The following is a 55,143-nucleotide window of genomic DNA, read 5'->3' as shown; positions in this document are numbered from 1 at the left end:
TAAGTGGCATCAAGTAAGTTAAGTGCAGGAAACCTGCTAGTATCATGCCAGTCTGCTTCTCTTTTCAGTGTTAGGACAGCAAATCCAGGACCCTATATTTCAAACAAAGGTGCCACCTCTAGCCAGCTGTTCTCTGGGGCGTGTTCATCTTCATAAGAGAAAGTCACCCAAACAGAGCAATTGGTTATTGATGGCCAGTCCTTCCTCTCTATACCTGGGCCAGCAATGAGACTTACCAAGTTATAGCAGATGAGTATATATTTGCCCTGTAAGACAAAGTATGCAGCAGAGCCTCCCTTTCCATTGCTGACCCGCTGTATGCACCCCACCAAGTTACTAAGAACACTAAGGCATTTATACACCCTGAGAAGCATGGAGTTCTTCATTTCCTTCCCCAAAATCTTCTCTGTGTGGCTTTCACACTGCTCCTCCTGGATTGCCCAGGGCCAAGGTTTCCACAAAGCCTTGTTGATCACTGTGCTTTGTCTCTTCACATTGAGATGCTGGCCTGGGGTAGCGTGATTGTGGGGGATATGGGTTCTCCTTCACTGTTCTCTCCATGGTTACGTATCCCTGGAATCAGGCCCTGGCTTAGCCAGTCGCTGGTGTGAACCTCTCCCTGAGAGCACCTCCTTTAGCCTGTTCCTGTGGTTGCCACAAGGCAGGGAGTTTGTCTTCTACTGTCCCCCATCCTTCTGGCAAGACTGTGGCAAGGAGCCATTTTTGCATGGGGCTTTTTTGGGAGTCTCCCCTAATGTAGACAAAGCACAGATTAATGAGCTGTTGACATCAAATACTATTTTTTTCCAGCTTTGCAAACCCCTGCTCTGCACATTGCAGTCCTAGTGGGTTGTGGCAGACTGGTGGAGTCCTATCTCACACCTCTCTGCTCCCTGCTCCCTGTGCAAAATATCACTGCAAGATGGGATTCTCAAATGGGCATGTGAGTGGTTACTTCAGTGCTCCACCTCCTCCTTACCTAGAAGGTGCATCTCCTTGCCCTGGTCCTTGGCCATCTCCGCATGAGCATATGCTGGAGCTGTCCAGGCTGTACAGCTGTTCTGGGGGTGCTGAACTAAACTTATGGGCAGCAACAGTGGACCAACCATTAGAAAAGGTCAGACCTATTTCTACAGTGTTTTATACCAACACTAAATAAGTCCCCCATTGGGCACAACCTTGGCAGAGGAGCATGGGTCAAGCTGAACAGACTGAGATCTGGATATATATGCTTCAGAACAACACTTCACAAGATGAACATTTTGGACAGCCCCCTGTGTGAATGCGAGTCCAATAAACATCACAGCATTTAATTGACGCTGCAGTCTCTACAAATGCCCAGAAGGGGTGGATAGAATCCATATATTGAGTGATAATGCCAGACAGTGGCTCATAGATTTGCAAGTTGATATCTGATGCCATATGAAGGAAGAAGCTTTTCATTTGCTGTCATGGTCTCAGTGTTTTGTTGGAAATCAGTCTCCTACAAACAGGATAAATTATTTTTCCCTTGCCTGCCCCAAGGGAGATCAGTATATGAGAACATAAGTGCCATATAGGGTCAGACACATGGTTCACCTAGCCCAGTGTCCTGTTTCTAACAGTGGCAGGGGTTCTCAATCCCCGGGCTGTGGCCTGGTGGCAGGCCGCAGCAGGTTGGCTGCTGGTCTGCAGCATGGTCAGCTGCCGGACGGGAAGTGGCAAACTGCAGCCCCCAGAGCTGGGTGGAGAGGCCATGGCTCCTTTCATAGGACCCTCGGCAGCACAGGGTTTGGCCGGGGGTGGGGGGGATCCTCATCTGTCTGCCAGCCAGAAATTCTAGACACGGTCAGCTGTGACTGCTGGGCCATGGTTTGCTGTGCCGTGGACACTTCCAGGCCACGGTTTGCCAGGCCGTGGCATAAAAACTTTGGGAACCCCTGCTTTAGAGGAAGAGCACTGAACCATTGAGGTCCATCCCAACCTTGTGATTCAATATAACAAAATATTGTCAAATGATGAAAATGTCAAAACAAATTCTTGAATACAGAATTACATTTAGACATTCCCCAGTATAGAAATTTGTGAACTTCCTTTTACAGCAGAATATAAGAACTGCCATCTACTGGGTCATACCATAGGTTCATCTTGCTTAGTATCCTGTGTCACACAGTAAATGTTTCAAAGCTTTGTTTTATTCCAATATAGGTCCACAACACTTTTCTTTTCTTTAAACAACTATAGAAACAAAATTCCAACACTGTAGTAATACACAGGTATTGCATGAGGTTGAAGTTATTATCCCTTACCAACAGAAATAATGTACAATAATTCTTATAATTTATAATCTGCATTATCAATATAATGTTCATGTATGTAAACATGGCATTCCATAATACTCAAAGAATCTGGTGAGAGACTGGTTTACTGGCTAGTGAATTCTTGTCCTGATATTTTTCAAGCCCAGTCTGCAAATAGGTTTGTTGCAAAAACACAATACTAGGCCTGTCATGTCATTGATTCCAATACTCCCCTCCTTTTAATGGAGCCATTTAGCTCTTTCACATTTCTAGAAATCTTTTTTATTGGCTCACACATTCCTCCACAGTTCATCCATTTGTATCATTTCTATACTTTGTTTTCTAAATAAAATTCCACTCTCTCAGCTGAAGTCTTGCCAACATACTTGTAAACTGTTTAGTAACGCCAACAATAATAATACCCTCATTATTCACATACCACACTCACCTTTTCTCCAAAATTAGCAGTTGAAAACTGGGATGAGTGTCTTAAAGAGGAAAGTGATTCTGAATGGTTTAGTTAAAAGGACAAATCTTTTTTTTCCTTTCATTCTGACTTGCCAAGACAAGGTACATGTCTTGTTTGTGGGTGTGTGGAATGTGAATAAAGATGGCACATATATTACCTAGAACTGCCTTCATCTCTTTAGAATATAAGCAAATAAGAAATAACATGTAACTGGTTATATTTGCTCTACTTAGTATACCTGTAGTACTATTTTGGTGTCTGTGTATCATTTCATACATTTCAGCCCTAAAAATAGCCTTATTTACTATACACCATTTTGCAGTACATTTTCCAGAAGCATTTTTCATTTTTCCTCCAAAGCAAAAGCGCTGAGCTTGTATCAGGTCTAATCTCACACATGAGGGCATGAGCCAAGTGCTTATCTCATTGGCTTGGTTTTGCCATTCTCACATTTCCTGAACTCCCGAGTTATATTTTACCAACATAATGTGGGCTGAACAGAAAAACAGGATGGGGGAAACTTCTCAGGATTCTCTCTCTCTAGGGTATGAGGAGACCTGGCTGGGCTTTTGTGTAGGTAGAGAGGGATAGGACAGCATGGTCTGATGTTGGCCAGGACCAAGACCAGTATAAGGGCACTGCCCTACCTGTGTCTGAATTGCCATTATGGTTAGCACTGGTGATGGCATGGGATGCTCACTTAGCCCAGTGAATGTGCTGTGCCTGCTCATGGGCCTTGTGCTTTGGAGCTCTCCGAAGTGAGGTGGGACAGGACAGCCATAACAGGAAGACACTTCATCATAAGGCATCTGGGTGCCCCTGCCTAGGAGAGATCCATGCCATCAATTGCCTTTACTAGGTTGGTGCAGGGACCGGAGTCCCTGGGGACACCCAAGCAGTACTCAGTGGTTGGGACTGGCTGGGGGCAAGGCCAGTTCTGACCTCATGGTGTTGTCTCCTGTCCCATATTTCCTGTCCTCTCAGCCAGGGTTTTCTGAGCAACAAATCTCTGGGGAACCAGCATGGTGTTGCCAGTACAGCTTCATCACCACTGAGGTGATGCTCAAGGTGGGGGATCCAGGAGGATAGATCAGCCCTCCCCACTTGGGCTTTGTGTCAGTTTGTTGAAGGAGTCTCAGGATTTAAGGAGGTGGCATGGGATGGGATGGGATGGGATGGGATGGGATGTGGGAGGACTCCCTTGTCTGAGGACCCACTCACAGGGCAGCATAACTTTAGGTCCCATGACCCAACAGTGTCCATGTGATGTGACTGGCACAAGATGCTTTTGGGCTGTCTGAATTTTGTTTCCCCCATGTTCCTTCCCCTGTCCCCGTGAGCTCTCCCTAGTCCAGTCCTTCATTACCTCCTCTACCTCTTCCCAGCTTTTCCCAGGCCCTTATAACCCATCCAAGCTGCCCCAGGTGGGATCATTGCTGGCAGAGGTGTGTGGAGCCAGAATCCCAGGGGAAAGCATGGTTTGACTGAAGCTTTCGGCGCTTATACTGCGCGACTTGTGACTATCAGATCATAGGGTTGCCAACAATCCATACGTTTACCAACAGTCTGTAAAAAACAGGCTAAAAATGCCTGTTCATAAAGTCCATAAAAATGGGCTGTCCATAAACTAAGCAACCTGGAGCTTGATTGAAAAGCCCTCATTGTAAAGAAGGTGGAATCAGATTTGATGGGCAGACAGAGCAAAGCAGCACCACCTAGTGTCTGAGTGGGAGCGCAGCACCCTGCAGGGAGCATTGTCTCAGAGCTTTGTAGCCCATGGGAGTCTCTGTAGCTCCCTCCTAATCAACAATGTACTGCTGCACTCTCATAGAAATCCCTGGTCTCTGTGGTTACCTGTACTGGTCACGTTTCTTTCTCAAGGAACAGGACCTGTTCGGTTGCATCTTGTGGGAGGGACTACAGGCAAGTTATCTCAGTGGCTTGTTCTGCTTCTCTTGTTTTGCCCATCTCCAGGGATTGTATCTTTTCTCCATGCTGCGTATTTTCAGACTCTACCACTTGCAGCTGAGCCTTCAAATGTGTTGCACTCCTCTGTCTTATGTCCCAGCTCTGTCTCCAAGGAGGGTGGCTTACTCAGGAGCTTTTTGCTCTTTAGCTGTTGCTTGGTAGCCTTCTTCATTTCTGCCATTATTACTCTGTCCGTTTCTGCTGATGTGGATTCGGCTGCAATTACCACTTGTTGTAATGCCTGTGCTTTTTCCTGCAGTTGAGAATACTTCTGTCACCACTCCTCGATCTTGTTACACAGTTCCTCCACCACATTGTCCTGACATGCCAACCGTCTCTGTAAGGCCTCTATGGTGTAACCTACATTTTTTACCTTTTGGTCAAGAACAGGCCTCTCATCTCTCAGGGTTGCCTGGGCCTCTACCTGTCTTGGTGTTAGTGCCACCTTTTCCTTCTCCAGGAACTGCAGCTTCTCCTCATGCTTCCTGCTCTTTTCTGCCTCTATCACAATAAGACACTCGAGTGCACTTGTCCTTTCCACCTGAAATGCCATCAGGCACTGAATTTCTTTGGATCTGCCATCTTTCTTCCCTGTTTGCAGACATTGTTACAGGGCAGCCACCTTGGCTTCAGCCTGTTTGGTCTGGACTTTTCTCCATCCATCTCTCATTGCAGGTGAGCTCCTCTCTCTCCCACTTCCTCCGATCACACCCTCCAACTGAGTGTCTTACTTTTCAGTCCCTTGGTACTCTCTGTCTCCGTTGCACCTTTCTCAGGTCTTTCTTTCTCCATTGTTCTATCCTTTGCTCCTTCCCCACAGGAATGAGAGCTCTCCTATTCTAGGCCTACCTCTATCTTCCCCATAGTCTTTGGCTGTAGTCCCGTCTGGGCCTTTGGTTTCCCTTGACCCTGGCCCCACCCGTCAGGCCAAATGAGCAGTATTGGCCAGTATCTCCTGGCCCCTCCAGCAGTATTCTCAACCCTGGCACTGCTCCTCTATATTAACTCTTGGGGTTTCTATTTTGGCCCAAGAGTTCGCTCCCTCCCTCTCAGAGGCACAGATGTTCCCCGTGCGCGGCCTTCCTGACCAAGGCACAACTGTGACAGGGGGTCATCTCAAGGCCGGTCACAACATTGGTGCACCCACCTGTCTAGGGCAGTCTGCCCACCTGACTTGTTTGCCATGCCTTTGTTGTAATTAACAAGTTGTTTCTAGGCAGAAGGCTGTCCCTTTAATGCCCTAATGCCAAGGGCATAATACACAGCTCTGATCTACTCTTTACTGTGTCACAGATTCATAGATTGTAACGCTGGAAGGGACCTCGGAAGATCATTGGGTCCAGCCCCCTGCATCAAGTAGGAAAGATAACTGGGGTCAAGTGACTCCAGCAAGGTGTCTAGTCTTCTCTTGAAGATTTACAGGGTAGGTGATTGCACTACCTCTGGAGGGAGCTTATTCCATAGTCTGAACACCCTGACTGTGAAAAAGTTTTTCCTAATGCTGAGCCTGAATCGATTTTGAAGCAGTTTGTGGCTATTACTCCTAGTTTTCCCCTCAGGTGCCCCGGGGAACAGTTGCTCACCGAGGCCTTGATGTACTCCCCTAGTATAGCGGTAAGCTGCTACCAGATCCCCTCTCAGCCTTCTTTTCCTCAGGCTGAAGAGTCCCAAATCCCTCAGCCTTTCCTTATATGGCTTGCCTTTTAAGACTCTGATCATATGGGTGGCTCTTCTTTGGACTCTCTCAAGCTTGTCCACATCCTTGTTAAAGGGTGGTGCCCAGAACTGGATGCAGTACTCCAGCTGCAGTCTCACCAGTGCTGAGTAGAGCAGAAGAATCACCTCCTTGGTTTTGCTGGAGATGCATCAATTGATGCATGCCAGAGCATTATTTGCCCTACTGGCTACAGCATCACACTGTCGGCTCATATTCATACTGTGGTCTGTTATCATCCCCAGATCCCTTTCATTCATGGTGCTAGTCAGTTTGGTGCTGCCAAGCCTGTAGGTGTGTTGGGGGTTGCTTGTCTCGAGGTGGAGCACTTTACATTTCTCAATGTTGAATTTCATCAGGTTCCAATCTGCCGAACTTGCCAGCCTGTCTAGGTCCGCCTGTAACTGTAGCCTATCTTCAAGCATGACCACTCTTCCCCATAACTTGGTATTGTCCACGAACTTGGCCAGTGAGCTCTTCACACCCACATCCAAATCGTTAATAAAGATGTTGAAAAGTACTGGACCGAGCACCAACCCCTGAGGGACACTGCTGCCCTCTTCTTGCCAGGATGACACAGATCCATTCACTATGACTCTCTGGGTCCTATCTTGCAGCCAGTTTCTCACCCACCTGACTGTCTCGGAGTTAAGCCCACAATCCTCCAATTTTCTCACGAGGGCATTGTGGGATACTAGATCAAAGGCCTAGGCAAGACCTGCCCGGGACTAAGCCATGGCTGTCATTCAGAATCTTACCTTCTGCAAGCTTATCGCAGATAGACTCCTTGATGAACTTTTCTAGGATTTTCCCTAGGATGGAAGTTAGGCTGATTGACCTATAGTTACCTGGGTCCTCCCTCCTGCTCTTTTTGTGGATGGGCATAACACTGGTCCTCTTCCAGTCCTCAGGGACTTCTTCAAAGTGCCACAAGTTGTGGAAGAGTTTTGCCAGGGGTTGTGCAGCAACTTCGGCCAGCTCCTTCAGCATTCTTGGATGAAGATCATCCAGTCCTGCTGACTTGTATATATCTAATTTTATTAACTGGTCATAAACCAATTCTATGCCAATAGTAGGAAAGCAATTATTCCTACCATGCTTATCCTCTACTCTACATGGCATGGTTTTCCCTTTGGTCCAGTGAAAGACCAAGGTGAAGTAGTCATTCAGGAGTTCAGCTTTCTCCTGGGTGCCAGTAACCAGCTCTCCTAAGTTGTTGAGCAATGGGCCCACACTCCCATTTGTTTTCTTCCTGTTCCCCGTGTACCTAAAGAAGGACTTCTTGTTCTCCTTGCAGGTGTTATACTACTATTGTCACCTCTGTGTGCCCCTCTGACACTGGTCCCTCTGGTCCCTGTGCCTCCATGCCCCTCTGGCACCAGGCCCTACACAATAGGGTGCCTTGCCCACTGGGCACTAATGAGGCCTCTGCCTCCCTTTATAGTCTCATCCCAAAACCACCAGCCTAAACAATAATACAAGCACAAGCCCCTTGGCTACAACCCAACAATAGCAAAGGAGACTGTGTTTTGCCCCTTTAAGAAGGCAAAACTTCCATCCTATGATAGTGTGAATCCTAGCCCTGGGTACCTTGTAGGCTTCTGGAGCCTTAATCCTTGTAGGTAGTAAAGCAGGTGACCGAACATCTCTTGGTAATTTTCTAAGGCTGGGCTCCTTCCCTTGGCAGTCTCCAGAGAGCGTGAACCCTGCTAGCTCCAGCCCTGAGCTTATGTCCCTAAGGCCCTGCCTCCCTCTGGTGGTCATGGTCTGCAGGTGCTAGCCAATTACCCCATTAGGCTGCTGCTCAGGCAACTGCAGGGCTTCCGGGCCAGGCTGCTTCAGCCCTTAAAGGAGCAGGCACATCTTAGTGCCCTGCTACACCCTGCACAATACTGCCCACTCTGTCCCGCCATTCCAGGTTTATATCTATTTTCTCTGTGTGATATCTTGAATCTGTCTCTGGGCAGAGCCCAGACACCTTGTGAATTTGCACAGGGATGTTTCTGGTCTGTTTTTGGCTTCATGGAGCCTTTAGGACCAGGACGATATATTTTGAGCACTTGTGCCAGGGCTGGATAAATACCAAGGGTCTTCTCTTCCATGGGCATACAACCTTGCATTTATCCATGCCCCTTAACTGCCCACCTCTGCAGCACAGGAAAATCTTTCTGCAGTTTTTGCTACCTACTGTGGAGTTGGCAACCTGGAATCATCTTGAATCTTGGCAAATGTTGTCATCTCCCTATTTATTCCCTATTCAGGCTATTTATGAGTATGGGAAACAGTCCAGGTCTCAACCCAGAGCCCTGAGGAACCCCCTGTAATCTTCCTCCCTTGCACTGTGTGTGTTTGTGTGGACAGTTTTTGGTTATGGTGGGGACTTGGGAACTGGGTGTGTTGAAGGAGTCAGGGGTCTCTGTGTGGAGAAGTGGAGTGTGTGTGTATGAGGGACTGTGTGAAGAGGGCAGTGGAGGGTGTGTGTGTGTAGGCACATAGGTGAGCCTATGAACTTCACTTCATTAATCTAGTGGATACAAAAAATCATGGACTTATAGACACTGGATTTATGACACGTTACAACCTTCCTGACATCTGATACACCAGGTAACCTGCCTCAAGATGACCACTTGCTTTTGTTCACACATTTCCCTCCCTCCCCCCACTTCTGTACCCAACACCTTGCTGGAGTTATTTGATCCCAGCAGTCTTTGCTGCCCAAAGCAGGGGGGCTGGACTTTATCTCAGGAGGTCCCTCACCCCCTAAACTTCTGTGAATCTGTGAATGTCTTCTAAACTTCCACTCATTTGCATTTTCATAGACTTCTTGTTAGACTTTAGCTTCTTTTCTACCTTGAATAACACATAACAGCAGCAGAGTCTCCCAATGCCTAAAGAAGGGTGCTTGTGCCCAAAAGCTTGCAAAGAGCTTCTTTCCAACTATTTAGTTGGTCTAATAAAAGATAGCTACCCAAAGAGCCTTGCCTGCCTATGTCCTTAGACCAACACGGCTACAACCAACAACCCTGTAGGCACATATAGAATTGTGTGGGGGAAGGGAGGTGGGATATATGTGTGAGCAGAGGACAGTGAAAGGGGAGGTCTGTGTGTGCGGGTAGCAGGGGGTCTGCATGCATGGGGAGGTGAGGGTTCTGTCTACAGAGGGCAGTGGAAAGGGAGGCTCTGTGGGTGGTGGAGATCTTTGTGGGGAGGAACTGATGGGGAGTGTTTGTGTTCAGAGCGGTTGAGGAGGTTTTCAAGGAGCTGCAAGGGAGTTGGAGGGCTCTGTAGAGTGGTGGTGGAGGGCTGTCAGGGGCAGTGAAGTGGTTATGTGTGGGGGTGTTAGGGTGCTCTGTGTATGAGGAGAGGACAGTAGGGTGTTGTGAGGAGTCTGGGGTCAGTGGAGGGGTGCTGTTGGCCTCCTGTGTATGTAAGGACATGTGGAATAAGGAGGGTTTGGGGTGGTGTGGCTGGTAGTGGGGAGGTCAGTGCAGAGAAGTCATGGTGTGAGGGAAACAGGGCATTCTGTGGGGACCGTGGGATTTGCAGGGGAGCACTGGGGGCTCAGTACCAGGGGCTGGGGGGCTGGTGAGGGCAGCATGCGGGTGCGGGAGGAGATCTGTGTATGCTCATGCAAGGGCAGCAGAGGAGGGGAGGGGTGTGAGGGGGCAGCTGAAGGAAAGTGCCATGTGTTTCTCCTGATAAAAATAGGATCCCCTAGCAGGGGGGGGGGGCATGCCAAGGGCAGTGATACAATGAGCTAGGCTGACAGTTGCAGCCCACAGTGAGCCCACAAGCCCTAGGAAGCAGCCAGCAGGTAGGTGCAGCCTCAGCCCACCATTGCTTGCCAGCCCAGGGGTTCAGGCACCAGCAGAAACCCAGAGATGTGGGAGGGATCACAGAGGGGCTGGCACCAGGTTGCCCCCAGCAGGCACCAATGGATCGGGCTGAAGCCCCGCATCCTCCATAGACTGCTATCCTGCTGAAGACCCCCTGGCAATTCCTGTACTCACCCCCACAGTACCTGTGCCAGGCCCTGGGGGGACACAAGGCCATAAGGGCTCGGGGTTGGGATGGCAGGTGGGCCATGTGGTGGGAGTGAGGAGCTCCAACAGAGCTGGGAGGACCCCAAGGCTGAGCTAGAAGGGGGCTGTGGGTCAGGAGTGAGGGGTACCAGCAGAGTCAGGAGTGGGTCATGAGTGCAGGACTATGCTTGGTTGAACACCCAACGTGGGGTGAGGGTGCTTGAATAGGGGACCAGGTTGGTGACCACAGTTTTGCCAAGGGGGCCCCACAGTGAGAGGCAGGGGTATATTTAGCTGGTGCTGGCACTCATGCACTCCCCCCTCCCGCAGCACCCATGCTTCTCTCCCCACCCCCACCTGGTGCAGGTTTTAGTGCTTGAGTCACTGGCTTGATCCAGTCATGGGTATTTGGGGTTTGTTTACTAGGTAACAGGAGGGTCTGGTGCTGCCCCCTGCCTTAAAGGGCCAGATTCTAGCCTGCTGGGAAAGGGTTAAAAGCCCTCACCTTGCTCCTGCTTCCTGTTTACATACCCCACCACACCCCCACTCTCTCTTCCTAGACCTGGCAATAGTGTGGCCAAGGTAAGTAGAGGCCATGAGGGGCGATTTGCAGGTGAGCACAGGGCTCTGGGCAGGCTGGACTGTATTCTTTGCACAGCCCAAATCTGACCCTCCTACCTCTGGTCTCCTTGCAGAGATGGAGCCACAGGAAGCTGTGCCCCTCCCCACACCAGCAACAGAGCAGCCCAGGCCCTCGGAAGCTGATGGCACAGCAGGAGAGAATGCGAAAGGGACGGCAGGGATGCAAGCCAAAGAGGCAGCACTGGGGGACAAAGGGCTGGGGGGAGCAGGGGATCATGGGGGTGAGGCCAAAGGGAGCAGTGGGGCAGTAGTAGAGGATGCTGGGAGTGAGGCCAAGGGGGGCAGTGGGGCAGTAGTAGAGGATGCTGGGAGTGAGGCCAAGGGAGGCAGTGGGGCAGTAGTAGAGGATGCTGGGAGTGAGGCCAAGGGGGGCAGTGGGGCAGTAGTAGAGGATGCTGGGAGTGAGGCCAAGGGGGGCAGTGGGGCAGTAGTAGAGGATGCTGGGAGTGAGGCCAAGGGAGGCAGTGGGGCAGTAGTAGAGGATGCTGGGAGTGAGGCCAAGGGGGGCAGTGGGGCAGTAGTAGAGGATGCTGGGAGTGAGGCCAAGGGAGGCAGTGGGGCAGTAGTAGAGGATGCTGGGAGTGAGGCCAAGGGAGGCAGTGGGGCAGTAGTAGAGGATGCTGGGAGTGAGGCCAAGGGGGGCAGTGGGGCAGTAGTAGAGGATGCTGGGAGTGAGGCCAAGGGGGGCAGTGGGGCAGTAGTAGAGGATGCTGGGAGTGAGGCCAAGGGAGGCAGTGGGGCAGTAGTAGAGGATGCTGGGAGTGAGGCCAAGGGAGGCAGTGGGGCAGTAGTAGAGGATGCTGGGAGTGAGGCCAAGCGGGGCAGTGGGGTAGTAGTAGAGGATGCTGGGAGTGAGGCCAAGGGGGGCAGTGAGGCAGGAGGAGCAGAGGATGCTGGGAGTGATACCAAGGTGGGCAGTGGGGTGGGAGGACCTGAGGCTGAGGTGAGAGCAGAGGAAGGTGTGGGCTCCAAAGCAGTGGAGACAGCAGGAGTAGGAGTGTCTGGGGCTGAACCCCAGGAAGAAGCAGCTGGGACCAAACCAGAAAAGGAGGTGGCTGAGGAGCGTGGGGCTGGAGCCCCAGGCAAAGAGGTGAGTGCTCCTCCTGTGTCTGCTGCCCCCACCTCACCAGGGCCAAGTGTGACCTGGAGGTGCTGCCTGCACCCATGCATCCCCCAACTGGGAGTCATGTGCAGCTCGCACATTGGTGTGTGAGGAACACTGAGCAGGGGGCAGGGAGGCTGCCCCACTTGTGGTGCCAGGGTGTTGAAGTAAATCTCCCCGCCACGGAAGTCAGGAACCCTCCTAGAGCAGAGGTTCCCAAACTTTTTCTTATTGCATACCCACTTCCAGATTAACCAGCTACGGGTATATGTGTTATATTTTAACGCCTTAAATGTCAATTATTATTATACTGAAAATTAAATCTGCCATGACAATTTCTCTCATGTTCCCCCCAGAGGTGTCTTGTGTACCCACAGAGGTACACGTACCACAGTTTGGGGACCTCTGAAACAACTGGGGGTGATGGGGATGGCTGAGCAGACCTAGGAGTCCTGAGCTGTGGGGGTGAGGATGGTCCCATAAAGGCTTTACCCTTCCCTCACCCCAGGAGTGCACTGCCAGCACTTCAGAGGAGCCAGTGTCCCCAGACCTGGGGGAAGAGGAGGAGTACTGGCCTGAGTTTGCACCCAGCTCCCCTGATCAGGGCCCAGCCAGCCCCACAGGCAGCACTGTCTTTGCCCAGGACACAGGGGGCTCACAGTCAGGTAAGGGCAATGGGCATAGGGGACAGGGGTGAGGGAGGGACAAGACATCCAGTGTGCATGGAAGGGAGCAATCAGCCTACACAGCCCCCCCCCCCCCCCCCTTCCCTCTCTCCCCCTGACACAGGGTCACTTCCAGCATAGCTGCCTCCCACCTCCCCCTCAGCCCCAGCTCCGGTTCCCGGTTAATCCCATTGTGGGTGATGTCTTGATCTGTTTTTAACTCTCTAAATTCCTTCTAGAAGGTGCTTCCAAGGGCCAAGAGGGCAGTGCCAGGTGAGTGTACCCATCATCCCATGTCAGCTGGGACCTAAGGGCTGGTACATGCCCTGCCTATTGGGATGGGGGGGTCCCTGTGCAGCACAACGCCCCCTAGTGCCAGGCTGCAGTATTGGAGCTGGCATACAGCCTGGGGCTACACTTAGTGTCCCCATAAGACACAGCGTCCTTAGTGCCAGGCTGAGTTGGGGCTGTTGCACTGCCTGGGTCTGCCACTGGGGCATGGGCAGCGTCCCAAGTGCCAGGTTGCAGTTTTGGGACAGCAACATGGCATGCAGCTCAGGATGGTGTCTCTATGCAACCCTGCTAGTGCTGAGCTGGGAGCTGGCAGACAGCCAGGGTGAGAAGATGGTAACACTGCCACACAGCACCCCTTGGCCAGGCTGGGGAGCAGTGCAGAGCCAAGGTTCAGGCATGGTCCTTCTAGCAGCACAGTGCCCCTTGGCTATAGGCTGGTCCTGGTGCACAGCCAGGGCATGGGGCTGGTATCCATTGCTGCACAGCTGCCCCTAATGCCAGGCTGGGGTCAGGCATGCAGCTGGAGTGGGGGGCACCGGGTGGTTTCTCCAGCATGATGCTCTTGCTCCACAGCCCCCGTCTCTGACATGCCCTCCCTTTCTCCCCAGCCCTGGTAAGGCAATGCAGCAGCCCAGGGAGAAGAGCACCGCACCTGAGGGAGCAGCACCCCCCAAAGAGAAACCGAAGCAGCCAGCACTGGATCGGAGGGAACTGACCCGGCCCCGCCTGGGCCCCAGGGCTCAGTCCCGCAAGGCCATCGTGGAGAAGTTTGGGGGGTGCGGCACCTCTTGGTGACCCTTGGAGCACTTCCAGCCCCTCCAGGACTATGGGGAGTGGAATAGGGGTGTGATTTGCCAGCAGGCCACCCTGCCATAAGGCATTGGGACAAAGTACTTGGGGTCCCCCCTTACAACAGCATAACTCCATGGAGGGCTTGGGCAGGGGGTGGAGTCTGGCAGGGGTACCCTCCCAGGTATGGGATAATACAGCACCACTTCCAGCTCCTGGGTGGGCTCTTCCATGGTCAGGCCCCTTCTAGTCCCACTTGACCTTGGTGGGACAGAGGTGGAGGGAGGGTCTTCTCTAGGCTGGAGAAGTACAGGAGAAAACCCTGTCCCTGTGCCAGCTCTGGGACCATTTTAGAAGGTCAGGGGGATTTCTTTTCCCATCCCTCCCCTCCAGGGCAGCCAGTGGTCCTGCCCCAAATATCAAGCGTACGGGGGGCACCAATGCCATCAAGAACATGCTGCTGGAATGGTGTCGTGCAAAGACCCGTGGCTATGAGGTAAGGGGCTGGGGAGCAAGAGGCAACCAACGGGCTGAGGCAGGAAGCGGTACCCACATGAGCAGGAGCATGACCACTATAATGCCAGCCAGTATGGCACAGCCTGATGACCTCCTGCCCCATAGCCACTGTCCAGCCCTGGCCCAGGTGGTGTGCTGGAGGTATGCAGAGGCAGGAGGACAGTGCCTGAAACCCAACAGACTGGGCCACCAGGCACTGGTACCACACAGCCCCTGGCCGGCTGCTCTGCTGTCCCCTCTCCCCTCTGGCTATGGATGGGTGCCAGGGCAAAATGGTGTCTGCCATTAGCCACGGGTACCAGCCGGAGAACAGACCACCAGCTGTCCTGGTCAGGCTTAGGCTCCTCCTGGGCCTGCAGGAGTGATGTCAAGGGGTAGGGGTGCGAGCAGAGTGAGGAGGGTAGTACAATGAGAACTCATAGTCTGACCACTTTTCCCTCTCTTCCATTCCCTTCTCCATGCCCGTGCCCACCCCAGCACGTGGATATCGTGAACTTCTCCTCCAGCTGGAGCAGCGGCTTGGCCTTCTGTGCCCTGGTGCACAAGTTCTTCCCTGATGCCTTTGACTATGCAGCCCTCACGCCCGAGAACCGCAGAGAAAACTTCACCTTGGCCTTTGCCACCGCTGAGTGAGTGCCCACCTGGAGGTCCTCTATGAGGAACATTTGAGTCAAGAGCTGAGCCCCTCAGAGGCAGGGGCAACAGGGGGCAGAGCCTGCACTGCCCAGCCCAACCTTCCCCAGTAGGGGGCCTGCCCTACCTACTAGAGGAAGTTACAAGGGTAGAGAGCACATGCCCTCCCACTATGCGCCTGGCAAAGCTTTTGTTGCCAGAAGGCCCTCTTGCTGCAACTGCACTAATTAGCCAATTAGATGATTAGCAGGGTGTTCCTTTTGTGGCTTGGCTGCTCTCCCTATGAGCTGGCAAACTCACAAAAGCCATGAGCCACAGCTGCTTCCTTCCCAGCCAGCCCTAGAGCATGGACCCAGCCCCGGGGCCAGACCTGCCCATGCCATGGTGAGACCAGGGCATCCAGGGGTGACCAGCAAAGCTGGTAAAGCACCAGGCAGCTCCTGGGAAGTGTCCTCCAGACTGCACTGAGTGGCCTGGCTGAGCCCTCCTTCTCCCAGACATCCTGCCCATTGCCTCCTGCTCAGAGGGGCATGCCCCAAGCCACAGCCCTGGGCCCTGGTGTTCAGGCTCCTGGGCACAGGTCCACAGCAGGGGGTGGAGTGAGCCATCCATGTTGGCTGGCACCAGTAGGCAGAGAAGCCAGGCTGGGGTAAAGGAGATGAGTGCTTGCCCTTTCTGCCCACAGGAAGCATGCCGACTGTGCCCCACTGTTGGAGGTAGATGACATGGTGCGCATGAGTGTGCCTGATTCCAAGTGTGTCTACACCTATCTCCAGGAGCTGTACCGTAGCCTGGTGACCAAGGGGCTGGTGAAGACCAAGAAGCGGTGAAGCAGGGCAGGGCCCACACTGGGGAAGGGGAGAGACCCAGCACCTGCAGAGACTGCCCACAGGCATGGGGGAGGAGGGTGTTCCCACATTCCCAAACACAAAGCCTCTGCCCCATCTGCCAAGGACAACTGCAGCCTGAGGGGCTACTGGGCTGTGGCTTTGTCCTGCTAGGTCTCCTACAGCAGCATCCTCCTGCCCCAGGAGGTGGAGAGGCTCTTCCTGCTAATGCAGAGCAGACTGGGTGAGAGGCTCAGGGATAGCGGGGTGTTGCTGCCATCTCAGTTCTGCTAGGACCCAGAGTCCCCCCACCAAGTGCTGTTGCTTCTACAGCCCTGGTCCAGTGATGGGAGTGGGGGCATCACTGTGGGTCCCAGATGTTTATGAGCCTGGCTTTGCTTTCAATGTGAGGGATGGAGTTGCTAGATACCAAGACAGTCCGTTACAGAGGTGGGGAAGACCTGCAGATGCCGTGCAGTCCCCTCTAGACTGGCAGATCATTTGGACTGCCCCTGCCTCTACCTGCCAAGAAAGTAGCCGGTGGCAGGCACAGCATGTTTCTCATGGGTGCCCCAAAGCAGCTGGGATGGTAGCAGCTGGCAGGGACCATGCTAAGCTGTCCTCCTGCCCCGGAAGCCGAACACCCTGTGCCTTACAGATGTCACCCTCCCCTTGGCCAGCAGGACATGTGCTCCCCCTCAGCACCGCATGCATCTCCTCCCCTGGGAGCCCTCTCCAAGCATCCGTTTGCTATGTCCACAGCAGGTGCATAACCACAGCTAGCATGTGCATGTGTTCAAGGCATTAAAGCAGGTCTACTCTGAGCTCAAGTAGCTGCTGTGCAGTCCTTGGGGTCAGTTGATCAGAGGCATATGGAAGGCTCTGCCTACACATCCTGCAGCCACATTCCTTCCCTGCAGTCAGATGGGCATGACCATCCAGGCAGTACAAGAGCAGGGTGCCTCCTACAGAAAGGCACATCGGTGCTGAAGTTTAAGGACTGCATTAGTGCCCTGTCATGCTGTTCCCTGTCTCCAAGCCAGCCTGTAGAAGATCCTGGGCCTCCTCCCTACCAATGCCTAGGGCTGCAAGGAGGGTGGGAGGGGAAGTGAGAAGGGCTGGTGCTGCCCCCTGCTAACACAGCCTCATAGAATCATAGAAGTAGAGTCGGAAGGGACTTTGTAGATCTTCAAGTCCAACCCCCTGCCTGGGCAGGAGGAAAACTGGGCTCAAATGACCCCAGCCAGGTAGGCATCAAGCCTCTTCTTAAAGACCCCCAGGGTAGGAGCCAGCACCACTTCCCTTGGAAGTTGGTTCCAGATCCTAGCCGCCCTAACTGTGAAGTAGTTCTTACGGATGTCTAGTCTAAACCTACTCTCCAACAACTTGTGGTCATTATTCCTTGTTATCCCTGGGAGTGCTAGGGGAAACAAGGTCTCCCCCAAACCCTTCTGGTCCCCCCTAGTGAGTTATAGACAGTCACCAGGTCCCCCCTCAGCCTTCTTTTGTGAAGGCTGAACAGGTTCAGGTCCTGTAGCCTCTCATTGTAGGGTCTGCCCTGCTGTCCCTGGATCATGTGGGCGGCCGTCCTCTGGACCCTCTCGATGTTGTCCACATCCCTCTTGAAAGGGGGCTGCCCAGAACTGGACACAGTACTCCAGCTGTGGCCTGACCAGTGTCGCGTAGAGCGGGAGTATCACCTCCTTGGCCCTACTTGAGATGCACCTGTGAATGCATGACAGGGTCCGGTTGGCCCTGCCGACTGTGACCTCGCATTGTCGGCCCATGTTCATCTTGGAGTCAATAATGACTCCAAGATCTCTTTCTGCCTCTGTGCTCTCAAGAAGGGAGTTTCCCATCTTATAAGTGTGGTGATGGTTACTAATGCCTAAGTGCAGCACGCTGCATTTGTCCGTATTGAAATGCATCCTGTTTTTGTTAGACAACCCCTGCAAGCTATCCAGGTCTTGCTGCAGTCTTTCCCTCCCTACTAGCGTGCCCACCTCACCCCAAATTTTGGTATCATCAGCAAATTTGAACAGGTTGCTTTTCACCCCATCGTCCAAATTGCAGATAAAGAAATTGAACAGTGCGGGCCCAAGGACCGAGCACTGGGGGACTCCACTGCCCACTTCCCCCCAGGTTGAATATGACCTGTCCACCACCACCCTCTGAGTACGACCCTTCAGCCAATTTGCAATCCATCTGACTTTGTAGGCATCAATGCCACAGTCGCCTAGTTTTTTAATGAGGATGGGGTGGGAGACAGTGTCAAAGGCCTTGCTGAAGTCCAGAAAGACTACATCCACGGCGACACCTGCATCCAATGCTTTTGTGACCCGAGCCTCAGTTCTGTTTGGTACAGAAGAACAGGAGCATCTCCAAAAGCAAGAGGCTGTAGCTGCCCACTGGTATCAAAGTCCTTCACTCCTGCACTACCAGCCTGAAGCCAGGACTGAGGGCAGAGGCTGGCATAGGGGTTGAGAATGGTCCAACCCTGGGAGCTTCTGCTCTGACATCATCTCCGATGCAGCAGGTGGGACTCCCAACACCCTCTGGTTTGAACCCACCCCAGACCCAGCCAAGAGAGGAGCCACATTGGCGTGACACAAGTGGAGCTCGGAGATCGTGGTCTGCTTTTATTGGCAAAAATAAACAGCTACTTAACATGTGCTCACAATGAGAAAAACCCACCCCATACAGGAAAAGGAGAGTTTAAAAAAAGATGGAGGTCTTTCACCAAACTCCCCAGCCCAGCACTGCTCTCCCTATCAGAGTGGGCACAGCTGGCCTGACCTCAGCCTCTTCATACCACCTTCCTCAGTGCCCGGTGCCCAGGTCTCCCTGAGGTCACTTCCTGCTGTGGGTCACTCCAGGTTCTCCTTGCTTCCTATCTTGTCGGGTCTCAATTATTAGGAAAATCTGAACCATGAAAACTGCCTGCTCCACCACTCCCAGATTTCTGCAGCTCAGATATTAAAGTGCCAAGCAGACAGACAGACAAACACAAAGCCCCACACATATAAACCCTAAACAATCAACATGGAAAAGAGGATTCGTGGCTTAAAGTTCTGGTGCCAGAAGAGAGGCCCCAGTGTCCCCATCAGAGCTGGGGAAGAAGAGAGGAGTCCTCAGCAAAGAGGGGATAGACAGTCAACTGGTGCAGGGAGAGGGACACCATGGGGTAGGGCCCTGGCTCCTCTCCAGGCATAGGGTCTGCAGTGAAGTCAAGGCATGGGCAGCCCCTCCCTCCAGTCAAGGGCAAGGGACATGCTGCAAAGCTCCAGAGAATGCATCCTGCCACCTGTCTCAGTGCATATGTGGAGGTGTCCTGCCCCTGCCCAAGAGGGAGTAGGCACAGGCAGGAGGGAGCAGAGCAGGTTGGCGGGAGGCAGTAGAGAGGGGGTGTCATTCGCCTGGTCTCTTCTCACTGAACTTGCGAGTGTGGTCCTCAGCGTTGCGCATGAAGCGCTTGGGGTCCTGGGTGAACTCATCGGCCAGGTCAGCGCGCAGTGGGTGGTCTGGTTCAGGCTTGTTCACCAGAGAGATCAGGGCCTGGATCACTGCCAAAAGCACCAGGGTGGTCAATGCAGTGTGAGGGGGCAGGGGGACTTGCCCCAAACCAGAAGTGCAGTAAACAGGTGCCCTGGACAAACCCTGTGGGCAGGGGGACCATGCACCTGGCTGCTGCTGCAAGAACATGCTGTAAGGCTGCTCTTCCTGTTGGGACCTGGACTCCATGGGGGTGAGAAGTGATTCTGGGACCTCTGGTTAGTGCCCCACACACCCACCCCTTGTTATGCTACTGCCCCAAACCACCCCGCCCACCCCAAGTGTGGTACCTCATCCACCGCCCCACTGTACCTGCTTCCAGCACTAAACAACAAATGAATGCCTGCAGGCCCCGCACGCCCCCTTGACTCCTGTCGAGCTCCAGGAAGGCTAGAGTGAGCAGGGGCCAGGGGAGAGCATGTACCTTGGTCTGTCTTGGTGGCGGGCTTCCAGTTCTCAGCACTGATGATGGGCAGGCAGACCTGGCCCTTCTCATCCACGTTGGGATGGTAGATCTTGGTCTTGAAGGTGATCTTGGGAGGCTTGAAGGGGTATTCAGGAGGGAAGCTGATCTCGATCCGAAACGCGCCTTTGTTGTAGGGAGGGCTGTCCTGGATGTGGGTCAGGAAAGTGGGGAGGGGAGTTACCGAGCGCCATCCAGCCCTAAAGGGCCCTTGAGGCATTAGACTCCAAGGAACTCCTCTGTGTTGACACTAGCCAAGACCCCCAAGAGCAATCCTCCCCTTGTTCAGACCCCCCCCCATGCTCACCGGCACCAGGAGCCCCTTCCACAAGAGCACGTTGGTGTCATCCACCTCAATGTCCTGCAGGCAGCGGGACCCCGATCTCTTCATCTCATCCAGCTCCTGCCACAGCAAACACAGACCAATCAGGGACCACGGCCCACTGCCTGCAGAAGCCTCCCACCTGCGCCTGTCCAGCGCTGCCTTAGACCTCCCACCCCACATCCATGCAGCATGTGCAGCCCTACCTCATCCTGTAATCTCCCAATTACAGGGAGGCTGCGGGGCCGGGTGGGCCCACCAGGTCTCAACCAGCCCCACCTGTCAAGCCCAGGCCCCTTCTGCACAGGGCTCGTATCTGTGTCTTGACAGCCTCACTTCCTGCGCCTGAGCCTGGGGCAGTTTCACCTCCGAGAAGTTCAAGGGGCAGTGGGCGCTGGCCGCTGCTCCCCAGCCCTTGTTACCACCCCGCGACTTCGCTCCCTGCACTCCGTTCTCGCTCTTGCTGTCCCAAGGGATTTCGTGGGCACCCAGCAGCCTCCCCGGCTGAGGGAGGCGCATTGCCGGCGGCCTCGGCCGGGTGCGCAAGGAACGGGCCTGCGCCCGAAAGCCCGGGGCAGAGCCGCGGGGGAGGACGCGCCGCCGCCGGGCGCCGTGCAGGGGGCCCTGGGCTGCCCCAGCCGCTCGGCCGTGACGGGAGGCGCTGAAGGGGCCAGGCTAGGCCAGGCCGGGCCAAGCGCCCCCTCCCCCGCCTCGGCCACTGCCGAGCAGCAGCGCGGGGACTCCCAGGCGCGGGAACCGAAAGCGAAAGCGCTCGCCCCGGCCCCGGCCCGGCGTCCCCTCAACCCCGGGCCCGGCCTCGGCCCCGCTCGGCCTTCCGCCCCCCAAAGCGGCAGCCCCGCCGGGCTGCCCGGGCGCAGGGCTCCAGCGGTACCTTCCCGACTCTGCGGCTAGCCGTCATCTTCCCCAGCCGCAGCAGCCCGGCCCGGCCCGGCCCAGCCCAGCCCGGCCCGGCCCGACCAGACCCGGCGCCCGGAGCGGCCCGTCTGCCGGAGCGGAGGGAACAGAGCGGAGCGGTCCCGCCCCCGGGGCGGCGCTCCCGGCTCTCCCGGCCCCGCTGCCGGCCCCCTCCCGCTGGCGCCGGCCGGGCAGGGCACCGGCTCGCGCCCAGCCGCACCGCCGCGGCCCTTGGACTGGAGCAGGAGAGGACGGGGCTCGCCTCTTCCCGGCTGGTCTCGTCAAGGCGTCCTTTTGGCCCCAGGAGGTCTCGTTTCGGGCACGTCTTCTCGGCCGAGACCAGCGCTTCTCCAGCCGTCCTGCACCGGGACCCGGTTGTAAACGTCAGCGGCAGCCGCGACCCCCCAGCCCTGGCCCCAGCGCGTGCCCTCCTGCCCCCCGCTGCGCCCTCCTGCCAGGGGGAGGCCCCGGACCTTCTCCCTTCACGGAAAATCCGTTTTTAAAGTTTGTTGATCCAAGTTTGGTAGCAGCCCTTTCCTCTATTCATAGCTCCGAGGCAGGCAATTATTTTGGGCGGGGGGGCCGCCGTCAAGGGCCGCATGACAGGCAGCCAGAGCAGATAAATATTAATTTTCTAAATTTTGTAGGGGTCCCATGGGCTGCGTCCAGCCAGCGGGCTGCATTTTGCCCACCCCTGTACAGTGGTGACACGTAGGGGTTGCACGGGGGTGCACGTGCACCCACCGAGAGCGCCGGCCACACTCACCGCTTAGGTGATGGGCAGGCGGGAGCGCAGGTGCCTCCGCCGCAAGCACTGGCCAATTGCTGCCACCACCCCCAGAAGCAGCTGCAGCGATCAGCCACAGCAATTGGCCGTCACAGAATCAGCAGCAAGAGGGGACCCCCCACCCTGGGCAGCAGGATTGGCCATGGGGGGATCCCCCCTGTTGTCCAGACTGGTCACAGGGGGGGGCCCTGACTAAGGCGGAACCAGTCACCCATGCCCCTGTAGTTCCTTATCACCTCCCTGATTCCCAGCCATCTCTCTGCTCCACAGGTGCTGACCAGCCTCTTCTCCTTTTTAATGGTCTTGATGTTGCACTGTTGAAACTGTCCTTTCTCCTGCTGCCTGCTAAATCATGGCCCCTACTACACTCTACACATGTATTACACAATTAAAAGGTGAATCGCGCAGTAAATTTAGCCTGGCCACACCTGCAAAGTAATCATCACAGGATTAAAATGACAATCTAGCTATAAAAAGAGCCAACCAGCTGCCAAGTTAAAGCTTGAAAGCATGTAAGAACTGGATAGCGGTTGCTGTCCAGCTTTCATTTGAACACATAGCAGGGCCAGCCACTCTTGGTAATCACTCTTTCTCCTATTTCGCAGGCCTGCACACTGTTCTCAGCTCTAGCTCAAAACCTTCATCCATGTGTGGTGCTATTAACTGGAGTGTAGAAATGGCTTGCCGTGAAGTATTGGAAGCACTGTCAAGGCACTCCAGAAAATTAGATTTTGTTTTATGAATCTGAACAAGAGACGTACATTTAACAAAAATGGCAACAGGATTGATGACATGATCATTTGACTCTTTTTTTGTTGTCTAGTTTTTTTTAGTTCAATATATTATCTAGCAAATGAGCGCACGTTCCAGTGAAGGTATGTTGTTTTAGCTTTGATCTTGAACTCGATAATATAGTACCAGGCACCTAGCATATTAGTAAACCTTCCAGGTTCTCTTTAACTGGAGGAAAAGGTACATTGTGCTACAAGCGATGGTGATGTGCCATACCATCTACACCCCCCTTTTCAGAATCCTAGATCTGCCCATCTGTATTTGAAGATCATGATCACAACTAGATCCATGATCATGATCATGATCATTGGAGTGCAGCTATTTGTGTATGTGAATGTGTGTGTGTGTGTGTGTGAGAGAGAGAGAGAGAGAGAGAAACAGAGACAGAGAGAAGAAAGTCAAAAGACAGCCAGAGAGAGATGGCACAACCCTGACAGAAAGAGCTTTTGGGCATAGGGCTGGCTGGAAAGAGGCTTACACCTGTGACTAATGAAATACTAGCTTGGTGCTTGATGCCACTTGTGATCAGGAAAGCATGACTTCCTGCCTAAGCTTTGTTAATAAACACAATTCCAACAAAGACCCTTAGTTATCATCAATTTCTTTTCTAAATAGAAGCAACCCACAAGACCCTGATTTTTGGCAAGGTCCTCAGATGCATATTGCACTTGGCTGTGACAGTGGGGAGCTTTAGGATAGTTATCAGATCTTAGCAAGTTTGTTTAGCAGCTTTAATCCAACCCCCTAATGGAGACCTCTTGCACAAATGAGGACCTTAGCGAGGTCTAAGTTTGCAAACTCTGGTCCCTTGGTGTATATTTGATGTGGACTGTGAATGATTATGCCGCACCTGCAGCACACACTTACACCACACCATTCATTTAAACTGCTCATGAGCTATTTCAAGCACATTCTCAGCTCATCAGGTCTCCACAAAGGTCATAGTAGCATCATTTTTTCTTCTCACAAGGCCTGTTCTAGCCACAGATTTTGTACCAGTACCAACTGGTAGAGGATGATGAGGTCATAGCTACATGAATTGTGTTGGCCCAAGACAGAAATAAGCCATGACCAACTGGAAACAAAGTACTTTCCCTGAAAGAAACCAATTAGTCTGTGAAGAAAATACTTTGGATTGGATCTGAGGTATACTATCCTTTTTTAGATTAGATTTATTGTGGTTCAGGTCACTGTGTCATGTGTCCTCAACTTCTGTTTTTCCTTGGGGCAGCTGGGATTTACCCCACAGGTCCCATTCATGTGTCTATGGCCAAAAAGAGCAGTACAACCCACAGCATGGACACAGTTACAGTGGTAGAGTAGTGTTCTATATCAGTACGGCTCACCTAGTATAAGCACCATTCTACTACTTTAATCCACTAGGGATGGGCTATAACTACAAAGACATTGTCCTTCATTGCATGCCTCTTCTCTAGAAAGCTGTTCAGATTGCCTCATCCAGATGTCTTTCCTGCAAGCTCCAGAGTCACAATGCCCCTAGTGGGCCCAGCAGGCTCCCTCTCCACCAGGGTAAGTTACAAGGGAGGCTGATGACATCAGTGGGCTTGCTGATGACATCAGTGGGCTTGCTGATGTAACAAGGTGGGTGAGAAAGGAGACTTGGGCCCATTGTCCCCTTAGGGATCAGACCAGGTCCTGGATCAGATTCTGATCCCATTCTGTTTTCTCTTTGCAGTAGTTCCTGTCAACTCCTGACTCCAGGCCAACTCCTGACTCCAGGCCTGATTCAAAATCGTGCCCCAGTTTATCAGCTTTTAGTCAGGACAGGAGCAGAACAGTTTGGTTTGGTGCCTGGCCTGTACCACAAGACACTATGTAGAGAATCCAGCTGGCCTAGCTCATTGTCTACGGCTTTTTTTATACCTGTTTTGGCAGCAAGGCCCAGATAACCCTTGCATGACTGAATCACATTCCCTGGAGAAGCAAGGAGTGGGGACTTGCCAAGGGATGAGCACAGGGTTGGGGAAATTATCACCAGTGCCGTGGCAAGGAAGTTTGGCACCTGGGGCAAAGCCCACAGTGGCAGCCCGCCCTCGCCCTGCACCCAAATCCAGAGGGCACACACACATGCCATGCTTGACCAGGAGTGCACACAGTGGCAGGAACCACCCTCCCCCCTTCCCAGCAGCCCCCCAAACAGGCTGCTCGCGGCTGTGTCCCTCGCCCTGCCCAGGCAGCACCTGTTGGCATCCCTTCTCTTCGGCACCCGGGGCGCTCACCCACTTGTTATCCCTGAGAATGGGGTGGGATCCAAAATGCTTATGGAGATCTCAGCCCCCTGCCCCACATGCAAACTGTTGCTCAAAGCATAAATGCTGCAAGGCCCCAGAGGCTGGGGGGGGCACAGTGACCACCCGCAGGCGGTAGTCGGGGCGTGGCGGTGGCAAGCAGGGAGCTCCTGCAGGCAGCTGTGGCAGTGTCAGCCAGGGGGGGTGGGGCGGGGGGTGGCATGTGCTGACTGGCAGTCAGCGACCACCCACAGATGCTGCCAGCAGCAGTCAGGGACTGCCCACAGACATCACTGGTGGTGCTGATAGCAAGGGGGAGCAGGGGTGGTGAGCAGCAACTGCCTGTAGGCACCACTGGCAGCGTTGGTGGCGCTTCTTGCAGGGGATGCACCACCAAGCTCAGGGGGTGCACATGCACCCACGTGCACCCCCTACCCATCACTCAAAGGAGCCCAGTAGTGGAAGACCAGGGCCAGATCCTAATCTCTTCTTTACCCGTCACCTTCAAGGAGCTCCTGATCAGTGCTGGGGTGATGGCAATCAGGATTGGGCCCTGGCTGGGGCACTGAAATGCCTGTGCATTGTTATGGAGTGTTGACATGACCATACTTACCTGGCAGAGGAAACACTGTAACCACCAAGGCAGTTTTCCTAGTCACACCCGGGGAAAACCTCTCTCCTGGCATGGGGGAGTACCCACAGAGGTAATGTATAGTTAACCTCCCACTTAGACTTCCAATGGAAAGATCTTGGCTTTATGCCCACTTTATGGAAATGGGAGACTCCTCCCTAGCTTGCTTCTGGGGCCTTATGGCTAAACTCGGGGGCATCCAAACCCCAAGCCTCTGGGCTTGTGCCTGCACTTAGGATGCCTGCCAAAGGATTTGGAAACATCTGAAGCCCCAGGTGGGGTGGAGGATGTTTGCTGGTAGTAGGGCCACTTATGGTTCTTGACTGACTCACAGATTTGGAATTGATTTGGCTTGAAACCTGAAAAATGTTCAATTAGAAAAAAAATGTGTTGGCATGACCAGGAGAGACTCTCCCAGCAGAGCTGGCCCTTGAACTATTAGGCACCCTCCCCAGTTACTGTGGGGATAAGGCTGTGGCCACTTCCTACCTGGCATTTCTCCAGAACTGGAAAGTCCCTCTAGAGCCCCACAAGCCCAGCAGCCCCCGCCCTCCTGATTTGCGGGAAGTCACACCAGGGATCAATCATCCTTAATTTTTAACAGGCCAGGGCCAGAGCCAGCCAATGGGGGGTCACCCATCTGACCCCCCCCACCCCCACCCCCTTCCCAAATCCCCTGCCATGGACTTGGTTTCAGTACCCAACAAGGGCAGCTCTGGAGGGCAAGGAGTAGGTCAGGTTTTTGCTAAGTAGGGGTCCCCACTCCCTCTTCTTTATGGGTCTGTTGTTTCCTCTTCTGCCCATCCTACCAAATTCACTCAGTCTCTCTGCCTGGTTTCCTGTCCACTGGGCTGAGGAGGGGGGGCCGCCCTATGAAACTAGTGTCTACACTGGACATGTGATGAAAGATTGCGAAAGAACTGGTGGGGGGGCAGGAGGCGGGCAGAGCTAGAGTCAGGCACAGAGAGGGGGAGACAGATACGCAGACAGAGAGAGAGGGGCAGACGCAGAACGGCTCAGAGACAAGCACGGTGGGTAAAAGGCACAGGGGCAGACATAACAGGCACAGAGAGAAAGGGACAAGCAGATCCAGACAAAGAGGGCAGATGGGCACAGAAAGACTGGACAGGTGGACAGATCCAGATAGGCAGACAGGCACAGAGCATGGACAGACCGGGCCATGCAGGAGATCAGTGGGCAGGTGGGCACAAGAGCTGAACAGACAGATGGACATGGGGGAGGGGGAATGAACAAACAGACGGGAAGGAGTAGAGGAGCAGATGAATGTTGCCAGGGAGAAGTGGGGGTGGACAGACACAAGGGGTGAGTGGACAGACGGATACCGGGGATGACCAGGCAGTGGACATAGGGGTGGGTGGAGAGGCATAGGACTCTGGGAAGAGTTTGCCCTCCCCACCCCCCAGTCTGGCCCAGGCATGGTGCTGGGGAGGTGTTGGGAGTGTGCTGTCGTGGGGACTGACTCCTCAGTGTTGCTTCAGCAGGATCCCCCACCATGAGGAACTGGCTGATCCTAGTGTGGCTGGCTGTTGCCTTGGCAGACAACTTCACAGCTGTGAGTCCACACCCCGGGCACCCCCTTCCTTCTGATCCTGGAGACCCCTCTCCTTCCTTGGGGGGCGCGAATTTTAAGTCTTCAATCCCAGGGAAACTTGAAGATGTTGCTAACTCCCTTGTGTGCTAGAGGGGCAGATTTAACACCCTACACACCATTCCTCCAAATGGAGCGGTTGGGGGTGGGGAGCGGGTGTCCTCTCCTTCTGGAGAGGGATATGGGGTGATGTTAACCCTTTGAGTGCTGGAGATAAGTGCTACTAAGCTAGGGAGTGGGGCCTCCATGATTAACACTAGTCACTATGGGTGAATGGGTTGGGCTGAGCCTAGAAGTCATGCAATCTGCCCACCAGAAGTCTCCACATGCCTCAGGTGAGCGGGGAATGATGTACCCATCCTTCATATTCTATTTCTGGGGAGGCAGCAAGGGGGATAGTGGGGAGCAGGACCCAGTGGCTCACGGCATATCTAGACATTGGACTCTGTGCTCCATTTGCCAAAGTATACAGCCAGATTCACATGGCACAGCAGAGGATAATGGACATGGAGGCATGTGTCTCAGCTGAGCTGTCCACCTGGGGGGTTCAGCCGGCACATCCTGGGGGAGATTTGACTGTCCACCTGATAGACAAAGATGGCCTAAGCTAGAACCAAAAATTTTGACAAAACCCTGGGGTGTTTCATAAAAAGAGAAGTTTCTTCTATATTTGGCAAACAAACTGCCATTTTTTTGCAAAAGTTTTAGGGTTTAAAGTGATGGAAATTCAAAACTGTACTCAAGCAAAACAAAAAATTGCCTGATAAAAAGGCTGTTTCCTGCCTGACTGTCTTTCAGGTTTTCATTACAGAAAACAGGAACGTTATCAGAAGTATTTATTCAGTGTAAATCTGAAAGTGAAAATAGCTGATCTTTGGCAACTGCACAGTTGAAGATTTGTTTGTTTTGTTGGCTTGGTTTGGGGTTTTATCAGTTTGTTTGTTACCATCAAGTGAAAACCAAATAAAAAAAAAATCAGCCATTTGGTAAAAACTGCTTGGTTTCACTGAAGCTTTTCACTCAGACCCTGGAATGTTTCTGTTTTCAGTTACCAGAAACTGAATATATGCCGTGTGTTAAAAATGAAGATCCAGATTTTAAACCTTTAACCCCTGCCTCAGAAATTTCAGCCTTGAGGAAAAAGCCCTTTGTGCAACAAAAAAAAAGGGGGGGAGGGTAAAAAGTATCACTCAGTCCAGTGTGCATTAGCAACACCCACCTCTTTGAGTCTGCTCTCTGGAAATCATAGAAAAGTACGGCTGGACAGGACCTCTGGAGCTTCTACTGTAGCAGGGTCCAACCTTTTTGGCAACCATGCCACAAACGAGCCCCACATCCTCCCTTAATGCCACTCCTATTCCTTTCCCCTTCGCAATCTGCTGCTCTGTGGTTTCCGCTTCCTGCCCTTTCTCATCTCTGATGTGCCCTGTGCCACACATAGCAGGTGCATACATACCGCAGGTTAGCCACTTCTCATCTAGTCCAAACCCTGAGGTAGGATCATTCCTATCCCAACCACCCCATACAAATCTTTGTCTAACCTATTGCGGCTGGCTCACTGGTTTTGCCTGGCAAGCCTGGCTTGGAGAAGGACACTGCAGATTGGTGGAACGTTTCCACCAATAAGGTAACAGCTGGGAGGGGCTTACTCCGCCCTTGCTCAGAGGTGGGGGAGGGTGCAAGGAGCTCCTGGACCTGATTGAAGACTGCACTTTGCAGGTTTGGCAGACTCCAGGGGTGGAGCCTCCCATGTAAATAAAAGCCCAGCGTGCTGAGCACACTGGGCAGATGCAGCGAGGGACTCAAGATGAGTAGAGCTAAGAAAAGCGGGGGAGCTCTCCCCCAGCAGGCAATAGGTCCAAGGCTCCTGAAGCCATCACTGGAGAAGCAGCCTTGGGAGTGGTGCAAGACCACTCAGGCTGTTGATGGTGCACGGGAACGGTGCGGGGAGACCTGGCCCTGGGAACGGTGTGAGACGGCTCGGGCCCATCACGGTGCGCGGTTCGGTGCACGGAGCCCAGGCTTTGGTAGCCACAAGGAGCGGCTCGAGCCTGCAACTCCGGCAGGGCCAGCGGGCCACACGGTGCATGGAGCAGTGCATGGGGCAAGGGCCTTGGGGGCCGCAGTGAGGCGGCTCAGGCCCCGTCTCCAGACAAATGGCCAGGTCGTACGGTGCACAAGACGGCGCATGGGCCCAAGCCTTGGGAGCCAGGGAGCAGTGGAGGCTTGGGTTAGGCACCCGGCCAAATGGCCGGAGCCTGAAGGGCCCAGCCTGTGCTAAGAGAGCCCTCGGTACTGAAGCCAGGGCATGGGGAAATAGTAGTGCTGCAGCGTGAGGGTCAGCACCCAGAAGCCAGCAGCGGTGGTGCAGCAGCTGAGAGAAGCTGAGCCCTTGGAGCCCAGAGCGGGGCACAGCGTAGGGAGGAGCCCAGCAGCGTGGAAGAGGCCTGGAGAGGCGCCCCAGCAGAGGAGACCCCATCGAGCTGCGCCCTGACCACTGCCACCTGAGGAAGCGTGAGTCATTGGGCCCAAGGGTCCCACAGGGGAAAGATATTTGGGGCAGGGAACCCCAGAGAAGGGGCTGGGCGAGCAGCCCCCCTACCTAGTCAAGGCCCTAAGGGGAGGGGCCCCTGGTGCTTCCTGGACACCCACCAAGGGATCCCATTGGAAGGAGGACTATCTCTTGCCATGAGTCAGGGACTATATTAAAGGAATAGATGTTATTAAGAGTGTTCCTGTTTGCACCTTATATTTTGCAATTGAAATGTTGTATTGTGATGTTGTATTGTGTTGATGCTGCTGAAATTGTTTTATTGTGATGGGTAAATAGTGTTATTTAGGGTTTGACCTTGGTTATTAGTTAATGTTCACTGTGTAAATATATGTATATGATATTTAGTTTTATGTTTATGTATAACTCAATAAATTGTATATAGTTAAGAACTTTGGGCTTGGGCTAACTCTATAGAGGAAAGAGAGATCCACTCGAAATTCTGGCATCCCTCTCACAGTACCCCCTCCTGCCTACCCGTCCCATCCAATTGAGAATAGGGCACACCCTTGGGTATACCTGGGTTACACTATTACTAAAACTGCACAGTCAACCCCATCACACAGCCACAAAGCATAGCACCATAATCTGCCACAGGTAAAGCAGGGAGACAATGGAGGTCAGCGTCCTGCCACTGCAAGACATGTTCAAATACTCTTGAGATATCCAAGAAAAAAGAAGGCCATGCCACCTGCTGCAGAGGAAGGCAAAACCTTCACAGTCCATATCAATCTGACTGTGAAGTAAAATTCATTCCTGGCCCTAAATGTGGTGATTGGTCTGACCCCGACTGGAGGGGGTAACCCCTCTGGGTTTTAATTCCAGGAAGAACACTGGCACACCCCAGTCAAAATCCCCAGACCTGCCTGTGACCAATGCCCAACACTTCTGAGGAAGGTGAAAAAAATCTCTGGCACATATAGCAAAAGCAGGAAGAAAGAATTTATTTCTGGCCCCATTTGGCAGTCAGCAAAACCCAAAAGCATGGAAAATACCCATAGTATAGCATAAGGATAGCTACTCCTAGATTATTAATTCTCAACCAGGGTACTGCAGCACCCCAGAGTGCCATGAGATCTTTTGAGGGGTGCTGTGGTGTCTAGCCTGTGTGTGAGGAGTAAAGCACTCTCCTCCTACCGTCCAGCTCCCTGCACCCACTGTAGCATCTTGCAGACCAGCAGGGTCCCTGGCTACTCCTCTCAGAACTGCTGCTGCTGCTGCCCTCCCCAACCATCCAGCACACCTGTGCTACCTGTCCCCACACTGAGCAGCACACTCTGCTGTGGGCATGTAAAGGGATGGATGCATGGATGGAGCCATGTTTTTCAGTCCATCTTGGCCCCACAGCTTCTCCCATGCTCCCAGGACAGATGGCTCTGGTCACTGGCAAACATAACCCTAGGGAGCAGCCTTCAAAGGCCACCCTTGCCTCCTCAAGTATGGACCAGGGTTAGAGAGGGGTGGAAAGAGCAGGGCACAGAAGAGTGAAGTCCTGCTCTTCCCCTGCCCTCCACCCTCCTGGCACCAGCTAGATCAATGTTTTCCAACCTTTTCAGCCTCAAGGCAGCATTCCATAACTTTTCTGAATTTAGATTCTCAACTGGCTCCCTGGGGTGCTGCTATATTCAGGAAAATTAGGCGGGGCATGCCTTGAGGTTGAGAAACACTGTCCTAGATAATTCCTGGCAATGCTTATCCAGCTTCTTCTTCAACTCCTCCAATGATAGAGAATCCACAGCTTCCCTAGGCGGTTTATTCTGCTGCCTCACTGTTCTAACAGCGAAAAAGGTTTTTTTTCCTGTTATTCAGTCTAAACCTGTCTTGCTGCAACTTGAAGCCATCAGTTTGTGTCCTGCTCTCTGCAGCAACAGCAAAAGGTGTGCTCCCTCTTCTTTATGACAGCCCTTCAGATATATGAAAGCTACTTCAAACTACTGCTTTCTTCAACCTCTCCTAGTATGACTTGACTTCCAAGCCCATTAATATTTTTGCTGCCCTCTCAGGACCCACTCTAACTTCTCCACACCCTTTTTATGATATGGAGCCCAAAACTGCACATAATACTTTAGATGGGAACTAACCAGTGCTAAATAAAGAGGCACTGTTAGCTCCCATGTCTTTAGGGTTGTTAACCCTCCTGGACTGGCCAGGAGTCTACCAAAATCGCGTTGATGTCCCAGTGACTATTGAAAGCAATCTAGGAGATTGATATAGTGAACAGGTTAAACAGTACAATTAATGACTAAAGGTGCACAGATACATCAGTCCCATATTGGATCAGCACTGATGTTAAGGAAAATTAACAGTATTGGCAACTGACTTTTTTCAGCTGATGTGGCCAATAACGTCTTCGATAAATGCCCTGTGCATATGCGCAGCTGCAGCACAGTACACAGGTAGCCAGGAGCACAGCCTGGCAGTGTGGAAAGCAGCGTCTGGCTGGAAAGTCTGTTATGAGGGAAGGGGCATGGAGGGGGCAGATTGAGACCCCAGCAGTGAGGGAGTGGGGCTGGAGCTGGGGCAGGGGCAGGGGGAAGCATTGCACAGCCAGAGCAGGGTGCAGAATGGAGCTGCAAGTGGCTCGTCTGGGAGGCATGGGGGAGGCTGCTCCCACTTCTGCACACACCCTGGGATGCATGGGGGGCATGTGCCCCCAGATCTGCATGTGGGACAAGGACAGGCTGCTGCTGCGGGTCAGGGCTGGGGTGGTGCCATGCTCTTCTTGGCAGGGAGGTTGGGCTGGGGCTGCACTTGGAGCAGACAGCAGTGCTGTGTGGTGGGACTACAGCAAATTTTGGGTTGGCTGCACCCCTGCTCCTGTAGCCCCCCTCCCAGCACCACCACCACCTGGCTCAGACCTCCGCAAGGAAGAGCTCAGCGCCACCTCAGTCCCAGCCCACAGCAGCAGCCCACCTTTGTCTCATGCACAGATCTGGGGGCACATGCACTCCATGCCCTCCTGGGGTGTGCGCAGCAGCAGGAGCTGGCTCTCCACCTCCCCCCCCACCGCACCCCCTGGATGATCCGTTCACAGCTCTGTCCTGTGCTCCACCCCAGCTGTGCAGCACCTGCCCCTGCCCCAGTCCCACTCCCTCTCTCACTGCTGGGGTCTCAATCTGCAGCCCCCACCATGCCCCTTCCCTCTCCTTTTGCCCCTTCCCTCACAACAGACTTACCAGCTAGACCCTGCTCTCCAAGCTGCCTGGCTGCATATCAGCAATTGGCTCACTATTGGCCAATATGGCTTGTTAAAAATCAGCCATTGGTATTGGCCAAAAAAATCTCTATCAGTGCACCCCTATTAATGTCATTACGTCATGCTGAGGGAAAAAAATCTCCTGGAATAGCTTCAGTCAGAGTTTGCAATCCTACATGTCTTGCACCTAATGCTCCTATTGATGCAAACCAAAAATGCATTTGCATTTTGTGCAACTGCATAACACTGAAGACTAATATTGAGTCTGTAATATACCAAGACTCCTAGATCCTTCTCTGTAGTGCTGTCATCCAGCTAGTCGTCACCCATTTTGTATTTTTATTTTTGATTATTCTTTCTGAGGTATAGCACCTTGCATTTGTCAGCATTGAAATTCATCCTTTTGGCTCCTGCCTAGATTCACAGATTCATAGATTAATAGTTGGTAGGGTCAGAAGGGACCTAAGTAGATCTTCAAGTCTGACCCCCTGCCCTGGGCAGGAGAGAATACTGGGCTCATATGGCCCCAGCTAGGTAATTGTCAAGCCTCATCTTAAAGACCCCCAAGGTAGGAACCAGCACCACTTCCCTTGGAAGTTGGTTCCAGATCCTAGCTGCCCTGACTGTGAAATAGGGCCTGTAATGTCCAGCCTGAACCTACTCTCAAACAACTTATGGCCGTTATTTCTTGTTACTCCGGGAGGTGCTCGGGTGAACAGGGTGCCTCCCATTCCCCGCTGGTCCCCCCGGTAAGTTTGTAGACGGCCACCAGGTCCCCTCTCAGCCTTCTCTTGTGAAGGCTGAACAGGTCCAGGTCCCGTAGCCTCTCCTCATAGGGTCTGCCCTGCTGCCCCCGGATCATGCAAGCAGCCCTCCTCTGGACCCTCTCGATGCTGGCCTCATCTCTCCTAAAGTGTGGCACCCAGTACTGGATGCAGTACTCCAACTGTGGCCTGACCAGTGTTGCATAGAGTGCTGCACAGTGTGCTTTCGAGAAGGGAGTTCCCCAGCCTATAGGTATGCTGCTGGTTCTTACTGCCCAAGTGCAGTACCCTGTACCTGTCAGTATTGAATCCCATCCTATTCTCATTTGTCCACCCCTGTAACCTGTCCAAGTCCAGCTTTATCCTGTCCCTTCCTTCTAGCATGCCCACCTTGCCCCAGATCTTGGTGTTGTCAGTGAATTTGAACAAGGTGCTTTTTACCCCCTCATCCAAGTCGCTAATAAAGAGATTAAACAGTGCGGGCCCAAGGACTGAGCCCTGGGGGACTTCACTGCCCACATCCCTCCAGGTCCAATCTGACCCGTCCACCACCACTCTCTGGGTGCGGCCCCTCAGCCAATTTACAACCCATCTGACTGTGTAGGCACCAATGTTACAGTCACCTAGCTTTTTAATGAGAATGGGGTGGGAGACAGTGTTGAAGGCCTTCCTAAAGTCCAGAAAGACTACATCCACCGCGACACCTGCGTCCAATGATTTTGCGACCTGATCGTAGAAGGCAATCAGGTTGGTCTGACAGGACCTGCCCCTAATGAACCCATGCTGGTTGCCCCTGAGCATAATCCCCCCTGCTGGTCCTTCCCAGATGTGCTCCTGGATAATTTTCTCAAAGAGCTTCCCCAGGATCAAAGTAAAACTAACAGGCCTATAGTTGCCCAGATCCTCCCTCCTCCCTTTTTTGAAAATGGGGACCACACTGGCCCTCTTCCAGTCATCTGGCAGCTGGCCAGAGTACCATAAGTGCTCATAAAGCCATGCCAGGGGCCCCTTGATAACCTCTGCCAATTCCCTCAGCACCCTGGGGTGGAGAGCATCTGGACCTGCTGATTTGAACACGTCCAGCCCCTCCAGAAGTTCCCTAACTCAGTCCTTCCTGACCTTAGGCCCATCAGAATCTCTCCTGAGTCCATCCTGAATCTCAGTGGGGGAGTCCTGGTCCCTGCAAAAAAAAATGGAGGCAAAGAAATTATTAAAAAGGTCTGCCTTTTCCTCTGGTGCAACCACCAGATTGCCAAGTGTATCCCGCAGGGGCCCCACGTTACCCGGTGCTTTCTTCATACTCCCTATGTATTTAGAAAAGGACTTTTTGTTGTCCTTGATCCTTGATGCTAGCCCTAGTTCCATATCTGCCTTAGCTTTCCTAACAGCCCCCCTACAAGCCCGAGCAATGGAGGTATACTCTTTGGTGATAGCACCTCCCTTCCACTGGGTGTACGCCTCTTTTTTGGCTTTCAGGCATTCCTGAATGCCTTTGGTGAGCCAGGGGGGCTTTTGAGCACTCCTGCCCACTTTGATTCTCATTGAGACTGTTACCCCTTGGACTCAGAGGATCGTCTTCTTAAGGAATGACCACTCATCTTGGACACCCAGTTCCCCAACTCTCCAGGACCCCAGTGCCTCTCCTACCAACCTCCTCAACTCGTTGAAGTTGGCCCTCTTGCAGTCAAGGGCTACTGCCTTACTGCAGGCCCTTGACACCCTGCGCTGGATGGTGAATTCCAGCAGGCGATGATCACTGTCGCCCAGGTGGTCAAGAACCTGGAGTCCCCTCACCAGGTCGTTGCCCGTGGCCAGGACCAGGTCCAGCAGAGCATTCCCCTTGGTGGGACTGTGCACCTCCTGAGTTAAGTGGAGGTCCTGTATCTCAGCAAGGAACTTTCACGAGCAGTCCGACCTGGCTGACTGCTCCTCCCAGCAGATGTCTGGGTAGTTTAGATCACCCATGACAACTGCATCCCTTGCCTTAAGTGCCTCCGCAAGCTGGACCGAGAATTCATGGTTTTTGTGAGCCCTACTATGTCTGGTTTTGTACCAGCTATCTGGAGGGCAAGTTCCTCCTGCTTATTTCCCATGCTATGAGCATTAGTGTAGAGGCATTTAAGGCCTTGTATTGGTGCATGCGCCCCGTCCCAATTCTTAGGACTATCTGGACCCCCATCACTTACCTGGGTACTCCTTGTGCTTGTCACCCATCTTGGTTGGGAGGTGTCCTCCTGTCCTCCTGTGGCCCCATCTCCCGGCGAAGCTAGTTTAAAGCACGCCATACGAGATCAGCCAACCTGGAAGAAAAGACACACTTGCCTTTAGGAGAGAGAGGTAGCCCATCACTCCCAAGCATGTCCCCTGTGCAAAAGTGTGGGTCGTTGTCCAGGAACCCAAGGACTGCCTGACCGCACCAGCACCATAGCCACCGGTTAACCTCGCCGATTCAAGCCTCATGTCGCTGTCCGCGTCTACTTACCAGGAGAATAAAGGAGAATACCACCTGCACTCCCGTCTCCTTGAGCTTGGCCCCCAAGGCCTCGAAGTCCTTCATGATGCGGTCTGGGTTGCCCCTGGCCGTGTCATTTGTTCCCACATGGGTAAGGACCATGGGGTACTGGTCTGAGGGTCAAATGTAGGCCGGGATCCTCTCTGTGATATCTTAGATCCGAGCCCCGGGCATGTAGCAGACCTTGCGTGCCATGGGGTCAGGTCGGCAGATGGGGCCCTCCGTTCCCCTTAGGATGGAACTCCTGATGACAAGGGCCCGGCGTTTCTTCTTCCTAGTGCTTACTCTCTGCGCCGTCTGTGTCGTGCGTGCAGCAGCACCGTCCCCACTGGAGGCATCCCCTTTGTCCTTCTCCTCCAGGGCTGCCAGGACCTCGTATCTGTTCCCGAGTTGTAGATATCCAGACTGTCAAGGTCCTTCCAGAATATTCACAGTTCTTCCCCAATTTTGTGTCATCTGCACATTTGCGCAAGAAGCTTTCTATTCCAGCATCCATATAATTAATAAACATGTTGAATATCACTGGACTCGGGACAGACACCAGTGAGGCTCCACTCAAAACCTTCTGGCACTCTGACATAGAACCATTTAAAATTACCCTTTGCTTGCAGCTATTGACAAGTGTTGCCAGGTGTATGATAATTATTGTATTTGTACGATAATTTCAACTGTTGTATGATTTACGACCAGTAATAGTAAAAGTGTTCAAAACGTATGGTAATTTTTGAGGCAGCTAATTGATACAGCATATGCAAAACCCAGGTCATTCTCAGGGAGTCTTAACTGACTTTTGGGTTTGCTATCAGCACTTTCTTATGACTTTTTGCTTCATAATAAAGAAATGCTTTAACTTTGACGACCCAGTTCTCACTCACTTACTGGCAATTACAGTGAGCAATATACAGTAAATAAGAGGAAGATGTATTTGCATGCTTATTTGCATACTTATATACATATTTTTCAGTGTACGATAGTTTTTCAGCAAATACAATAATTTTGAGCTTCCAACGTGATAATTTCATATTTATGACCTGGCACCATTGCTATTGAGCCAGTTGCCTATCTACCTAGCTTACATTTCTCCAATTTGTTATAAGAAGCTCATATGGGATTTTGTCAAAAGCCTTGAAGAAGTGTATCTACTGTGTTCCCTTCATCCACCTGTGACAGGATTGGGTCCCAGGGGCAGTTGTGATGCCCCTGGCAGCCACATGTCTCCTGCCCCCCTCCAGCCCCTCAGGTACTTTCACTTTCCCTTTCCTCTTTCCTGCCACGCCTTGATGGAATTATTTGATTGTAAAAAGGGGTCCCAGAGAGAGCCATCTTCTTTCTTTGGCTAGTGAGTCTCTACCAGACCCAGCTGCTCCACAAACACTAAATGGGGCCTTCCTGGCCCTGCCCATGCCCCAGGGCACCACTTGCCTTAAGGGCTATTTGTGGCCTTTTTCTGACCCTACAGCCATGCCGATGCCTTGCAGACGGTACTTTGTCACCAGTTACTCCCTTGTGCAGTCTTTGGCCTTTTCAGCCTTAGCCGACAGATTACTCTAGCTGCAGACTGGTAGCCTGGGCCCACTGGCTCTGGCCTGGCCTTTCAGTTTCAGTCTCCCATCAGCCTCTGGATACCTCTCTTGCCACCTCTGGGCCCTGGCTTTGGTCTTCTCAGCCTCAGGCCACCTTGGTTGCCCCCTCAGGGCACAGGCTCTCGGCCTCAGGCTCCCTCTGTTGCCCCTCTGGGCTCAGGCTCTGGCCCTCTTGCCCTCAGCCTGTGTTACCCCCTTTGGGCTCTGTCTCCAGCCCTCTCAGCCTCAGGTTGTCTGCACTGCCCCCTCTGGGCTCTGGCTCCAGTCCTCTTGGCCTTAGCCTTTCTGTCCCTTGCACCCCTGCCCCTTGCAGGGCTCAAAACCTAGTGTGCCCTCAGGCACCCCCTGTGGTCTCCTTTCCTTCCCTTGCAACCATATCCACTTCTCCAGTATAAACTAGAAAAAAAATCCAAACAATCACTGTAAACTCAGAGTCCCCCCTCTGAGTCAATAACTTCCCCACAGGCTACCCATCTGCCCCCTCTGGGGCCAGGGATAGAAGCCTGCCCTGGCTCTGCTGGCCTCACCCCACCCTGCTTGCTCCGTGGAGGTGGCCATGGTGGCATGAATGGGATGGAGTGGGTGGGGGGGGTGGGGGGTGAGCCCAACACAGCTGGCCTTGCCACCCCCGCTGCCCTGCTCCCGGAAGGCAGCAGTGATGGAGTGGACAGAGCAGGGGACGAGGCCAGTGGTGCTGGCCTTGCTCCCCACCTCCTGCTCTCTGGATGTGGCAGCAACATGGGGTGCTGTGTGGTGGTGCTCTGTCCACGCTCCTTCCCCCCCCCCCCCCGTCATTCATGGGGAAGGGAGACAGGTGGATGTGCACTGGGCGGACAGGGGGCAAAGCGGGCCCAGCCCCAGAATGGCGGCAGAGAGAGTGGGGTGTCACGCCAGGCTGAAAGTAGCAACAGGGGGGGAAGGCCAGGGGGCGGGGCACACTGGGTCCAGCCTGGCCCCACAACGGCAGCAAGGAGGGGGGTGGGGGGCGCACTGGGCCCAGCCTGGCCTGGCCCCAAAATGGCAGCGGGCGGGGGGGTGCCAAGCCCAGCCCCACAATGGTGGGGGTGGGGGCACAGCCCCAAAATGGCGGTGGGCGGTTGGGGGGCAGGCCTGGCCCTGCAGCAGAAGGGAGGAAAAGGGAAGCAGGCCTGGCGCTGAAGGTGAGGGGAGGAGGGGCAGGCCTCTGTCCCTGCCCGCACCCCACCCCCAAATCATTCTTGATGCACAATTGGCTAGTACTTATAGAGCCTCTTATCATTGTTGTTAACTTCCCTTGCCAGGTGCAGCTCATTTTTTACCTTTGCCTTCCTGATTTTGTTGCTTCAAGATCTTGCTGTTTCCTGGTATGTTTCCTTGATGACTTTCCCATTGTTCCATTACCTGTATGCCTTCCTTGTGTATTTGAGGCATCCTAGATACTCCTTGTGGAGCCACATTGGTCTCTTATTATCATGTTGGACTAGCTTCTTGTTGGGCTTCCAATACTGTACCCTTTAGAAGCTTTCTAGCCCTCCTGTGCACCCTTAATCTTTCAGTCTCTCCTCCCATGTCACCATGCCTATTATCTCTGAGTTGGTTGGAATCTGCCTTTTTGAAATCCAGTGCCTTAGTTCTGCTGACTTCATGCTTTCTTCATCTAGGTTCATTAATTCTATCATATCGTGACCACTTCCTTCCAAGTTTTCCATCACCTTCACATCCTCCATCAGTTCTTCCCTTCTGATCAGGACAAGATCCAAGATAAATGATCTTAGCTGTATCCTCAACTTGCTAAAGCAGAAAGTTGTCTTCCACACAAATTAGAAACGTGCTTGACATATTATGTTTGGCTGTACTATTCTTCCAGCAGATGTCCATAAAACTGAAGTTTCCCATTGATACCATCTCATAATTTTATCCTCTTTTTGAAGGTTGCCTCATCTACTTTTTCCTCATATGACGGTTTATAATAAATCCCACCATTGTATCACTACTGTACCTTTCACCATTTACACCCAAATACACTCTTATCCCCTACTTTCTTCCTCCTGAACCAAGGAACAAATGTATGTATTTTGATATATAAGGAAATGTCATCACCTTTACTTCCAAACCTGTCTTTGAAAAATAGCATAGTCCCCAAAGTTGTGTTCCAGTCATAAGAGCTATCCCACCAAGTCTCTATGATACCAGTCAGTTCATAGTTCTTTTCACATGCCACAGCCCATCTTGTTTGTTCCCCACACTTCTTGCATTTGTATACTGTATATGCATGGGATGTATTTTACATTCACATCTAGTCCAGCCCCCTGCTCAGAGCAAGAATCAACTTCTCTAAGCCAGCCCAGCCAAATGTTTGTCTCACCTGCAATAAGAACTTCATTTCTGCAACCTGGTGGCAGATAGGGCAAGAAGCAGAAACCAGAGCAGTAGATTGGTAAGGGAGGACTGGGGTTCTAGACCCTCTTCAGGCCTCTTCTCCAGCCTTGATATACCCTGAGAGCAGGAAAGTATCTACACTAAACCTGTACTGTTGCAATTTTGGCCCAGTACCTCTTGCCCTGCCCCCTGTGAGCACAGAAAATGGTTGAGCACCATCATTGTTATAACAACTCTTTGTCTATTTGAAGAGTCGTGTCAAATCTTCCCTCCGCACCCTCCTCCCACCCCTATCTTCTCCAGACTAAACAATTGTAGGTCTTCCAATCTCAAGTCCATTACCCCCAAATCCCACTTACCTGTTGGTTTGTTCTCCTTTTGTCCAAGCCCCAAGAACACAGCTGACATAGAGCCAATAAAATTGATGCTTGTTACGGATTTCTCCTAGCCGGCTAACAATGAGGACACCACTGGAGACAAGGAGGGTGAGAATGCTGGTCCCAGCTTTGAGCTTCTGGGCGAAATCAGACAAGATGACATGCCCATTCGGGAGAACATGCCACAGCCTAAGGAAGTTCCTGAGCAGAAGGAATGGGACAAAGCAGCTTGGGGGAGAGAAGCAGAGGACCAGAAATTCTTACAGGAAGCTGCACAGGTGAACTCAAGTGAAGAGACGACCATAGGCTTCAGCCCTGATGTGAGAACAGCAGACGAAGAGGAGGCTAACAGGACAAGCAAGCTGGGTGGGGGTCCTGAGGAACACCTGCTGGGAGGCTGGGGTGCTGTGGAGCCAGACATCAATATCACCACTGAACCTGTGGAAGCAAATACCACTGAGCCAATGCCAGTGCCAGCACCAGACCCCATCTCCCCGCATGTTGTGTCCCTCATTGCGCCTCCCCGGTGCACCCTTTCCGATGACCCATGGAGCACCTGCAGTTCGGTCTCATTGGAGGATAAAGCCCGGGTGGCGAGGGCGCTGACTGACTTTGCACTGAAGTTCTACAGGGCAGCAGGCCAAGTGGAGGGCATGGGTACCAACATGGTTTTCTCACCCCTCAATCTGGCGCTGGGCATCTCGCATCTCCTGATGGGTAAGGGCAGTGAATGCATGCACAGCCACTAAGCACACACACAGTGCTGTTACATGCACAGATCTTTACACAGTCCCCTACAAACAGTCATTATTTATAAGCATGCACATCTATCATGTACATACATCTGCTGCCTACTCACACAAAACCACTGCATGAACATACAGTACACACTTATCCTACATATAACCATCATATACATAGCCGTTGAATGTGCACAACTACTATGCACACATGCGTGAACACATAGCCATCACTCACACAGCTACAGTACACAGCAGAGGCACATGATAGTCACAGGCATGTATGCAAATCCCTACACACAATAGCCATGCACGCACAACCATAATACAAACATCCACAATCTTTACACACATCACAGCTATCTGACCATTATATATATGTAGGTGTCAGCCACCTGACATGTATGCATATATAGCTATTTCATAGGCACATGCAGGCACTGCACAAATACAGAGCCATTCCAATCATGCACAAATATGCTCAGACAAGCATGGCACACATGTTACTCCCTCACAATCATCAAGCACAAACACCTCTGTCTACAACACATACAACTGCTTATCCAGTCACTGCAGCCAGTCACAAACACACACACAGCCATCTCTGACATGCAACCATTACTACTGAACACTGTTTTCTCACATCCAGTCTCACCCCCTGATACTTCTTGCCTCCTTCCCCACTCACACACCAATACCACATATCTAGGCCCCTCACTTACCCTCTCCCATGTCTGTGGGCTCATGTCAAGACTGGGCCCACCAGTTTGGCAGAACAGCACACCTGGATCCTATTTCCATTGACCATGGTGCCAGCAGACCTCCTGGGACAGCAATGCCTCCTGGGTTCCTACTGACACAGAGGCAGGAGGGTGTGATGGGGATGTGCAGCCCCAGATAAGATGGGAGAGTGCCTAGCTGGCCAGGGGTACCCTGGTAAGATGAATCTCCAGCCCAACTCCTGGTTACCACTACCTATCTGCCAAGCAGTTGTCTCAGGCTGGCTCTGCTACAGGTGCAACCGGGATCCTACTGACCTCTTCTCAAACCTAGTCCATCCTACCCCTGCTGATCCTCTCTCCTCTCTGTTTCCTTGTCCTTCCCTAACAGGGGCACAGGGTGATACCAGGGAGAGGCTGAGCAGTCTCCTCTCCTACCCTCCGGATCTCACCTGTGTCCACAGACCACTGAAGCAGCTCATCAAATCCAAGGCCTTGCTGACTGCCTCCCAGATATTCCATCGCAAAGGTGAGCAGCTATACAAGCCAGGGTAGGCAGAGTCACTGTGGGTTTGGGGATAAAGACTTTGGTCACCAAAGAGGCAGGGGTGCTGTGCACGCCCCTCTGCACACTTCTGATCATGTTACAAGTGGCAACATGTCCCAATAAAACCCCACAGCAGCACTTAGGTAGTAGAGGAAGATGCTGGTCTGATGAAAGTCACAAGATGGGACTGTGATGATACACCTTTCCAATGCTTGGTCTGTGATCAGTATCCCAACTTTAAAACGTACTGCATCATTGTTAGTTTCATGCTGCAGTTCACATTAGGATGTGCTGTTGCAGGCAGCAAGAGCATTTGATCTCATCTGTCATTTCTCCCACTAGACTAGTCCTTAGTGCAGCAGGCTGAGACCTAGATTTGGTCTAAAATCTCTGAAAGAGGGAGTTAGCCCACATGCTGTTTGTGGTCATGTTCCAGGACTGGGGCAAAAAGTAGGAATAAACAAGTTACACAAACATAAACATATAGATTCCATGCTATTGGTTTCTCCCCCAGTGGGAAACCAGAGTCCTGAACATCTGCTTCTGCTCAGCAGAGGGGCAGACAGAGATACAAGGAGGAACTTTGTCTTAGTGTATCAGGTAGATGACATAGGCACATGGAAGGAGGTGGGATTGCCTTGGCAATGGAGGTGGGCTCAGGAACTTCAAACTCCTCATCTTCATGATCATGGCTTTCAGGCCTTCACATAAACAAGGCCTTTCTGAACCACTCACAACACTTCAGTGACAACCAGCCCCAGGCACTCAGCGGCAATGAGACCCTGGACCTCCAGCGCATCAACAAGTGGGTGAGCAAGAAGACCAATGGCAAGATCAAGAAGTTGATGGAGGATCTGGCAACTGATGTCCAGCTGATATTGCTCAGTGCCGTCTACTTGCAGTGTAAGGACATGGCACTGCATGACCTCATGGGCTTCCTCCCGTAGAGAGCCACTCCCCTGCCCCACAAGGGACATGCCCCCAAGATACCTGCATCCCCAGATATACACGCTCCCAGGGACCCACATGTAAGAGACCTGAATCCTCTGGAACTAACTCTTTGAGATGCCTGTGCCCCTTGGACATCCCCACCCTCCATACCCAGCACCCCTAGTGACCAGCCCCATCAAGTAACTGGGCCCTCAGGGACTGTCCTCTGAGGTCACTGAGCTTGCAGAGATCACATCTTGAGACCCTTCCCCTGAGGAACCCCTTAGAGCTACCCCAGCCTCTGAGACATCTCTCATGAGACCCCTTGGCTCTACCCTATGCCTCTCCAGCCCTTCCAACCATGCACCCTAGCTGTGTCTCCTCACTCTCACCCTCCAGCTAAATGGAAGACTACCTTCAATGTGAAGGACACCCAACTGGAGAATTTCTACCGCCAGGATAAGAGCTCTGTCAAAGTGCTCATGATGACCAGCAAGAAGTACCCACTAGCTTCCTTCACTGATTCCAGCCTGCAGGCCAAGGTAATACCAGGGCACTGTCTGCCACAGCTTTCTTGTCTCAGCAGCAAGTCCTGCCTGCTCACCTCCCATATCCATGCCACTCTTTCCTTCTCTTCCTTCCTTTCCTTCTCTCCTTCTTCATTTTATCCTTCACCTTTACGTTTTCCATCTCTCCTGCTTCCCAGAAGCACTGTTGTTCTATGATGGCCCCTGAGTTCCAGATCTGTGCCCCATCTCAGTTGCATGAATCAGAGTTTCACAGAAGCCGAGTCAGGGCAGGGAAGAGGGAGTGCACATTGTGTGTCTGTGTATGGGCAGCTGTTTGCCTGGCAAGGAGTTTCTTCAGTTTGATTTTTCCTAGAAAGTGCCCAGAGGCAACAACAATGGGAAGCAAGATAAAAACTTTATGTTAGATTAGCTGCAAGCACTTCCTGACCCACATTTCCAGTATACCAGTAGCCTGGCACACACCCCATAACTTTCATAGGAAAGGTTTAATTCTCTGATAGTTCCATGCTAATCATTTTGAGGTGGAAGGAGAGGACTGGCAAGAGTGGATATAAATGAGAAACCAGTATGTTTTCTGTTTTCAAAAAAATCAGCACCAAGTTAAAACAGCTATGTTTTACTTAGTTAGAAAATCTGTTTTCAGTACGAAAAAGAAAAGATTTTTCATTTTAAAAATTGATTTTGGTTTTTAAAAGTTCCTGTCTTAGAGCAGGAAATGTTTTTTTTCCCAATAACAAGAAAATTATTTTTCTATTAGAAATAAATATGTCTGTTATTAAGAAAAAGATTGATTTAAACATCACATTTGAGAAAAGCATGCTAGGAAGGAGGATTGTTTAAAAAAATAATTCAAGCAAAAAAAAAAATCATATTTTTCAGTTTAAATAATCCAGGGGGTTTGGGTGTTGATACAGAAGAACAGTTGGTTTCCAGATTCTGTCCACAGGTAGATGAGCAGGGTAATTCTGCCACAAATGTAGCTGAAAGGGATTTATTCCATTGAAAGAAAAATGATTTGAATGAAAAGCATCATGGGCAGGAGCTACCCAGGCTGGGAGTGGGATGCGGAACCAAGAAAGGGAAGGGCAGGAAGGCTTTGAAGAGGACAGCACTGACTGTGGTGTAGACTGTGTTCCCAGGTTGGGGGCAGTGCATGGGAAGGCAGTTGTTATTCTCTAAGACTACAGACAATGGTACAATGCTAGTTTGCAGGAGCTGGTAGCTTGGAGGGAGATGAGGGAAAATGTGGAACAGTGTGGGGAGATGCTGGAATCAAAGCATCCATGGCTGTAGAAGATCTGGGTTCAGTTGTGCCATGGAGGGTTGCAATCAAGGGACACATGATCCTAGCACAGGATAGGTACTCAGAGGCATCTGTTCCTTCCTCAGTTTGGCCGGCTGCAGCTGTCAAACAATATGAGTCTGGTGATCATCATCCCCCAGCACTTCAACCAGATGCTCACTGATGTGGAGGAGAAGCTGAACCCAGAACACTTCTCAGCAGTGATGAACAAACTCATGGGCATCCCCTTCAAGCCCACTGTACTGGCCATGCCCAAATTCAAGCTAGACTCTTCCCAGGACCTTATGGCCATCCTAGGGGAGATAGGTAAGCACTGGGGTGGGTGATCATCACTGGGGCATGGGTAAAAAGGGTTGGATGGGGACTGCCCTTCCCAAAGCATAAAGGGGTGGCAGGGCACCCTTATGTGGCCAGCCCCATATGGGATGTTCCTATCAGTGTCATGCAGCCACTGCCCAGGAGCTGCTGAATAGTTGGGGTGGTTTGAGGGAAAATCTGCAGAAGAGAGGACAGGCCCTGCAAACAGGGTCATTCCACTCCTCAGGGATGCATGGAGACCAGTGTTTGAGTTATGACAGGTCTGTCCAACTTCCAAATGGCTGGGGGCTGCCTGTCCCACAGGCACACCACCAGACGCTGCGTGCCTCACAGGCTGTATCAGGGTGAGCCACCGCCCCCTTGAGCTACACGCCCTACAGACCCTCCCACCCCCATTGCACTTTGTGCCCCAGGCTCACCCTTAGCTCCCTGCTACTGTTGTAGTTGGAGCAATGGGGGAGCAGGATCCTGGGAGCCATAATTTAACCCCTCATAGGCTGTGTAGGGCCGGTAGGCCACCATTCAGACAATCCTGGGTTGTGACATCACTTCCTAGAGGGGGAACAGCTGACCTACGACCTCAGGTGCCCTCAGAGAACTTCTCCCAGGTGACCCCAACTGACCTGACTAACCTGCCCCAGAAGCACTGATCTCTGCCTGGCTGATCCTGAGGCATGTGCAGCTTAGGTGATCAGGGGTACTGAGGGATCCTCTCCAAATACTCTCTCTGTGGCCTGTTTTCCAGACTACGGCCTCTTCTTTGATGCCAACCTGTGTGGCATCTCAGAGGATGAGGAGCTGGCGGTGTCAGCTGCACAGCACCGAGCCGTGCTGGAGATCAGCGAGACAGGGGTGGAGGCCGCGGCTGCCATGGCTATCTCGGTGGCCCGCAGTGCCTTGTTCTTTGAGGTGCAGCAGCCCTTCCTGTTCCTGGTGTGGAACGACCAGCATGGGTTCCCCATCTTCATGGGCCGGGTGAATGACCCCAGTGCATGAGCCTGCCCTTCCTGTCCATCATGCTTGGGGCACCCATGTGGCATGCACCAGGGCATGGGCACTCTACATGGTGGCTTGTGCAAAGTAGAACCTGGCTGGCAGGAGGAGTATCTGTTTGTCTGTCTATCCCTCCCTCCTTCTTCATAACTCTCCATCTATTCCAGTTCATAGCATCCATCTATTTACCTACTCAGATATCTGAGAGGGAGTTTGACCTAGTGGAGAGAGTACTGGGCTGGGACTCAAGAGTGCCTGAGTTTTGTTCCCAGGTCTGTTATATATCTGGGCAAGTCATTGTGCCTTTGCTTGCTCAATTTCCCCAGCTGCATTATGGGGTGACACATTTGCTTAGCCAAGTGCCATGAACAAAGAGTAAAAATTGTGACTTGTCACTATTGATCTGCCAGTTCTGTGCTCTTTTTGTTTCCTGCCCCTGCCTTCCTGCTCCTGAGACCCTAGATTCTCCCACATGCACATGCCTTGTTTCACTCTCTGCTCAACCAGCATTTTTCAGCTCAGGCCTACCAAAATACACACAGATCAGGATCCACCACCCTACCCCCCAGCTGTATTCCCCAACACCAGCCTTCAACTCTTGTTTTTCCCTTTCCCCCCCCCGCTACTCCTAGACCTGCCACCAATGAATAAATTTGAATCTATAAGCTTCCTGGGCTCGTGTGACCTTTTTTCCAAGGAGTAACATATAGAGGAGCTATACCTGGGGAATGCTTCCTAGAATGGAGGCTGGGGATAATGCCACTGATCTAGTTACCCCCTTGGGTGGGAAATGCAGTGGTGCAGGGGTAAATAACACTGCCAGGGGTAATTATTCTGTTACCCCCAGGTGGGAGCTGTAGAGGCACAGGGACGGGTAGCACTGCAAGAGGGTAATTATCCAGTATGTAAATGAATGACCCCACAGCACCACCAGATGCCTCCTCTTCCCCTCACTGACTCTGCTTCTGTGCCACCCCCTCGCCTCCAAACCCAGCATTAGCACCATATACAAGCCCATGCCTCCATTTCTTCCTCTCCTTTCACCCTTACCCACCTTCCAAGTGGTTCAACCCAAGCACAAGTATCTCCACACACTGGGCTACCTAATCTGGCAGTAGGAAACTTCATTTAATTTGCAAGATGTGTTTTGATTGGTCTATTAATCTGCTAAGTATGTTCCACTGCAATATATAATATGCTCCAATCAATGGGAGTGTTGGATGTAAATGAGCTGAAGGAATAAAACATGCAAGTGTCAGGGGATTAGAAATAAGAGGGGTTTTATTTAAAAATACAACTGCCAGCAGTGCTCCCCAGTGGGGCCTTTGGGCATTACAGAGGTGGAAGGTGAAAGAAGCAATAGATATATTTATATCAATCTAATATATACATATATATATATATATATATATATATATATATATATATATATATATATATTTGTAGCATCATAAATACATGGTCATACAGCACAGGTCAAAGGTGGGACACTTCTTATTCCAGGTCAGTTTCTCCCTCTACCCCTTGTCCTCCTCAGCCAGGCACTTGGTATCCTGTTAGGTTTGGAGCACTGGGGAAAACTTCATAGAATCATAGGAAAGTAGGCCTGGAAGGGATCTCATGAGGTCATCTAGTCCAACCTCCTGCTCAAACCATAATCATTTCTGCCTAAACCATCCTAGTTGACTGTTTGTCAGTCCCAGGGGTGTTGAAACCCCTGGGCTGGATCCAGACCATGGGGCTCCTTTTGGGGTGGCTCCATAGAGACAGCAGCAGCAGCTACAGCAGGTCTGTTCATGTCATGGCACAGGTCTGTATTCAGGTGACAGCATGAGACCGAGGCCAACAGCAGGGGACAGGCAGTGGTGCATAGCCCTTGCTCACCCTCCTGCCACTTACGGTCATATCCAGTGGAGCCCCAAATATGGCAGCAGATCATACCCTACTAGCCCAGCCCCCAGCTTCTGATAGTCTGCTGGATTATCAAGGGGGTGGATGGAATGGTTTCACAGGCTGGATCTGGCTCATGGGCCACAGGTTTGATGCCTTGGTCTATCCTATTCTTAGACACTTAACAAACAAGCCTCCCAACTACCAGGCACAATGCCTAAAGTATCAAAAACACTCAAACTCCCCACTAGCGAAGCAGGAGGATAAGGGTGTTATCAATGTCCTCCCCCTGTAAAGACAGGAAGTAGTTGCTAAATACACTTGAGATCCATGGGAAAGGACCATGCTCTACCCCACCACAGTGCCTGAGTGACATAGGCTTCTCTAGCCCCTTCTTCTAAAGAGAGTAGGAAGCTTGAGTCTCAGTGAGATTTACATTCCTATGTCACCTAGGTGCTTTTGAAAATCTGACTCATGATCTCAATCTGGGACAAACTACAGTACTCCAGTGCGCATGTGCACACCACACCAAACATACCTCCATGTGTTAGATTGCTGCCTGCAGGGTCACCCTGCCCATCTTGTATACATACATACTGGACCACTACATGCAAACACACTGTATTGACGTGCTGCCTTATGGGAAACATGCCAAACCCTTAGACCCTGCCCCACTCTGTCCACACCCGCACATTGCCCCCTTGCACCCACCCCAACCATTCACCACCCCTGTCAGTTTGCATACATCATACTTTCCACATATACACTCATCACTCCTTTTGCGCACACATACCCTATCTGTTGCAACTCACACACATTCATGCATGTACACACCCAAAGGCATATGCACAGCAGCACCACGCCTGTCCTCAGTTACAGGGGAACTGCAACTGTTTCAAGTACTCCAGCAGCTCCTGGAAGAGCTGAGGCCCCTTGGCAATCTCACTCCACTTGCTGTTAAAGGACCAGGTCACATTGCAGGCAGTGCTGGAGCTGGTCCGCTGCATCTGGGGGAAGAGCAAAGACAGCCAGAGCATGAAACACCTCTCCACACAAAATCCAGCTGTGCAGTACCTGGCTTCAACTGCCCAGCACCCCTGTCCATGACAGGTCCCAGGGCTTCTTGGTGCTGCTTGAGCATGGAACTAGCTGGGCTGCAGGCACCTGTCACCCCCTGAGTGGGATTGTTCCCAGCCTCTCAGTGCCCTGGTGCAAGCCCTAACGTTGAGGAGCAGCAGTGGCCACAGATCTGTGCTGGAAGCTTCAGCAGTGGGATAGCAGGTAAGTTAGCTTTCCATGTTCTCCAGGAGGGCATGAGGGCGGTTCAGTGGTGCTCAGAGGCACTGGCTACTCTCACCTCAGGAACACCTGCCTAAATTATGAATCCCTGGAAAATCTCAATTTGCACAGGCTCAGTAGAAAATCCTTAGGACCCAGCAACTGAATGATCAAGACCAGGCACACAGGGCAAGCTGCTGCCTTGGTGCCACACACTAGCTCTGAGAGCAGGGAAGAGACAGTTTCCTTGGGGTTTTGCTGTCTATGTGGACAGGGGGAAAGGGCTGGGAGGGACAGAGGGGAACAAAGACAGAAGCACAGGGAGGGTAATGGGGAATGGAGGTGAGGGCAGGGCAGAAATGGTTTTAACCACTGGAGCACACTCCATTGGAGAGCCCATCCTGCAGCCCAGGAGTCTTGAAACTCTGCTGGCCATCAACAGCCATGGAAACCATAGGCCGAATATCTCCTATTATGCAGACACCTAGTTCTCATGGAAGATAACAGCTGACTACTTCGCAGGGATCCAACCTCTGGGCTCTTCAAGAAAGCTGAGGACTATTCAGGATGGGAGTAAGCTGGGTGTGTTCAACTTCTGGCCCATAGGATTCTCCATGGGTGTGGAGATTTAGTGGCAGAGGAGCAATGGCACCGCCCTCCTGTTGCCAAATCTCCAGACACATAGGAAGTACCAAGCTCTGTGCACTGGATCAAGTGTCCAACCCCAGCAGGCAGGGCCAGGCAGGGGTCCCAGGGTCCATCCCAGTGTGAGGGATGAGGAGGGGGTGGTGCCAGGCCTTCCTCCTATGACCCAATCCTGGCAGGAGGGGGCAGTGCTGGGCCCCCAGGAACTGATCGCAGCATGGGGGAGCGGGGGGGTGGGGTGAGATGGGGTGGCACTGGGCCCTTGGGACCCAATCCCAGTGTGCGTGAAGGTGGGTAATCTGAGCCCCAGGGCCCAATCTAGCCCGCAAAGGGGCCCTGAGCCACTCTCCTGGTCTGCATGGCCAAAAGGTTAAGCATTACTGGGCTAAATGCTTCAGGATGGAGAAGGGTGAGGGGCAGTGCTGAAGCTGCAGAGATAGGGGTTTCATTTGGTGTTAAGTTTGGGACTCTTTTTTGCCAGAGTTTTGCTGAGGGAAGCTCTAATGAAACCTGGCAAGGGTGGGACTGTTGTGTGTATCACCTGGCTTGCAATTTAGCTGCCTTGGAGCAGCCTGCTGAGGCCAGGGCCCAGGCATGAGGGTGCATCTGCAGTGATCAGACTGACACACAGCCCAGAATTGCACCCATGTCCCCTGAGTATCTTCTCTATGGCACAACTACACTTTCTTGCTGCAGGGTCCCACCCAGTATGGCAAGACAGTTCTCCAACAGCACAAGGAATAAACCACATGCAAAGAAACCCCACCACCACCCCCATCTTCTGGACCCAAAGGCAGCAGGGGTTTCTCCCACAGTTTAGCTGCAGGATTCAGCTCTGTCCCAGGAAGGGGCACAGGCCTGCTGTACCTTCATCTTGCTGATGGTGTTCCTCAGTGAGGAGAGGTGGATCTGGCAGGTGAGCATTAAGTAAGAGACATTTTCCGACAACTTCGTACCCCGCAGCGTGTTGATGAGATGCTGAATGCAGGTGTTGAACTGGCACAGCCTGGTGTCAATGGTGTCCTGTGTTGAGGGAAGAGAGAAGTCAGCACTCCATGTTTCCAGCTGCATCTGTGGGGCTCCCAGGAGGACCAAAGGGGCAGCCCAGTTCTTTGTTCCTTCTTTGTTGTACCCAAGGGATCAAGCCCTGATTATGTGTTGGATATGGGAAGCAGAGCACTCTGGGTGGCATAATGGGGACTGTTCCTCTGGGGCAGGGATCAACAACCCCCCGCACATGTGCCAAGCACAGCATGCAAGGCCATTTTGCTCGGCACACTACCGCCACCCTGGCTTCTAGGCAGCTGCTGCCAGCCACGAAGCCTGCTCTGCTCTCAGCAGGCAGCTGGGCAGTTGCAAGCCCTGCTGCAAGGAGAACAGGCTCCATGGTTGGCAGCAGCTACCCAGAGCCTGGGCCAGTTGCAGCCAGAAGCCTGCAAACATCTGTTCCGGCATTAGCTCCATACTGGCGGGTGCACGCACACCTCAGAGTGGATGGTGGGGAAGCAGCCTGAGGCAGCGCAACCCTGGCTTCTCCCCCACTGCCAGCACAGAGCTGATGACTGGGCTCTGGAGTCCAGCATAGCTGTTTGTAGCCAGCCTGGGCTCTGGGCAGCTGCAGCAGGCAGCAGGCAGGCTGCAAACAGCTGCGCCAGGCTCCATAGCCCTGGCATCAGCTCCATGCTGGCGGCAACAGCACGTGCACCTTGAAGCAGACAGCAGGAGGGCTGTGCTGCCTCAGGCCCTATCCCCACCATCTGCTCCGAGGCATGCATGCACTCAAAAGTATGGAGCTGATGCCAGAGCCTGGAGCAGCTGTTTGCAGCCTCCCAGCTGCAGCCAGCCCAGGCTCTGATAGCTGCTGCCAACCACAGAGCCCAGGCTGCTTGCAGCAGGGCTTGCAGCTGATCCTGCCTGACTCCCACCTGCTCCGAGCCCAGGCCTGGCCCAGCCCCTCCACCGGGATGAGGCTGGCACTGCCTCTTGCCAGGAGCACTGCACCTTTTGCGGGCTTACCTGTGTGGTTTGGGTGGTTGGTTGGGCTGATGGGCAGGCCCCGGGCCGGGGCCTTGGCCAGCTGTGCTGCAGCCTGGGGGCTGGCTCCCCGGGGAAGCACAGGGGCTCTGGCAGGACCAGGGCATTGTTGCGTTGGACTTTGTTCAGTGGCCCAGGAGCCCAGATCTGTGCCCCCGCACATCTGGTTCTGTGTGTTTGTCTGCCTCTGTCTGGTTCTGTGTGTCTGCGTGTGCACACATGTGTCTGGTTCTGGATGTGTGTCTGCTTTTGTCTGTTCTGGGTGTGTTCTGGTCCTTTGTGTTTGTGCAGGTGGTTCCCTGTGTGCGTGTGTCCGGTTCTTTCTCTGCTCTCCTTTCTCTCTCTCTCTCTCTCTCTCTCTCTCTCTCTCTCTCTCTCTTTCTCTCTCTCCTCCTCTTATTTGTCTCTTTTCTCTCTCTCATTGCAATATGCTCAACAAAAAAGGAATACACAACAAAGGCAACATTTATGATTATTAAATATACTAATATGCAGTGTGTCCTGCCATATACACCCTCCCCCTGCACCACCCTCATTTTTTTTTTCTGGCATGCCAGCACTCCAGCACCTTCCAAGGAAGACATTGTGGTTTTTTCGGCACTCTGGCCAAAAAATGTTGCCAACCCCTGCTCTGGGGTATACAGGGATGACTCCAGGGTCTCATTCCCAGCCCTGCTCCCTGCCTCAATTTACAACCCTATCAATGACAGAGGGGATTATCCCATGCTAAAGCAACAGACTGTGCACCCACCTAGTGGAAGGGCAGTGCATTACCTTCCCCCCACATATACAATACTGTAGTTCTCCTGCCCTTGTGGCCCAGGGGCACCTGCTAGTGCAGTCCACCAGGCGCTGTCCAGGAGGCATCACTGGGACTTCTGCCCTGGAAGTAACTAGAGCCTTCCCTCCAGCAGCAAGAATTGAGGCAAGGGACTGCCAAGGGTCTGACCCCAAGCCCCAAGCACCTGGCTCCTGAAGAGCTGTGGCTAAGCACACAACCTGGACCTTGAAAGGCAGTGGCCTGGTACTTGTGCACATAGGCCATTGTGAACTGTGCTGCCTGTTTGCCAAGGAGCCCCCAGCTCACACCCCTGACCTACTGTGAAACCTGGATATAGCAGAGCTGGACCTCTTTCCCCTCCACAGGTCTCAGCACCTGGTGCCAGAATGTGGGGGTTTGTATAGGTGCTCACAAGCTGTGTCAGAAGCAGGGTGGTTTGCACATGCTGGAGGAGGGGGAACAGGAGGAAGCTGGGTTGAGAGTAGGGGCTTGCAGAGCAGGGGTGGGATAATGAGTTTCCCTGGGAGAGTTGTAGGTGGGATGCTTCATCCTGCTTCAGCTTGGGCAGGAGGCCAGAGCAAAATCACCTCTTAGAGCAGCTAGAAGATGATGTACAGGGTGGACCCCCTTGTGCCAGGCTAATGCCCTGGGGTCCAATGCCATGTGCAAAGCCAGCCAGTACCAGCTATGACCCCAACTCCTTTAGCTCCAGTGGCAGACTCATGTTCCTGCCCCCAGATACCATCCCTGATGTTAACAACCCCAACTGGGGCCAGGGATGTGCCACAGATCTCAACTCTACTGCCCACTGCAGGCTTACCCCTGCCTTGTCTGTAACACTACAGCAGGGGCAGGCAATTATTTCAGGTGGAGGGCCACTTACTGAGTTTTGGCAAGCCGTCAAGGGCCACATGGGTACCCCACCCCTTGACAGGTGCCATGCCCCCTGGTCACCATCTTGTGATCTGAAGTCATGCCCCCTAACTCCTGACCCTTGCCACCAGAAGTCCCTCCCCTTGCCCCAAGAAGTACTCCTTTCAGCAAGTGGTTTTGCCATCTCAGAACCAGAAAAATACCAAATTATATTCTAAAAAGTGAACATCTAAAACAATCATTAATTGATTTCAAAAAATATTTTTTGTCCTGGTTTACATGTGTTTGTGTAGTGTAAATAGAGGTGATTGCACAATAGCTTAAAATGAAGCCTTACTCTTGTATATTGTGGGGGGGTATAGGTTTGTGTGGGTATGGGGGGTGGGTATGCAGGGTGTGGGTGGGTATGGGGTTTGTGGGGGGTGAGGGTGGCTAGGGCATGTGAGGGGGTGTGAGTGGGGGGGTCTGCATGTATGACAATGAAGGGGGGAAGTGTGTGCATGTGTATGGTGGGGTGTGTGTGTGGGACTCACCTTACACACGCACACACTCTACCCCTCCCTACACACACACACACACACCCTCCCCCTCACTACACACACACACACCCTGGGGTACCAGTGCGGCCCCCTGCTCCCCTGTCTGGCAATGTAGCTGGGAGCCATGTGGTGCTGGGGCAGTGCGGGAGCAGGAAGGCAGGGAAATTACTGGGGGTGGGACGGAGCTGGGCTGCTCAGTCGTGCCGGCTCCCCCTGGGTCCTACTGCCTCTGGCTCCTGTCATCTTTGACAGGCAGCCAGGAGCAAATAAATATTAATTTACTACAAATTTTAGGGGTCCTTCAGGCCAGATAAAATGGCCTGGTGGGCCGACTGCAACCTGCAGGCCATATTATGCCCGCCTCTGCTCTACAGTCTTCTGGGCAAACCCAGCCCACTCTGGGCATCCCCTTACCAGATCAGTGGCCTGGGTCAGTATGTGG

The 55,143-nt window shown here is 52.6% G+C and overlaps 3 protein-coding genes across 4 annotated transcripts; 2 read left to right on the top strand and 1 right to left on the bottom strand.

The window, feature by feature from the left end:
- Positions 1-11,047: 11,047 nt before the first annotated feature.
- On the top strand, positions 11,048-16,744 carry SMTNL1 (smoothelin like 1). Its single transcript, XM_059721314.1, has 7 exons — positions 11,048-11,065; positions 12,705-12,861; positions 13,101-13,134; positions 13,764-13,931; positions 14,338-14,440; positions 14,938-15,089; positions 15,779-16,744. Exons 1-7 carry the CDS (start codon positions 11,048-11,050, stop codon positions 15,921-15,923), a joined length of 777 nt encoding a protein of 258 aa, XP_059577297.1. The 3' UTR covers positions 15,924-16,744.
- Positions 16,745-18,539: 1,795 nt separating this feature from the next.
- UBE2L6 (ubiquitin conjugating enzyme E2 L6) lies at positions 18,540-21,278 on the bottom strand. The gene is made up of 4 exons (XM_006260341.4): positions 21,150-21,278; positions 20,243-20,338; positions 19,897-20,083; positions 18,540-19,483 (listed from the first exon to the last, which is right to left on the bottom strand). The coding sequence occupies exons 1-4, from the start codon at positions 21,174-21,176 to the stop codon at positions 19,329-19,331; spliced, it is 465 nt and encodes a 154-aa protein (XP_006260403.1). The 5' UTR covers positions 21,177-21,278; the 3' UTR covers positions 18,540-19,328.
- Positions 21,279-26,556: 5,278 nt separating this feature from the next.
- SERPING1 (serpin family G member 1) lies at positions 26,557-47,330 on the top strand. 2 transcript variants are annotated; one of them, XM_006260342.3, is made up of 8 exons: positions 26,557-26,662; positions 27,134-27,204; positions 40,653-41,298; positions 42,432-42,569; positions 43,287-43,490; positions 43,917-44,059; positions 45,437-45,656; positions 46,414-47,330. In XM_006260342.3, exons 2-8 carry the CDS (start codon positions 27,145-27,147, stop codon positions 46,662-46,664), a joined length of 1,662 nt encoding a protein of 553 aa, XP_006260404.1. In that variant the 5' UTR covers positions 26,557-26,662; positions 27,134-27,144; the 3' UTR covers positions 46,665-47,330. The 2 variants fall into 2 exon arrangements, with proteins under 2 accessions (XP_006260404.1, XP_059578418.1); XM_059722435.1 differs by having other exon boundaries at positions 26,580-26,662; positions 27,131-27,204.
- The last annotated feature ends 7,813 nt before the right edge of the window (positions 47,331-55,143 follow it).

Source organism: Alligator mississippiensis, chromosome 2 (assembly GCF_030867095.1).
Source record: "Alligator mississippiensis isolate rAllMis1 chromosome 2, rAllMis1, whole genome shotgun sequence".
Classification (NCBI taxonomy): domain Eukaryota; kingdom Metazoa; phylum Chordata; order Crocodylia; family Alligatoridae; genus Alligator; species Alligator mississippiensis.
This window is presented reverse-complemented; position numbering and strand designations above follow the sequence as displayed.

Coding starts and splice junctions, on each gene's coding strand:
- SERPING1 (XM_006260342.3), top strand. CDS start 27,145: ATGAGGAACTGGCTGATCCTAGTGTGGCTGGCTGTTGCCTTGGCAGAC. Junction 43,491..43,916: donor CAGTGCCGTCTACTTGCAGT/GTAAGGACATGG, acceptor CTCACCCTCCAG/CTAAATGGAAGACTACCTTC. Junction 45,657..46,413: donor GGCCATCCTAGGGGAGATAG/GTAAGCACTGGG, acceptor CCTGTTTTCCAG/ACTACGGCCTCTTCTTTGAT.
- UBE2L6 (XM_006260341.4), bottom strand. CDS start 21,176: ATGACGGCTAGCCGCAGAGTCGGGAAG. Junction 20,084..20,242: donor GGAAGGGGCTCCTGGTGCCG/GTGAGCATGGGG, acceptor ACCCACATCCAG/GACAGCCCTCCCTACAACAA. Junction 19,484..19,896: donor CGCCACCAAGACAGACCAAG/GTACATGCTCTC, acceptor TGCTTTTGGCAG/TGATCCAGGCCCTGATCTCT.
- SMTNL1 (XM_059721314.1), top strand. Junction 12,862..13,100: donor CACAGGGGGCTCACAGTCAG/GTAAGGGCAATG, acceptor AATTCCTTCTAG/AAGGTGCTTCCAAGGGCCAA. Junction 13,135..13,763: donor GGCCAAGAGGGCAGTGCCAG/GTGAGTGTACCC, acceptor CTTTCTCCCCAG/CCCTGGTAAGGCAATGCAGC.